Source organism: Argiope bruennichi, chromosome X1 (assembly GCF_947563725.1).
Source record: "Argiope bruennichi chromosome X1, qqArgBrue1.1, whole genome shotgun sequence".
In the NCBI taxonomy this organism is placed as follows: domain Eukaryota; kingdom Metazoa; phylum Arthropoda; class Arachnida; order Araneae; family Araneidae; genus Argiope; species Argiope bruennichi.
In genome coordinates, this window is record NC_079162.1 from 49,864,001 (window position 1) to 49,936,089 (window position 72,089).

The window sequence follows — 72,089 nt, forward strand, 5'->3', positions numbered from 1 at the left end:
TGATGCACTATTCCATACAGATCATTTTTAATTGCTCGTGACATGATTGACTTTGATTACATGTATTCTGTTTACTGCTGGCGCCATCTATTGGTAGAATATAGGACTAAAGTAAACATTTTAAAGAAATGACATATATTTTTAACTCACCTTTTCCAGAAAATGGTTCACTCTAATAAATAAATAGTTTTGAGAAAAAAAAATTTAAGAAGTAAGCTGAAACAGATAAATTAATTCAATCACATGTTACTTAAATTAGTAAATTAAATATTAATTACAATTAATAAATTTTATATTTAATGTTAAGTAATAATTTTTAATTAATAATATGATTGAAATAACAGATATTTGGAACGCATATTTAAAAATAACAATAGCAATACTATTTGTTATTCAAAAAATCGTGGATTATGCATCTATAGCGTTAATTCCCCAAGCTGACGCTAACTGACAAGCAATCTTCCATCTTGGAAGGCTATAAGTAAGGAGCCATATTTACCGAGAAATCGCCAGAAAAAAAAAAAATTATCTAATGCTTTCGAAATTAATAATTATCCAGAAAGTTTTACTGTTTAATAAAACATTATAATTTATTGGCTACTTTTGCATACAAAAGAATAAACACTATTATTCAGCTTACCAATAGCTACATTTGTATACATCAAAAACAAAACATGCATACGGTTCATCGAGCGGAACTTACCACTCATAATACTATTAAAAGTTTCGGCGATTGGAAACATTGTAGAATTAGAATATTATGCGATCTAGATAGAAAACCCTTCCATAACTTGCGAAATATAAAGAATGCATTAAAATGTAAATAATATGTCAGTTGATTATTCAAAATATTTATTGATTATTAAAATAATATTTTGTTATTGCACGAAAAATTTCTCTTTAGTTCTCTAGTAATCATTTCGTGTAAGAAATGAAGAAAGAAGCGAATGATGATGTTAAAAAATGACGCATCTGTTCCTTCGTTATTTTCTCGCCATTGCTTTTGAGCGTTATCAGCAGAGAATGCAATCGAATCCGCTTTTAGAAGACTGGGGGAAATTTTCTGGTTTAAAGTGAGATAACATTCGCAGAGTTTAAACTAGACTTTTTTCAATTCATTTGTGAGTCTTACAATGACAGCTTTTATAGTTTAGAATCCCAAAAGCTCAGTCAATCAATTAATTTCGTCCATCTTAACTAGAAATAAGTACTTTATTAAGATTGCCAAGATCGTGTCAACCAATCAGCGCAAGGGTGACATAGACCTACTGAGTCTTGTATCTTAAATCAATAGCTCGTAAAGTTTTCTGTGGAGAACGACACCCGGTTTGTTTGACAATTCTCTTAGCAACCGTCATTCGTAAATTCTGTTAGCCTTTTGTAAACAATTGTATTAAATTTTAGCTTATTTAAATTAAATTAAATTATTTATTGTTTGTTTTCATGTTTTTCGCATCAAACTAATTGATATTTTCAGGTAAGTTAATTTGGACGGCTTATTTAAATTCTGTAAGAATTTTTCCATTATCGTTCAAATATCCAAACAAGTGTTAAGGAGGAATTGTGCGGTTTTTAATAACATAAACATTTCATTTATGTTTCTGAGTAAATCAAAGACATATTTTAAAGTAAGGATTGATTATGAATGTATTTTTTTTACTTTTAATCACATAAGAAAGGGATTAATGGGTACAATGGTTGTATATAATAAAAACGATAGTTCTATAAATGTGATAGGTCTTTTTTTCACATTTATATAGCATATTCTCATTATAATGATTGTAGATCTATAAATGTGGTTTTTAACTTAATTAAATTATTTTTTGTTTCTCCATATGTCTGACTCTTTTTTAAAATCTCTTCTATTGACATTCAATCCAGGAACGTTATTGTGGAAAATTTTAATTCTTAGAATGTCTTCAATAGCTGGGTATATGGTCCAGATTTTATTTAGGAGAAATTCTGTGAATTAAATCAACATCTTTTCTCTGTTTTTAAACTGCTATAAATGAATTTTAAGCAAGTAATTGTCAATTGCTTTATTTTTTCTTTTCTTTTTAAGTAATTGTATAAAAAGAGCATGCTGGATGTTGCTGTTTTATTCAGTGAAGATGATAGATCTGTAAATGTGAAATTTCTGTATAAGAATTCATTTGTCCTAACAGTTCACTTTGTAAACTTATTATTTTTTAAAGAATTAGTGTGGGATTAAAAAAACATAACAGGAATTGTGTGAAAATAGCTTTTCAAAGGGAGTAAAAAAAATTCTTTTTCCTTTAAGCAAATACCCTAAATCTGGAAGGTCACTATGGATATAATGTACATAAATTCATTTAAAAGTTGTCTTTTCAATGCATTTCTTTGAATATTTTTTTGTTTTATTAATTATTAATGGACATTATATTTTACCTGTTAACTGGGTATGAGGAAATATTTCAATGCAAAACGAATTGAATATAAGTTTATAACCTGGTTAACATGTTAAAAGAGAATTATAATAATGAACATGATTATTAATGTAAATTACAAAGTAATTTGAAGACAGTAAGCTGAATTCAATCATTGAGTGTTTTTTCTTAAACTTTTCTTTTTTCAATATTTAGATTGTTTTTGAGGATTTCAAGAGTTATCCATTTCTCTGTGAGAAATAAACTATGCACTAACATATTTTTGTTGCATCTGGATTTTTATTTTATAATTCATTATTTTTTGTTATTATATGTATTTGTGCAAAAGTAAGCCCTCAGCTGTTAAACAAAATTTTGGAAACAATCAATACTGAATTCCCAGTTTTATAGATTTTTGAAAATTCAGGCTCTGTATAATGTTCAGCATTTTCCTAAATTTCCTTCTTATGTAAATAATAAAGCCTTTTAATTACATGAATTCCGGAGGTATATTTTTTTTATAACCTTTAAAAAAAACTAACTGATAATTGGGTATTGATTTTTTTCACTTACCCATGCATATATTTACCTTCCCTTTCACTTTAAAAAAGTTTTCTTCTAAAGTTTTACAAGTATATGTACAATATAAGTATTGATTTATTAAAAAGTTTATAAAATGAAGTAGTCTTCTTGTATCATTTGGCAGTTGGCTTTATTTTGATTTAGAATCTTAATTGAAACTGCATTGGACCAGTTTTGCAATTTTGAAATGTTATCAGATTATTATAATTACATCTGAACTGATATCTTACTTTGTAAACTTCTTGCCATGTTAACTTCATCATCATATCATCTGCATTTACAAGTTTACATTTATTATAAGAATTAAATGAACACTTTTAAATTTTAAAGACTTTTTGAATCTGTTATCCTCTAATCTCTGTACGAAAAATTGGTCACTTGCCATTTAAAGAATATGAATTCTTTGATTATCTTTCATGAATATATAATTTTATTATATATATTAGGTGTTATTAAACATACTGGGATGAAACTGCAATCCTCTACCAGAAAGTTGAGTGAAAGAAGTGAAACTGTGCTAGCATATTTTGTTATTTACAATAAAATTCTAACTGCTATTGTTACAAGATATAATGCCATTCCACATCCCTGCAACCATATTGAATTCCTAAAAGTTTGACAGTGTAGGATATTGTGTTTTAAAATTTTCAGTACTTTTCTCTCAGTTGACCCTCATCCGACAGATAATATCCAAGACAAAAATGATTAATATGTTATTGCTAGTAAGAGATTCTGGACATATAATTTTTTTAAATGTTATTAGAAAGTTGATCTTGCATTGTTTCAGAAATACAGAAATGTGTTTCATATTAGATGTCTGGAAAATTACTTGGAAGTATTTAAACATCTGATCATCACAGTGAACAATATTACATGAATACATGTGTGTAATCTAATTTAAAAACAGTCATTTTATGTACCTAAAAAATAAATAGGAAATCCTGCAACCAGAAAATCTTAAGTTGTGCTTGGTTATCTTTTCTGTTAAGCATTGTTAGCTGTAAAAGCAATATTCATGGTATATTCTTGAATACCTTTTCAAACAATTATAATTCTCATTGCATTTGTAATTAATATGTCCTTTGGTAACAAAGAAAAATCAATCTCTTATTAATTAAAATAAAATATTATTAAGAGTCATTGTATATGTAGTATTTTTGAAATAAGTGCACTTTAACATATGCTCAATTTGAAAAATCTCTGACTTTAAATAGAAGTAAGAACAGTAGCATTTTCTTCATTGCTTTCACTGTTTTGTAGTGACTCATTTTGAAATTGATGGGTTAAATTAATGGATAATTTTTTTTTTATTTAGGTACCATAATATTTACCACTGCAAATTTTTAATATAGAATTGCATTCTTAGAATATAATATAAAGTTATACTATGAAAAGTAATTTTTGGAAACTTGCTGAGTCTCTTTCATTTGTCTTTTATGCAAAAATTCTTATAAGGTTCCCCCTTCCCCCCTAAATATGTGATTACTATCTAAAATGCCTGTGGAATAACATATTTTGAATTATTTTATTATTTATAATCTTTTTTAACTAAAACAAAACATATACATATATTACTTTATATTTAATAACTAACAAAATATTTCTGACCATGTTTTGAAAATGAAAAGTGGTGGTTGATAGTAAGTTTGTGCTGTTCATTTAAATCATTTCTGAAGAATTTAAGCAATAGATATATTTCTGTCTTTTTTTCAGTAGAAAAGAATTGTGCGATGTTAATCATTTAACTAACTTGGTTTCTGACATATTTCAAACAAATTCTTGAATTAATTACAACTTGGTTATGCACAATCCTATTGTTTATAAAAAGATTTAATATTCTTATTGTATATTGTTCAAAATTGCAAATCTGATTAACATGATGATGCCAACATGCACTGTTATGTTTTATCCTCTCTTTTCAGGTTTTATGTGTCATTATTAATTATTCCTAAAAAGTGCTGTTCCATTCACTATTTGTTTTTGAATTTGTTATTTAAAGTGGTTATTTTACTATATTTTATACTACTGCTAGATAAGGTACTAGGAAAACTCAATTTTGAGCAAAAAAATTTGCAATTAACATAATAATGCTTTAAAACAAACCTATTGATATTTTTCAAAATCTTTTTTTTTTTTTTTTTTTAACTATACATGTAAATTTAAACTAAAAGCTAACATAATCTATTTGACAAAATTTCTTTAGGTTGATAAATATGTTTATCTGTATTAACTGTTTTTTCAGATTTTATAGACATGTACATATGAGTTTTTAAAAAAAATGCTAAATAAATTTTTAAATTTTTACCTGCGGGATGAAAAATTATAATGCGAGAAGGGGATGGAAATTGTTGAGATATGGTCTAAATTCTTTATTTTCAAAGGAAGGAATTTAAATTGTAACTAAATTTTCTTTTTCAAATCTAATTTGACTTTTCCTTTTTTTACTTTTCAAATTTGATGTGATGATAATGGAAACATGTTATCTTTTGAAAATTTTATTTTAAAACAAATATATCATTCAGATACTGGTGATACTATGGTAGATTGATGAAGGGTAATGATTTATATGCTGAAGAAACTATGAAATTTGGTTATTCTTATCTATGAAAATGCCTGATATTTACATTTAAAAAAATTAAAAGCCTGGATTGTTCACAAAAATTCATTGTTTCATGAAGTATTCTCTTCTTAAAAGAAGAATTTCAAATCCTAATCTAATTGTTGTAAGGTTAAATGAATTATCATTTGTTGTATAATAATATAACGACTATTTTGTGTTGATTATTAATTTGTTATTAGAGAAAAATTGTAGTATCCTCTAAATTATTTAAACCATCCAAACATTTATAATTTCATATATTTTTTTCCATTGGTGTTCTAGTTGTCTTCTTTACTGTATATTTTGTATTTATGAAGTATTCATGTATACTGTTATTTACATACATTTAAAATATTTTATTTTTGTTATATTTTGCTATATCAACATGTCAGGTGATAACAATAGGTAAGTTTTAAAGCATCTTAAAATATTAGAATAGCATTCATTTCTCTCATAATGATATAAATTGCAGTTTATTATTATAAATAAAAGCAAATTCATTATGTTGTATTATTTGTTAAAAATTATCTAATATCTGAAGTATTTTAACTTTCTGTTTAAAAATAACATTAATGCTATAAAGACATCTAATAGTTTCTATATTATTATTTCAAATTATTTGTGGTCAGAGTGGCCAAAATTAAGAAATTGTGGTGTAAAATATAACTGAGATTTCCAGCGAAATTTCCTGCATATTTTTGTATGAAATTGAATTACAAAACTGCTTTTAGTTTTCTCTGTAAATATTATTTGTTCTTAAGAGAACACTTGTCATTTATAGGTTAGTTCCTTTTCTATCTGTTATAGTCTGTTTATTTGTTGTATAAAGAAAAATCAGATTACTATAATGTATCACTCAGTTATTCTTTATGACTAAAAATATTGGGTTACAGCTTATCATTACTTTTTATTATTGGTTTTTATTTTTTATTTTAACTTCACATCCTTAGGTCCCATAAAAAAGATAACTTGCCATTAGGTAGGATTGTCTATATCTATAAAGGTATGCAAATGCAAATGCAAAAAAAAAAAAAAAAAAAAAAAATGGGAGTGGCTAAATTATTATTATTATTTTTTAAGACAAAAGTAAAAAGGTTCAAAATAATCATTAAACTGTTTGATGAAAATTAGATTCATTAAAAAAATCATTTTTGATTGTACTTGTTGGATATGACATATACAGTTTTAAAATAACTTCTGTACATAGCATAATAATCAAAAATTTAAATTACCATTTATTGTTTTTATATTTGTGAAGTATACTAGGAAAGTGTCTACATTCAAATATGCCTCCATTTTTTTTCTTCAACTGCATGACTTTAAAAAATTCTTCTTGAATACACAACAAGGTAAGAATTCAATATAGTCATTGCCAAATGTATGAAGAAATTGCCATAGAATGTTGTTATTTGTTACCAGAATGAACCAATAAGGTCAAAAGGACTGACCATCTGTTATGGTAGTAAGCTGTTTTATGACTAAGTTTTCATAGTATTCCCAAGCAATAACGTTGCCTTATGGTCTTTCATCCCATTTACAGAATTTGTGTTCTATGCTCATCAGATTTCACGTTTGTTAGCGGAAAATTCAGCATTAAGATTTTAATGGTCGCAAGAATAATCTCAAACTTTAGGGCCCAAATGCACTGCAAATTCTGCATTGTCTAGACGTCAAGTCCTACCTGTATGTATTTGCATAATAAAGGAAGTGGTTTTGTAATACACTCCTGCTTGATGATAATTTAGCTATTTTTTGTTTTAGTGAATTTCTGTGCTCATTGTACATATATTTGTGTTATTTTTAAGCTATAGTTTTAAGTAGTTTTTATTATATTTTATTTTTAGCATTCTAAAAATATTTTTTAGTAAGTAGCAATTTTTAAGCATTTTATAGGTTCAATTTGTGATTGAAAAGTAAGTGTGCTTTTTATGTGCCGTTATGTAAAATAACTATTTGACAGATTCAAAAAATTAAGAAATGATTTTAAAATTTTTTAACATCATTTCGGTTCTGATATGAATTCTTTGTTTTGTTATAGTCTCATATTTCTTTTTTAGTATGTTATATATATTTTCATTTAACTGATAATGTGAATATTATAGTACTTAGAGCCTATACAAATTCTTATATTGCACTGTTTTATCATAATGCTACTACATCTAATATATAGTTAATTTTAGTTACATAAGATTTCCTATCTTACTTATTAGAAGTTAGTTTCTTCTTTATTATCTTAGTCTTCCTTTCGTGCTATTTTTTTATCACTTTTGTTTGTTTAATTGATTGATTTCTGTGTGTTTGCAAACATCGTGTTAATATATAAGAAAATAAATAAACGAATTGAGATAGTTTTTCTTTCCCTCTAACAATAATTTATTTCACAGTATGGAAAAATTTTGTGCAACCAACAGTTCTCCCATTATTTCATCATGTTAATTTTTTTTTTTTTTTTTTTTTCCTTAAAATTGTATGTTAGAGTTCAGAAGTAATTTTATTGGTAGTAACTTGCTGATTGCAGTAGATATGTTCATTTCAATTTGTTTTATATAAAGACTATATTTTTAGACAATACATGTTAGTATGTTCATCTCTTTCCCAAATAGTATCTTTAAATGACTTGCATGCTGCATTGTAGCTTGGCAATTTTTAATGCTGGGCAATTCTAGATTTATGGAGATTGTATTCAATGAAACAGGTGGTCCTTTCATACACTTAGTTGCCCAATACTAAATATGGCAAAGTTTTTGTGAACTAAGCAATGTTGTCATTTTATAAAAGCTAAAAACTAATTTTTGTATTTGTCAATTATTTAAGTATATTTTCAGAATATAAAGAAAGTTGGGACAGTTGGACCTACTTGAATGAATATCAGCTGTTATAGTAGATAATATTCTATTAAACTGTATATTTAATATACAAGAGACATTTTTGGCATGCATATTCCAAATTAACAGGATTATTGATAAGAAATAATGAAGTTGATAAGAATAATAATTGGTAAGAATAATAAGTTTCAATAGCATAATATGCTATATTTTATGATAATTATTTTTTAAATTAGTTTTTAATAAATAAATAATAAAATTTAAGCTATAGATATAGATGAATTAATGTTTTAATTTAAGTAGTTTAAATATATTATCATGCTGCAATTTTTTAAACTTTTTATAGGACTACATGGAAACAGATTGTTTTTAATTATTTCATTACCTGCTTTTCTTTTTTCTTTAAATTATAAAGTGGGTTGTCATTTCTTTAAATCTCATATATTGTTTTGTTGACAATTTTGATGGATCACCTTTCTTTGTTTGTGTAAATTCTACAGATAATATTCTTTTCTTGCAGTATCTTTTAATTCCAAATCATTGAACAATATTTAAGTATGTTGTTATTTACAATAATTTGTTTTTGTTGAAACAAAAGCATTATTTTCTATATTAAGAATATAATTGGACATTATAATATTATCTTTGGGGCTCTTTTAAAAATTGCTTTTTTTATGTAGAAAAATTTAATATAAAATCTTATGTCATTTATTTTCATTTCAAAACATTTCATTCTTTTAAGTGAACTATTAGTTTATTCTTTAACCAAATAAGTCAGACTTATCATATTTCAATTAGTAATAGTAATTTTCCTTTTTAAATTATTTTGTTAGCAACTTTTTCTTATATTTTTAGAACAAATGCACTAAAACTATTGTGATTGGAAGAAGCTGGAAAGTAATATTATATCCAGTATTTTATTTTTATACCTGAATGTTTTTCTTTCCAACAATTACTATTATTTATTATAAGTAGTTTTACAGTTATTTATTGCAAATATAAAAAAGTAATTATTTTGTGTTAATAATTAGTGTTTTTTTTAAACTTTTAATAAATTTACTCATTTTATTTTTCAATTAATTCTTTATTTTGCTTCTCAATGTTTTTTGGCACAATTCATCATTTTATGAAGTACATCTTTGTTCTAAGACAGTGCCATGTCTGAATATTTGAACTTGGCAAAGGTAATTTGAGGTATCTAGTTATGTTGAGAATGAATTGTAACTATAAATCTCTGCCTATAAATCTTGCCGAATTTAGATTCACTGAAAATACCACTAAACCACAATAATACAAGTACTGTGATGTAAGCAACATAGCCACTAGTACAAGCATTCCATATACAAAACCTTCTTTAAGGAGGCACAACCCACCATTGGTGGTTGTCTCTTTAATCGGGTACTGTATCCTCAGGAGAAACGAGAATCGGCTTACTATTTTGAGCAATTTCTGATCCACAAAATTGTGGTACCTCTCCCCCCTTTGAGGGTTACTTTTAAATTTTAAGGAAAATTTCGATTTTTGATATTTTTATTTTATTAGTATTTAAATAATTTTTGCTTCAAAAATTACTTTGTTTATTTTTAAAATAATCAAAAGGAGCGGAATATGTTTTTATACATGAAAATGCATTACATATAAATTAAGCATTACTGACTATCATAAAGAACTTGCAATCAATGACTACTGTATTTTGTTGCAGTTAAAATTGTTTTTTTTGACATATAATGGGCAGTATACAGGGTGGTCCAAAAAAAACTTCCCCTATATATGAAGCCCTAGCGGCCTATCCGCTCAACCAATCGAACCAAAATTTCAGACATGGTTGTTTGAAGGTATGCGCTGGAGATTGTGATGATTCTAAACAACGCAGAGCTCACGGTTACGGTTACAGTGAGAGAATTTTGAAATTTACGAATGGCAACACCCACTTTTTCCTTGCACAAATTGATCAGCGTATTGAAAAACCACAAATGGCGTTGGAACGATTAGCGTGTGACAAAAATTGCCGCCGTAAAGCATTTGCAAAGAAGAGCATTATAAAGGACTAATGACAACACAGAGAGGAAAGATAAAAAAAGCTTTTATTGAAATGGAAAGTTATAATTACAGGTTTTCAACGTGTTCACCTTCGCAGGCGAAAACGCATTGCATTCGGGAGATTGTGGACAACAATATCTAACGTAGCATGAAAGGAGGAATCTGCATAACTTCACGTGTTATGACATCTTGCAATTCTGACACATCTCGTGGACTAGGCGTGTACACCTTAGATTTCAGATAACCCCAGAACCAGAAATCCATAGGAGTGAGTCGGGGGATCGCGGTGGCCACGAAACTGCAAAGTTACTAGAGATGACTCTATCACCAAAGTGTTAGTGCAGCACTGGTCGAACACATTGGGCGACGTGTGGAGGAGCCCCATCTTGCATCCATACAATGTCCCTAATGACATTTCGTTGCTGCAATTCAGGAATAACGGAATTCTGCAACTTTGTCAGAATTGCAAGATGCCATAACACGTGAAGTTATGCAGATTCCTCCTTTCATGCTACGTTCGGCATTGCTGTCCACAATCTCCCGAATGCAATGCGTTGTCGCCTGCGAAGGTGAACACGTTGAAAACCTGTAATTATAACTTTCCATTTCAATAAAAGCTTTTTTTATCTTTCCTCTCTGTGTTGTCATTAGTCCTTTATAATGCTCTTCTTTGCAAATGCTTTACGGCGGCAATTTTTGTCACACGCTAATCGATCCAACGCCATTTGTGGTTTTTCAATACGCTGATCAATTTGCGCAAGGAAAAAGTGGGTGTTGCCATTCGAAAATTTCAAAATTCTCTCACTGTAACCGTAACCGTGAGTTCTGCGTTGTTTAGAATCATCACAATCTCCAGCGCATACCTTCAAACAACCATGTCTGAAATTTTGGTTCAATTGGTTGAGCGGATAGGCCGCTAGGGCTTCATATATAGGGGAAGTTTTTTTTTGGACCACCCTGTATAAATTTCCATCTTCTTGTAGAACAAGCTTCATGCCCATGTAGATTGGCATTTGTGTAAAGTTCTGCACTTTTTTCCTTCTTTGGAGAAGCTTAAACTTGCTTCATTGAAAATAAGTCTAAGTTTTCGGAATTTTCTCTCATTTGTTAGCCAAAAACGTAATTTTCATTTCTCGTCAAGTCACCCAAAGGTTTAGCTATCTTGAAATAACTTGGAACGCTCTTCCGAAATTAGACTGTTAATTCCGAAAATGCTTGAACTTGCTTCACAGTTGTTATTCAGGAAATATTCTGATAGCAAGTGTTTTTGTAAGCGATGGACACACATTTATTTATTACAGTAATAGCGCAATTTTAACAATACAGCACTGCTGTATTGTAACACTGTACTGTAACCTCGTACAGCACTGTACGAGGGGGGCATTTGCTCACAGATATATATATATATATATATATATAATATTTGTTGTTGTCGTTGTTCAAATGCGTACGACTGTACTTCAATTGCAATTTCTTCTTCCTTCCTTTATCCATTTCCTACATTACCATGCATCTGGAATATCCTATTTCTGTTGTCCACAAAAGGAACAGATTAAATTATACTATCATTCCTAAGCTCTTGCAAGTGGCCCTTGTCTTGAAGGGTACATTAAAAAAAATGGAAGTGGTTATTTGTTGGTATACTACCTGTGCCTGAAATAATATTTGGTGGTACTGTACCCACGTATAAAATATAAAGTGAATCTACTTAAAAAATGTTTCGTTTGATTTCGCAATATTTTTCCAAATTGAAGGTCTTCAAAGCGAATATTTTTTCGCTTACTTGCGTTTATTTAGTAGTTATTTTATAGGACAAGTAAGTCGATGCATTGGGTGTGAATTCTAATAGTGGCTCAATGACTAATTTACTAACTCATTAGATCTAGGTATATATGCCCAATTGGAGCAATATTTTAAATGACGTAAATAATTATATTTTATGTTTCGTTAATAAATGTACTTATAAAGATATTACAAAGCCCAAATTTTAATTCATCCCTGGGCCCTTTTCATCATATTTAGTTGCAGATTCTTGTCGCACTAACGTTTTGAAGTAAGTAAGCATTGCTAAGTAAACATAATTTTTAAATTTATAATCCCAGTAATGATAATTGGCTTATTACATAAATACCACAATTGACTGAATTGTGAAATAAGACTGCTTGTATATCTACATCCTGTTTGCATCTCCCGCAAACAAACTTCCGCCCATATTATCATTATGTGAATAATTATGTAAAAAAATTATTCACATTCCATTTTCATTCATGCATGGCCTTTATTCTTTTTTAATGTTTTTATTGCATATTCTTAAAAATTGATATTTTTTAGTTTACAAATGAACTTATCCTTTTGTTATGCTCATTTGTTCAAAACTCTCAAGAGTAAAAAAAGTTCTATTTAAAATATAAATTTAGTAATTTTTTTATGCTTTATACTTTATTATTATTATTATTACTAACTTGAGTTTCTTTCTCTGTTTTAGATCTCCAAAAATCTTGGTCCTTCTGGTAAGTTCTTTCTTGGTCCATCACTTTCTTGGCATCACTTTCGTAATGCTCATTTGTTCAAAACTCTCAAGAGTAAAAAAAGTTCTGTTTAAAATATAAATTTAGTAATTTTTTTTATGCTTTATACTTTATTATTATTATTATTACTAACTTGAGTTTCTTTCTCTGTTTTAGATCTCCAAAAATCTTTGTCCTTCTGGTAAGTTCTTTCTTGGTCCATCACTTTCTTGGCATCACTTTCGTAATGCTCATTTGTTCAAAACTCTCAAGAGTAAAAAAAGTTCTATTTAAAATATAAATTTAGTAATTTTTTTATGCTTTATACTTTATTATTATTATTATTACTAACTTGAGTTTCTTTCTCTGTTTTAGATCTCCAAAAATCTTGGTCCTTCTGGTAAGTTCTTTCTTGGTCCATCACTTTTACTTAAAATTAAACATTTATTTTAAAATTCAAGACCATGTTCAAAGATTTGATTTTTAAATTTGTTAAAGTTTATTTTTTAAGTTAATTAGCTTTATATTAATTAAGCTTTGTAAAGTTAATTTGTGAATTAATTTTTTTGTTTCATATTCAATTCAATGAACTCTAGGGGAGAAATAATACTTATTTTATGTGATATTAGTTCATGGAAACTGATAATTTATTTTGATTCGCTGACTATTCATTTTTTTTATATTTGTTATAAAATATGAAATGTTTTTAATCTAATATCAGGTCAACAAATTCTTTTATTTCTTATTATGAAATAAGTTTTTATTGCTGAACATTTTCTTAGTATGTTTTGATCTGTAACATTTTTCAGTTATCTTGTATATGTAAATGCAAATTTAAAATTTATTTAATTTTTTGATTTATTTAATACATTCATTCTTTTGAAGTATATTTGGTATAAGTGTAAGTAATTTTAAATGTAATTATGTTCAATACATTTCCGAATTTCTGAAATTGGAATTATTTAAAAATAAAATGTGTGCACAAAATTCTAGGATTCACACTGAAATTCGAATGGTTTAGTGTAGAATTTAACATTTTTCTAGTTTCAAATTCAATTCAAGGTGCTGACGCCGTGAATTTCAAATACCTTTCATATGTAATCAAAAGTTGAAATATTCCTAAAATAAATTTAAAAAAATGGGCACCTTGTAATAGTATTAATACTTTCCCATTCTATTATTTGTAACATTAATAATGTCTGAAGTTGTAATTGTTTAAGTATAGAATACATGAATAGCATCTCATGATTCACTTTTTCAAATTCCAAGATTTAATAGTTAAGCCGTGCATTAAACTTTTCTTAATTGATTTGATTGATTTAGTGTTGAAAACCCATTCCTGATTATGCTGCACCAAACATATGGTATGAATTAAAATTTATAAACTCTTAGATAAAATCTTATCATTTGTGATGACTTGTCAATGTGTATGGTTTACGGCAAAAAGCAGTAAGGAAGCTTTAAATTTGAACTGTTTTTAATTAGATCAAATGGTACAAACCAATCATTTTTAAGAAAGTAAAAAGATTTGGGTGATTAATTTTGTGAAGAATGTCTTTTAATTTTGTCTTTTTTGTGAAGAATGTCTTTTTGTCCGGATGGGTTGTAAAATAAATTGTGAACAATCAATTAGAATGCATTGAACTGACAATTGGTGTTGGCATTCTGTACATTGAGGGGTGGGTTCTCCTAACAACAAATGCCTGTGCATGAGTCGAATGTGACTTATTCTGAATCATGTAAGAGTTGTATCATGCTTTCTATTAGATAAGCTGGGCTAATGATCAATAATGTGTTTAATTGAATGAAGCTTATTTGTATTGTGGAGATTGATTTTAACATATTTTTTTATATCATTGACATGACTTGGAGATGTTTTATTCATTTGGGAAAGACAATGTTTTATTTCAAATAATGTGAAGTCTATATTATATGGGGCATATGGAGAAGCATTAAAGTTAAGTTTTTGTTTTTCTGTTGTTTTTTTGGGGTGGGAAAAAGGAATAGAATAATTATTGCTGTTTGAAGTATGAGCTAATTCAGATGCAATATAGTTAGCGATATCTTGTAGAGATGTAACTGGTAGTCCATTATTATATTTGAAGATTTAAATATGCCACAAGTTTTTTTCATTCTTTCCCATAATTTTTTACTAGATATAATGTTCCAATGATTCTCGTTTACGGCGCCGTTGTGTTCTTCTTGAGTTAGCTTTAGCTTGCTTCAGATTTGAAGTAGTAGGGCTGCGACGAAATCGGTCCCAAGCTTTCCTTTGTCGCTTGTACGGTTTTCGACAATCATTATTTCACCAAACTTTTCTGCAATGCTTACTGCAATTATTTCAGATTTTAGGTATTGAATAATCAGCCGAGGCAATTAAGATATCAGTGATATTTTTAACTGCAATATCTATACTATTGTGAATTACCATTTTTTTTTATTTATGTTTGCCATAGATTGAAATTTAAACTAATATGCTGCTTTAAAATTATATTTTGAAGTGTGATAGACAGATGAGTTTTGTCGTCTATTATCAGATGTAATCAAAGAAAAATTATCGCTATTGTGTACGTAAATGTCAGCTTGTAAGGAAAAATGAGTCATAAGGCATGAACTGCATATTGCAAGATCAACAGAGTGAAACTGTCGTTTGTGAAAATAAGTGTTAAATAATTAGTAAACTTAAATAATAAGTGAAATAATTCGTTCTGTCGGTTCGTGAAAATAAGTGCATTCATCATTATTTAATAAACAGAGACTGAAATCATTAAAAAAATTTTTTTTCAATTTATAAGTCTCGGGTATTAATGCCGTTTTTACCTCAGAGTGGACTACTGTGACCTTTCATGTCACTTAGGGCGATGAAAGATTCTGGAAGTTGAGATATGAGGTTATTAATACTTGTCTGATCGACGGGTGTGTTCGGTGAAAGATATAGGCTGCAAACTGTAAATAAATAGTGAGTGTGAATTTGAACGACTATTGCTTGCAATGGAGTGTTTAACGTTAACGGAGATGAAGGGAATGAGTTCCGAACGAACGAATTGCGTGAAAGAAAATTCTATCTGTTAATCCATCTGTGTGCATCTTTGTTTGATTTGGTGGTCATAAGAACATTACAAAAGGTCAGAAGAAAGGATTTCATTTTAAATGTTGTTTTTAATACCATAAAGTATTTTCTTACATGTTTATTTTCTACTGCTTACAAATTTCTATGGTGTTTTTTTTTTAATATTCAGTAACAATTGTTTAAATCCTTATAAATGAGAACAAGGGATGTGGTAAAAATAATTGTGATAATTCATTAAATATTTTTAATAAAATTAGTAATTTCTTATTTAATATTTCGTTATTCTTCAAGTCAAAAATTCTGTAATGAATATTTAATACATAAGGATTAAACTATGTAAAATGAATGAAAAAGTGCTTACTTTTAAGTTATGCAGATATCTTCACTACAATGTAGAACATTTAAAATTTCAGCTTCTGGAATGGTGAAAGAGATGATTTGATTTGATAATGAACTTTTGACTTTTGGCAAAGTATACGATGCTTTGCTATTTATCTATGTATGTCAGGATGGGATTGATTATGTATTAGAGAATGCAATATAATGGCTTTATTTCGGAATAAAAGCCCATACTATTTTTATTGAAAGATCTCACGTGATTTCATTTGTGGAGTTAGGAACTATTACTTTCTTGTGTGTTATGTATTTCAGTAATAGCAGTATAAATTTTATTTCTATTTATAAGGAAATACTTCTTTTGCGCTGGAGAAATTCAGTGGGAATTCATTCCACGTTACTGATATTTAAAATTCCTATGGTTAAAAAGTAATACACATAATTTTGCCATTATTATTCATATTTGTAGCAGTTTTTCTCTTGAAAACTCAGCCTTTTGTGATCCAGTATGTGTTCGTTTAAGGCGTGTGCAATTAAATGATTCTTGTATATTTCACTTCTAATGATATGTCATCTACAAAAATGCTGAATGTAGTATCTGATATTTGTAGTATATCATTTTTGAATACCAAATACAGACTTGGGGACCATTTTGACCCCTAAGGCTCAAAGCCCTTTGTCTACCTGTATGGAGCAGGTTTGGAGACTGTGATGGTGGCGATAAATTTTCTGTCGAATAGGAATAATGCAATTAATTTGATAAGAGGAGTGGGAAATTATACTGAATTAACTTGAAAATAGTCCTTTAATCCCCAATCTGTCAAATTGGTATCCAGTGTATTGTATTGGTATTTCCTGCATGCCCACAAAAACCATATCTGTAAGTTCCCTTTTCTCAAATCCTGAGGAGATAAGCTCTACTTCTCTTAGTAAATGATAGTGGTTGAAAGTTTTTGTTTGAAACCAAACTGGAAGGAGGATAAAATTGGGCGTTATTTTGTTATTTTCTCTGGGTCTTATGTTAGCCTCTGATTAAGAGTATAAGGTTTTCGTTATTAGTATTAACAGTACTTAGTAGTACTAATTATTTAATTAGTTCTAATTTTTCAGCATTATTATTACTTATACTTGAATGCATTGCTTATAGAAATTGGCTTTACATGACATATTTTTTCCGTTTTTGTTTTTATTTATTATGAGAAAAATATCCATCAAAGAAAAAAAAATGGAATATTATACAAAAAGAATTGCTTTGCAGTGTAAATATAAACAAACGTTTCAAAAAATTTCATCTGAAATGGAAATAAAGATAAATTTTTACCGTCGATTAAAAATGGATGTATTAGAAGAAAATACGGATGACGTTATGTAGTTATTCAGGCTTTATTTTGTGCAACCGCTTTCAACGGGTTAGAGCATTCGAATGTACAAGATCACATTTGTTGTAGGTGGCGCTCTTGCATGCCATGACGTAACATTCCGCCCGGCGTTGAAATATGCAAGATTTCAAAACACTTTTAATAATACAATTAGCTTACATTTTCTTAAATTAAATAACTAAACTATTCAGATGAAATATTTACAAGTGAACAACAAAATTGCAAAATAAATACAAATTGAATATTAAACATGATATAAATACAATTATTATGTACATACAATATATACAACTATTTTAATTTTCAAAGTTATTCTTTATTGGTAAGAGACAAATTTTTGAAATAGGGCGTGTGAAAATACCTGTGTTAGTTTTTAATTTAACAACTCTTACTCTGCCTTCATTTCCATAAATTATCTCTAAAATTCTAGCCATTGCCCATTTGCAAGGAGGCAAATCATTTTCCTTTAACAATACTAGACATCCGACCGTAACATTATTTTTTTAAAATTGCCACTTATTTCTTTGCTGTAAATGGTTCAAATAGTCTATTTTCCAGCGTTTCCAAATTGTTTGAACACATTTGGTAGTATATTGCCAGCGTGGCAACCTATTGTCAGAAATGTCTACAATTTCCGGTTCAGGTATTGAAGTTATTGGGCGTCCAATGATAAAGTGTCCAGGAGTTAAAACTTCATATTCATTAATATTATCTGATAGTGGAATTAAGGGACGTGAATTAAGTATACCTTCAATCTGAATTACTATTGTTTCAAATTCTTCAATAGTTATTTTGCTGTTAGCTAAAGTTCTATAAAGACGGTGTTTAAATGATTTTACTCCTGCCTCCCATAAACCTCCGAAATTGGGAGAACAAGGGGGAATAAATTTCCATTGGATCGATTCTGCGGATAGGTAATTGGCTAAAGTCTCATTAGTCTGACAAACTAGTTTTTTTAAGCGATTTAATCCTGAAGCTGCACCCTTGAAATTAGGTGCATTATCCGACATCAATGTTGCAATGCGGCCTCTACGGGCGCAGAGTCTCTTTAAAGATGCAATGAAAGCTTCAGTCGTCAAATCTGTTACCGTTTCTAGGTGAATAGCTTTAGTTGAAAAACATACAAAAATCGCTACATAAACCTTTGAATATATTCCCTTTCTTTGGTTTTTAAACTTTATTTGAAAAGGGCCACAAAAATCTACCCCAGAATTTAAAAATGGAGAATTAGGAGTTACTCTTTCTGAAGGTAAATTTCCCATTAACTGGTCTAACACCCTAGGCCTTTGCCTAAAACATCTAATACAATCATGGACAATTTACCTTGCAATACCTTTACCATTTAAGGGCCAGTACTGTAATCTAATTTGATGTAACAAACCTTGTGCACCAATATGTAGACATTTTTTATGTACATGCTCAAAAAGTAACTTAGTGAATGTATGCTTACTGGATAAAATTATTTGATGTTTAGATTCAAATGGCAAGTCAGAATTTTTAAGTCTACCACCAACTCTAAGTAATCCTTTTTCATCTAGTAATGGATCTAAAGATCTTAACTTACTTGTTTTTGAAATATTTTTACCTTTATTTAGTGCATCTATTTCTGATTTAAATTCACTCAACTGTGCTAAACTAGATAAATATTCAGTACTTCTTTGCAGCTCCTCAGTAGTTAAATATTTACTTATCTTATTACGAGACTCCTTAGCTTTAGTGTTGTTAATAAACCTGAAAATAAAACTAACTATTCTAATTAATTGTATGAAATTATTTGTAAGATTAAAGAGTTTATCATAAAAATTTGAATTAAAGTCATTAATGTTCATAGTCACAATACATTTTAGTTCATCAGCAAAAGCAAAATCCTGCATAGATTGATTATCCACTGGTTCATCAGTAAGTTCATCTGGACCAGAAAACCACATTTTATTCCTTATGAGTTCATCTGCACTGCATCCTTTAGAAATAATGTCAGCAGGATTGTTTTTGCTACTTACATGTTTCCAATGGCAATCTGATGTAAGTGTTTGGATCTCCGCAACCCTATTGCTGACGAATGTTTTTAGCTTATAGGGCTCGGTCTTGATCCATGCCAAAACAATAGTTGAGTCTGTCCATAATGAGATCACATCAATGGGTAATTGCAGAATTGGAACTATCTTTTTCACTAATCTGGATAACAGCAACGCAGCACATAGTTCAAGTCTGGGAATGGTAAGCGACTTTAATGGAGCCACTCTGGATTTGCTACACACTAGACTAGTTTTAAACTGTCCAGATTGGGTTAAGCACTTTAAATAAACAACAGCAGCATAGGCACGTTCTGATGCATCAGAAAATCCATGAATCTCAATGCGAACTGCATCGGGAAGTAGAATAAACCTTTGAATTCTGAAGTTGTTTACTTCCGAGAGTTTTATGTAGAACCTTTTCCATTCTGCCATTGCATCAGGTGATAATTTTTCATTCCAGTCCAGTTTTATCTTCCAAAGTCCTTGGATAAATATTTTTGCCTTGGTAATGAGAGGGCCTAAAAGTCCAAGTGGATCATAAAGACTCGCTATTTCTGACAGCACTTCCCTTTTTGTAAAAGAGTCCTTAGGCTTGATTTTTACCTTATATGTAAAGCAATCTTCTTTTGGATCCCAAAACATACCTAATGTTTTTACAGAACTAACACCTTGTTCTTTCGAAAATGAATAGGATGTGGTAGACAGGTTTTGTAGTAAATTAGAGTTATTAGCGACCCATTTGTAAAGCTCAAATCCAGCTCTTCTGAGGAGTTCAGAAATCTGGGTTTGAAGATTTTTAGTATCTTCTAGCGTAGCATCACCTGAAAGAATGTCATCCATGTAGAAATCAGAACAAATCACATCTGCAGCCTTAGGAAAGTCCTTTTTTTCCTCATCTGCTAAAGCTCTTAAGGTCCTGGTAGCCAAAAATGGTGCAGAAACTGTTCCATAGGTTACTGTAGACAGTTTGTAAATCTTCACTGGAGCATCAGCACTTGATTTCCAGACAATACGCTGCAAGTCTCTTTGAGTGGGATTGATCAGTATTTGTCTGTACATTTTTTTAATATCTGCACTAAATGCATATCTGTGCTTTCTGAATCTACTTACTATGGAAAAAAGATCTTGCTGAATAATACCTCCATTTAGTAAAATGGAATTCAGAGAATATCCACTTGTTGTTTTTGCACTTGCATCAAAAACCACTCTTAAGGGAGTTGACGTTTTCTCAGGTTTATATATCGCATGGTGGGAAATGTAATAGTTCACATTGCTATCATCTTCAATTTTAATCTCCTCCATGTGTTCTAAACTCTCATATTCTCGCATAAATTCCTTATATAAGGTTTCCATAGGATTATTTTTGTTTAATTTATTCCAGATACCATTTAGGCGCTTGATTGCATTTTCTTTGGAATTTCCTAGTAATGATTCGGCATTTTCTTTTATGGGTAACTGAACTATAAATCTTCCCGATTTATCTCTTTTATAGGTTTTAACAAAATGCTCCTCACAATAAATTTCTTCTTCACTCTTTGTTATTTCTTTAGCATTATCCGGCAATGATTCCAATTCAAAAAATTTTTTAACTGCTTCATCTAAATTTGGTTCACTTACGAGATAACAATTGGCTTTTTGAGGTAACCTGTAACCTTTTTGAGGGAAGAATACCTGTAACTAAATAACCGAACTTTGTATTTTGTAATATTGCATCTCCATTTTGCAGACAAAGTTGTTTAGGTTTTAAAATCTCAAAAAATTGATTACTTCCTAATAGTATATCAATTTGACCTGGTGTGTGGAAATTAAAATCAGCTAGTTCAATTGAAGAGGGGATATTTAATGCAGATATATTTAATTTCGATACAGGAATCTCATCGGTTATTTTAGGAAGAATAGAACATTTCACCATGTGTGAAAATGAATAATCTCGATTTGATACTTCAATGTTAGCAGCGTGTTTAATAAACTGCATAATTCCATTTATATCAGTTACACCTTGTTTTATAGATTTTAATTTGATTCCCAATTTTCTAGCTACATCTTCTCGAAGAATACATAAAGTCGAAGCATTGTCTAAGAGCCCTCTTAATTGAACTCTGCGACCATCTGCAGTTTTCACATAAATAAGAAGAGTGTTTAATATAACTGATTTATTCCCTTCTATCGTCTGTTTAGTCTCTCTCGGATTCAACGTCAAAGCAGATACTTCTGTTAGTACGTTTAGTTTCGGTTTCGTTTCTGCATCTGTTTGGCTTTCGTTCGCCCGTGTCCTTGAATCTGAAGTGGTAGCGCGATTTTCAGCTGACTCATCATGTATGAGCGAGTTATGTCTTTTACCACAACTTGGAATGTTGCAAGAATATTTTGATTTGCAGATCCCCGGACGAGGTTTAAGACAGTTAATGCATAATTTGTTATTCCTAACAAAGTTCTTTCTGTCATCGATAGACATATTTTGAAAAGTAACGCATCTAAATAGTGCGTGATAGTTTTTGCATAAAATACAAGCTTTAGCATTGGAATTTTTATTATTAACTATAAGTGTTTTCGCTCTTTTAATTATGCTCGTATTTTGTGGACGTTCGTATTTACTCGGAATACGGTTAATACTTTCTAACAAAGAACTTCGTTTTTCTAGAAATTTCATCAAATTTTCAAATGTAGGAATTTTTGCCGTATTTAGAGAAAGCTCGAATTGTTTCCTTGACTCTTTGTCTACTTTCTGTAGAATGATGTTTACTAGCATTAAATCAGATAGCTTATTTTGTTCGAATTTAAGAACGTTTAACGCTCTGATGTTTTTATTAACGCAGTCCATTAAAGCGCACAGTTCTTTAGCAGATTCGCTACGAATTTTCTCAAAATTTATTATTTCTAGTATATGAGTGTCTATCAATTAACGTTGATTTTCATAACGATCTGATAATGCTTTAAAGAGTGAGTGAAAGTTATCACTAGATGATTCTAATAATTTAGCTTCTCCTCTTAAGCATGCACGGAGATAATACAGCTTTTGAGAATCATTTAATTGCTCATTGTTGCTAATTAAATTAACAAATAAATTTTTAAAATTTGCAAAATCAGCTATTTTTCCAGAAAATTCTGGTAATGGAATTTCCGGAAGTCGGATTTTAGTTACTGCATTATCCTTTGAAACAGGGTTAATTTTAAATTCATCTTTAATTGAATTTAATAACAATTTCAGACCTACCTCTGTTTCTTCAATCCGTATATTTATTTGATCAATATCTTCTAGGATGGTTTCTATATCTTCCGACGTTTCAATACCGCAATATTGTTCGGATATCTTGTCCTACTGTGCTTGCAATTGTCCAAGTTTCCTTAATTTCACTTCTAATTCCATTGCGTTAATGTCCTTCGAAGCTGACTTTTCGGCACTAAAACTTTCGATTCTTTTCAGAGTAGTTTTTATCGGGCCTTTCAGTTTTAGTTTCTTTTCTGAAACCGCTTCTTGGTCATCGCTTTTTTCAACTTTTTTATCCATGGTATTTGTTCCGGCTCGCTTTTGACCAATGTTATCGTCGATTAAAAATGGATGTATTAGAAGAAAATACGGATGACGTTATGTAGTTATTCAGGCTTTATTTTGTGCAACCGCTTTCAACGGGTTACAGCATTCGAATGTACAAGATCACATTTGTTGTAGGTGGCGCTCTTGCATGCCATGACTTAACACTAGTTATGATCAAACATTAAAGCGAAAGATGAAGAAAAGCAAGAAACCACCTGCAGTGGTCTTCTCTAAACTTTCTTCCATGCTCTAATAAAGATGTTATTCCCTCCTTCCCCTCTCCGCATTAAACAGAAGGGATTCAGAGGGTAATAATTATAAAATAATGACATTTGATGTGAATCTAGTATTTTTGCTGGATCTCTCCTGTGATCATTAGCGGCGAATTCTTGCAAAAACACATGCACCTGAAAATCGAATTTGTCTTCTGGGCACCTTTTTTCCAACCGATTGAAACTAACCGATTCCATTGTAATTATAAGATAACATGCCAAATTTCTTTTATTTTAGTCATTGCATTTACTTAAATGCAAAAGTACTAACCGCCAGGCAGCAAACTCTTTGTTAGATCTTGTTCAAAATTTGATATATATTCAATTGCATACAGGATAATAAAGACAGTAGATAAGGAAAATGCAAAGCACAGAGAACAGAGATTGTAAATCTTCTAATATATTAGGAATTTACGTCTGCCAAAATGTGAAGTAAAATACTTAACCGAGAAAGTCATTAAAAGCAAGTTACACAAAATTTTTAATTGAAATTTTTAGCAAGCATTAATCCCAGCGTGAACCAACTGGTCACCAAAGGCGACTAGTATTCAAATAAAATAATTACTTTGAATCGAGTTCGCAGGATTGACTTCATTTATTTTACTGATAATGGCTAGAAATTATTTTTATTTCAATAAAATTATATTAGGCATTGATTTTTTTTCTTTGTTATACAATGATTTCTAATAAGCACTGATACTCATTTGGTTGCACTGTTAGAAGTGCCCTCTAATTCCATTTCAGTCAATTCAAATGTCTTATTCAATAAGTTAATTTTGTTAATTATATTAACACTGTACACGCTTTTATTCTATGATACATCTTTAAATTCTTTTTCTCAAATTCTAAATTTTGATAAAATCATCTAATGAAAATCTTCATAATTAAAATCTAATGCATGTTTTTTTGTTAAAATTCAATATAATAATTTTCCAGTATGATCAACTTTTCCTTAATCAAGGAATAAAAAATCAGCTTATTTGGAATGGTTTAACTATTATTTTAATACTCAACAATACGAAAGAAAATTGGAATTTTTTAGTTATTAATTTTTTAAACCCTAATGTTTGAAGATTCCAATTGAAATACAACTTATATTTTTAGTTCAGAAGGGGGGGGGGTTGCAATTTTTAAATTGCCGAATTTGTTAAAATGATTTGATACATTTCTAAACTGGAAAGGTTTTTGCTCAAAATACCTCCATATTTCTTCGAAATTACAATAGACTTTTATCTTTTAACTGATATATTTAATCCTTATATGTGTTTTATGCAAAAATTCAAAATTATAAGTATTTTATAGCATTTTTAAAAAACTTCATCCTAAAAGTACTTAAATACCTTAAGAATTGAAACAATCATATGAGATAAAATATTAACTGTAAAGTCGTATAGTATAATAAAATATTGCAATAGATAACTCAATGAATTTAGTCTGATTTGGCATGAAATATTTCATAACAGTTCTGTTTCGTTTAACAAATATTGGTAGAAAACTGAATATTTTTTTCTATTACTGAATCCAATATAACTTAATTTTTTCGGTTTATCTTTACTTACTTCACTGGATTTCTGTTCAATCTTATGCAACTGCTTTAGCATTTCACTTATCTGTTCCTTTACATATTAATTATAAAAGACAACTAATATTTTATTTGTGAAATAAGTGTAAATATGTTTTACTTATTTATTTATTTATTTATTGCAGTTTCCAAAAATAAGGAATATGTCAGCTGACGGATCTCAGAAGAAATTTTCAAGGAAAGTCTCAGCACTAAGAAAAAAGTCATTTGTTTCTTTGGCAGTTTTAATTGCAGACTTTGATCAAATGAAGCACCTCTGTGAAGACCTACGATCAAGACGTTACTTTTCGCCAACGGAAATTGATAACAATGTTCTAAACCGTCTTCAGTTGGAGGCTATGAACAAAATCAAGAATGGCAGCATCCCGAACAAACTCGGAAAAGAACTTGCCGACTACCTATGCAAAATTTATTTAGAACTGTACAAATTTCTGAACAAAAAAACTGCGCTTTTAAGAGAAAAAAGTAACTTGAAACAGTGCATTGTCTTTAATGCCGACGGATCCATAAATCATTGGAGAACTCATAAAAAAATAATAAATAATCCTAATCTGAGTTTCAAAACAAGATCTGAGTGTCAAAACAAGTTCTGCCAGTGCTTGTAAATTGCAACCCATTATCCAGAGACATGGTATAAAAGATGTAAAAGCATATGAGGTTTTTCATAAAATTTAATTTCTGTTATGGCAGTTAGAAATCTCATTTTGTAATGATAATGGGAAGAAAAAAAAAAACCCTCTTAATAGCTGAAGACAACAACAGATGATGAAGGTGAGCACACTCTTGCTGTTTAAAGCAATCCTGTAATAGAATTGAATCTCATTTTTGATTCTTCACAGCAGCGAAACAATTTTAAAAAGAACATTCAGTGAGAATTAATAATATTTTTATAATGGAACAGCGATGCCATAGAATCTTAATTAATCTATTGAAATTATCGATAAATTTGAGTAGATACTATGGATTATTTCCATAATTAATCGAGAAATTATAGGAAGTGTCAAAATAGTGTCGAAGTGTGTATTTAAATTCTGTGGACAAAGTTTATTGCATGTTTGCGATTTAAAAATCTGCTTCCATATCTTCTAAGTTATTTCTTTCAGCTTGGAAAAATGGGATTTACTTTTTTCAGTATTTTCATCGATGATTTTAAGTGTTTCATATATTAATTGGTGTTATATTTTTTATTTACTACCTTATATATACATTTGAGAATAATGTATTTGTTGATTTGTTTGCTATTCACTTGTACATGTCACAGCTTATGTGAATGCATAGTTCTCATGTTATGAAAGTTCTTTAATTCATTGTAAATATCATCATTCTGTAATTTTTAATAACGGTTTAAAATTTTAATAATGTTTTCCTCTATTTTTCTCCTTTATGAATTTTGGTTCTATTCTATAATATAAGGAAATTCAGAGTAAATTCTTGTTAGATTAATGTATTTGTTTGAAGTATTTAATATTTTAATATTATTCAGGCTTTTTAATTTATCAAATTTTATAAAGCTATCCCAATCAAAATGTACATTTTTGTGCAAATTTCACTACTTATTATTTGTTTATATTTTAAAGACTTTAATATATTTCAAGTATTCAGTAATACTTTCAGAATACTTCCAGTATTTTCTTCGATGCTTTTAATTGTTTTATATATTTGTTGGTGTTATATTTTTTATTTACTGTTATATATATATGGGTTGTTGACTTGTGTTCGATTCACTTATACATGTCACAGCTAATGTACATACATAATTCTCATGTTATGAGATCTCTTAAAATCTTTGTAAATATTCATTCTATTATTTTTAATAACACTTGGAGCTTTCGTTCCACTATTTTTTTTCCCTTCATTAACACAATTCATTTCTACAATCTAAAGAAATTCAGAGTAAATCTTGTTAAACGAATGTAATTATTACAAATATTTAACATTCAAATTATTTTAATAATTAAATTTAATATTAATTCATCGAATTTTATAGAACTATCCCAATGAAAATGTACATTTTTATGCAAATTTCAATATTATTATTTATTTATATTTTAAAAACTTAATATATTTCACATAATTTTTTTGAATTCAACATAATTTTATGATACCATGAAAAGTGAGATAAAACTTTTTCTTGGGATCGAATAATTTTAATTTTACTATCATTTAATATTTTTTAAAATAGCTTGATTTTAATAGCTCCTATTGCATTGATTCGACAGTGTCTTGTTCTATTTTCAAAGTAAATTATTAGATAAAAGTAACCACTTTGAATATATGTATCTTAACATACAGAACTTTTTGAATGTTTATTCAGTAATGCATATGTACTTTCATGCATTAAAAAAATTGTTTATCTTCACTTTCATTGCTCTCTTTCTGTGATGTTTCCCTTTATCTCCAGAATAACACAATTATCTTAAAAATATAAAGCCAAATGTAAAATTTAATTTTCTTGCGAGTTATCAGGATAAAAAAAATAAATCATTTATGTGAGGTAGTAATTAAATTACATGAATCCAAATTGTAATTTGAGGAATCATATCTTTTTAAGCGGTGGGACCTTTATTTAATCTAGATACTTATTTCAATGGTGTGCTATTAAATATATTGCTTTAAAATTTAACTGGGCCATGATAGCCTGATGGCAATTTTTCTTTGAGATCGGGGAGGGAGAATATGACCCGATTCTGCAAAAAATGTGACTTATAGACGCAGATTTGATAATATTAATCCGGATTGCCAGATTGGATGAAAATTTCTTCTTGCTATTATGATGTAGAGGTTTTGAGCGGGAGTGGTGACTGACTCATAGTCATTTGATCATAGAAAAATTTAATTTATCTGTTCTGTCGAAAATCCACCTTAATATTGCATCGTCATATTAATTCACAAATCTAAATTCGACGCAAACCTAATCCCTCTTGTTTTGTTTGGAAGATGTGAAAGGGAGTGGCGATTTAGGTGATGTCATAAGTCATTTGATAAAGGAATTACAAGGATCTTGCCCAAAGAATCCTATAATAGCCTTAATTTCTGATACATATGAAATCTATCAATCCTTATAATTTATTCGTCTTCCTCCGATTTCGGCAACATAAGTATTATCATCGTGTCTATTATAGTCACATCTTGCGAAATTGCAAAATAGAAGTTTTAAGTGATGAGAATTGTAACAGCTCATATTTTATCCAATTTTTAAACGAAAATACTTTGGAAAATAATTTCATTTCCGTTCTCATTTAAGAATTCAATACTTTAGCTGAAATAAGTTAAATTTCGCTCAATATTACATTAACTAATTGTTTACCGGACATTTTTTTTATTCCTTAGTATAGTTTAGTTTAGTTTAGTTGTATTAACATTCCCTTTTGAAATAACACAAGAGATATTTTGAAAGGAACTTTGTAATTTCAACCGGAGCGGATGAAAAGAACGAAAAAATTAATGACGGAAGAAAAGAGATATCACAAAGGTAAACATTAATGCAGTTAACGATTGCATTGATTGAAAAAAGCAGAAAAACAGCATTTCCAGTTGCGAATGTAATTGGCAATTGTGTTTAGATACAAAATTGTGGAAATATGTCATCGTCATTGTTAACACAATTCACCTGAATTTTCCATTTTAAAAAGTAAGCAATACAGAAAACTGTACGTTATTTTATTTTACAAATAAACAGATCTCAGAATTTGTTGCTTTTTTTAAAAAAAAGGTCTCAAATTATACACAAGAAAAAACTGCTGAATTTATTGGAATATTAATTTTAAATAATATTTGATATATCGCCATTTTTTTAATGCAATGGTTTACCCAGAATATTACTTTTCCTGAGAATTAATAATGGTTTTAAGTTTCCTGGATGTAATTATAATCGTGTTCACAGACAGTCTGGCATTGCTCGCAAAATGGTTGTTTTGAGTTTCCGTGGAGTGCTTAAAATATGGAGTTATATTAAAATACTAGCTGATATACCCGACGTTGCTCGCAATTAAAGCCTTTTATGTATAATATTTTTAATATAAAAACTACTTTTCAATAAATTTTCAAATTACTTTTATCATCATCTAAAACGATTTTATTTTAAAAACTGATATCAATTAAACCAGATGGTTTTTAAATAGCTGTAGCTAGTTTCTCTCTATTTTTTTTTTTTATATTCGTGTTAAAAATTTTATTACAAATCAAAATTAATTCATAACTTCTGAAATAAAAACTTCATGAAATTATTCCAATGCAAAATTTTTCGTCCCTAATCATCACCTTGGCATTCAAGCTAATATAGATAATACATTGCAACAGTTCGAAATATATGCATAGGAAAAATTTGCTTGTGTCTAAAAAAAAATATGATCTTTCTGTTTATTCATGGTAATTTATTGTAAAACTAAACAACAAATCTAAAATATCAATTGTTGTCAAAGAACGAATGTTAACCATACGGAAAGTTAAAACATTTAAAGACCTTTAAGAATACGTTTCAGCTATTAAAAAAACTATCATGTATTTTTAATTTCTTTCATTTCACTAGATGACACAAACTTGGTCATACACTGTATGGCCAAATTATTATGATCACTTGACAGCTTTATGCAAAATGAACTATCGCGTCACAGTGTTGCCGTTAGAGGGCGAGATAGCTACAAAAATGGAATGCAAGGTGAGTGAACCATCAATTGCACTGTGTTACACGCAGAGATATGGGCAAAAAACGTGACTTTACTGAGTTTTGAACTCGGGGTGTTTGTAGGCGCTCGAAGCGTCGAAACCAGTATCAGCAAAACGGCTGCTCTTGTGAAATGTTCGAGAGCAGCAGTTGTTAATGCGTACAGAGAGTGGACTACCAAGTAGAAAACCGGGTATCAACGTCAGGCTTGTGGTCGTCAAAGGCTACTGAATGCTCGAGTTGAAAGGAGACGTGCCAGAGTTGTCCACTCCAACAGAAGTGCAACAGTACGTCAAATAGCAGGGAATCTTAATGAAGAAACAACTGGGAACGTCTTTGAAGGAACTATGCGACACAAATTATACAGTATAGACTATGGGAGCTGACGATAATGGTCTGATAAATCGCGTTTTCAACTAGACCATGCAGACGGCAGGGCTCGGATATGGCAAAAACATGGACCCACTTGCACTGCCACAACACTTCAAGCTGGTGGAGGCAATATTATGGTTTGGGGAATGTTTTCTTGGCATTGCACGGGTCCTTTGATTACTGTGGAACAACGTCTGAATGTCCAAAGGTATTTAAGTATTCTCGCAGATCAAGTACATCCTGTTATGTTAATAGTTTACCCTACCGGGGATGAATACCTTCAGCAAGACAACGCTCCATGTCATACAGCTGGTATTGTCGTCAGATCGTTCGAAGAGCATGACGCTGACTTTACCTGTCTTCGTTGACCAGCACAATCACCAGATCTTAATCCAATTGAGAATTTGTGGGATGAGATCGAGCGGGGCATCAGATAGCTGGATCCAGTGCCATCGAATCTGAAGAGAGGAAAGTGCAGTTCATCGGATATGGGGTCAATTTCCTCCTACTACCTATCAACATCTCATAGAATCTATGCCAAGAAGAATGCAAGCAGTATTACGGGCTAAAGGTGGTCATAATAATTTGGCCATTCAGTGTAAAGAGCAACAGTGCTGTTTATGGACTTAGTTCCACAAGCTGTTCATTATGCAATTGATAAATGATTTATTTTGGTTTTGAGTAGAAATATGTAATGGTCATCCCCATTCTAAATGAGATTTTTGTATTGTTTAGAAGGCGTGTCTTCTCATTGAAGAACAAATACCGAGATATCAATGCACTGTTCGTTTCGGGATCTCGAGACTAGATTTTAGTTTGAAAGGGGTGATGTGCAGTAAGATGAGCTCTTTTCCGTAATTCCATTTTATTTGAATCTCATTTCCGTACCTTTGGATGCATTTTCTTTCAGGTTTCCCCCATGCTTGCTGTTCTGGATCCTACAATTTTAAATTTAATTCGAAACTTCTATATTGCGAATAATCTGAGTATACCTTGTTGCTACTTGTTTATATCCTCTGCTTCATCTTTCATTTCACCCACCCACTTTCCGCCACTCATTTTACAACTCTGCATTTTCATTTCGTATTTTGCGAAATCAAAAGCAATGCATGACAGTTTTTCGTCTCGGTTTCATTACTTCTAACTGTCAAAAAAAAAAAAAAAAAAGTCCAAGGTTTTGACGTTTCAAACCTTATTAAAATCAATTTTTAGTGAGGTTCCTTTCAGATGATCTCTGCTTGTCTGAGAAAAAATGAATACGATTCTTACAAAATATTTAAAAAAGCTCATTATTGTCAACAAGAAGACATAAATGGGAAAATTTTCAAATATCTATCAACTCAGAACATGAATGAAAATGCTATTTGTAAATTCCGTCTTTACAAACATGAAACAATACGAATTACATCAAAATGTTTAAAAATATAATCTTATGAAGAAAAACATAAAAGTTTTTGTCAAATTGATTCTAACAACAATATGTCACCAGAATTTTTTAAAGATAGCTCAGTTCAAATCAGGGAAACAGAAAGCATTAAAAAAGGCAATTAAAGAAAGTTTCATTGAATTTTTTTTGAGATCAAGAAGGTTTCCTTGTCAGTGTTTGCTTTTAAATATTAAAGAATAATAATAAAAAAAAAATTAACTATAGATAATTATAAATAGTAAAGGATTTTAAATAAGGAAAGTTGTAATAATCCAAATTCAGAAAAGCTTAGCATATTCGGATGTTTTTATTTTGAATTTTCTCAATGGCGTAATGAATTTCAGAATAAATAATGTAACAAAACTATGTAATTCGAATTTATTATGGTTAATTAGATATAAAGTCAAAAAATTATCATTTTTTTTTATTTCCGAATTGTTCTAGTTAATTTCGTGCCATTATATGTCTATGTTTCAGTTTAATTTTACGAGACAATGCATTCAGTACAATGCAAATTAGATTTACATGCTTGAACATGAAAATTTATATTGCATTTTTAATGAATTATACATTAAAAATTCGTTTCACGTAAAAAATTCGTAAAAAAACGTTTCACGTTCGCTAACGTTTGAGAAGCTGTAAACTAGAATAGTCTTATGAATTTCGACCCTTTTAGCATTTATTCTGCGAGGGGGAATGTAAACATTGCTTTCTATCATTACAGACCCAAGTTCATTTATATTTTTGAATTGTTTAATGCGTAATTATCGTTACCTTAAAAATTTTCCTGCAACGTACAATAAAATTAATTTATGTAAACATAATTTGCTTTATGTCTGAATATTGAAAATTCCATCTTTTTAAGTATTTCTCAGTAATTTCCTCGTTTGTTTTCGTCTCAGATATAAATATCAGCAAGATGAAACTAATTATGAAACTTCATTATAAATTTATATTGATAGACGGACTTTGCTGTTTGATTTCAATCACGTATATATTTTAATATTAGGATATTAAAATCATTTCTGAATCGTTCGATAGAATTTCCTGAGGTTTGTATAATATTTTTTTAATGATCGAAAATATTTTCTTTTTATGTCCTGGAAAGCCTGTCACCTCAGATCTTTTCATTTCTGTTTTTTTACAATCATTGCATTGTTCAGTGAATTTTTTGATGTCATTATAGATTTAGAAGCCCACTAATGGAAAGTAAACAGGGATCCTGAATTATTTTTTATTGGACATGTGATTTGTTGATTTCCGCGTTAAATTTTCTGTAAATTTAGTTGCAAGTTCCATTCTCCAGCTGTGGGGAATTCCTTCCGCACCATAATGTTCCAGAGTTTGATTCTGCAAGTAAGTTTGCTCAATTTATGATATTTATAATATCGAGTTTTTAATTTAGCAGTTATTCGAATCCTTAATGTTTACTTAGTAATAAATTATAAATCCTTAAGGGATTTATTTTTACTGTTGTCATTAATTTAGCTCTAGCTGTTATTCTAAATTTGAAACTTCTTTCCCATATGTTTTATGACAGAACTTCTGAATTATTTATTATCAGTTGAAATAGACATTTACCGCAACAGTCCCTTAATTACTTTTCGACTTTTGTGGATAGCAAATGAAGCAAGAAGATTAAAAATGAGCGATTTTTTTTTATCGAAAAAGAAATGTAATTCTTCAAAAAATGACTGTTTTCAATGATATTGCTAAATAAACTGCGCCTTACATCATTGCATCAATTAAGTAATCTAGAAATAAAATCCCAATGTGAGATAGATTTTAAAGATAGATTTAGATTTTATTGGTAGGTTCATTTATCAGTTGAAATAGACATTTATATATTGAGATTTATCATATATTATATTCACATATACAGAATCTAAGCCTTTCATATATGTATGTCTTAAGATATATTTTACATACCTGCAGAAGTTATGAATATTTATACAATTCTTTCCTATGTCATTTTTGTCAGCGAAACTCAGGTTGTGGAGAAATTTACCCAATGCATCCATGTGCCAACTTAATACATACATATATGTAATCCTAATTCGAAACAGAATTTAAAGAAAGGTTAGGAATTAAAAAAAAGATATTTATTATTTTATATTAACATTTACATATTTGTAGATGTATATGATAATTATGCCTAAGAATATATTTTATATACTTAATACAATTTCTATTCAGTTCAATGAATCTGCATGTATAGATATAAAACTCATAACTGTCTCAGCCTACCACAAGATTGTATATTATTGTTTGAAAAAAAAAAGAAAATAAAATTTTTTACTGAAAACGTCCTTTCGATTGCAGGCAGATAAAAGCTAAAGTATATCCAATGGCGTATTAAAATAAAATGAGCTTAGTTTCACAATTTGTAACCATAAAAAAAAGAAAATAGAAGGAGTTGATATTTATTTAGATCTTAATTTATTAATTATTATTTAATTCATCGATAATAATTTAATTCTTCGAATAAATAAAATTCGTGTATTTTGTGCTTACATGAAAAGAATGTGTAATCTGAAGTTGCAGCCAAATTTTTATTAAAAAAAGTTATTAATCTTAAGAAGCTTAAGCTAAATAGGCATATTTTTTTTAATTTCAAATATTTATGAAGAACAGTAGATTTTTGTCACTTCTTTACTCTTAACCCCCACGCAAGAGCGGAGAATATTGATCAATATTATTTTTTTTATTTGGTATCGTTCACAAAAATTTGCAGATTTTCTGTCATATAAAATTATGAAAAAAATTGCGTCCATCCCATTATTCAATCCTTGTGTCACCTCAAAAAAAGATTTAAAAATTAAGTTAAACAGAAATTAATTAAAAATATTCCCTCTTTAAAATGGAAATGTAGCACGCATACATTTAATAGATTCAATTTATGCACGTTTAAAATTATTTAATTGTCACCTCAAAAAAAGATTTAAAAATTAAGTTAAACAGAAATTAATTAAAAATATTCCCTCTTTAAAATGGAAATGTAGCACGCATACATTTAATAGATTCAATTTATGCACGTTTAAAATTATTTAATTTCTAATTACTTTTTACCCAGCTTAACTTTAATTTCTGAGTTACAAGGGCTTTGACTTATCGATGCTTCTATCTGTTTAATTTTCATAACTTTAACTCATGACATTAAAATGCATTATCATGAGAAATCCCGTGACTAAAATAAATCAGGAATATTTCCTTTTCAAGCTGTATAAGTTTTGGATTCGTTCACATTCAGTTTTGTCCTGTTTTCCTTTTTGTGGTGCTGAGTATGTTGCTCACTCGTCGTGCATTTAACAAACAACTATTAATAGCTGCTTAAAATTGAACCTTTTGTTTGAATATGAAACAGAAGAATAAAGCTATCATTTCAAATTAATTTCTCTTTTCTCATTTACCAAAAAGATATGTGACATGCACAGGATGTCGCAAAAAAAGAAATAAGAGTTTATTTCCTTAAATACTACATCTAGCATATACTTCCAGTTACATCGTTATATTAAATAAAATACACAACTGAATAAAAACGCTTTTACTTCTGAGGAGATTCATAGTAAAATTTTAAAAATTCAGATTTTTATCAGGCTCCCAAACCGTAAAAATGTCAGACTAGTAAAATTTTCCTCTTACATTCATCTAAGTACTCCAGGTTTCTCGCTTTAGAGAGGCAAACCACAAATATGAACGGAAAAGTTTATATTAAATATTTATTTAATAAAGAAAAACTATCATATATTATCAATTAAAATACCAATCATTCATCAAGAATTGCAATAAATATGCAAATCACATAATCTAGAGTTCACTTTGATTGGCCGATAACTGCAACTTCGATTTCATTTTTTCCTTTATTAATTTTGACAAAACTGTCTTGGTAACTGTAAAGCTTTTGATGACATTGTAGTTTTGGAAATCCTATTGTTAGTTGGTATGTATTCTCTCTTACTGTTTTTAAATACTTCTTCTTCCATGTGCCTTCTTCCATGTTTTTTCTTCCATGTGCATCAAGACAGAATTTTATAATCAATTGCTCATTCATTTATTGATGTGCTTGTGCTCTGAATTTTAGCACAGTTTTGTTTTCTCGGTAACAATATACATTTTATTTTTATTTTTAAATTAATTATCGAACAATCGATATATATAATAAAATTCTAATTCCATACTAGTTGCGGTCCTTTCTAGTGAGAAAAATTGATTTCAAGGTCCCATAATATTCGTAGCAATGAATTATAAACTAAACACTACAAAGCGAAAAATAATTAAAATAAAATTCTAATTTTGAATGTGGTAATAAAACAATCAATTTTAAAAATTATTTTTATTAAATTTGCTTATACTTTGATTATCTTCTATGCTATTTTCTCCTAATCCGAATAAAAAGTTTTAGTATATGTGTGATATTAGAATTTTATATTGAACAGGAATTCTTATCACTGACTCTCCGACAGCCCGAAGGCACACGGATAATAAATACTGAATGACCGGACCGCCGCAACAGCAACACTGGCGGGAACTGTGGTTGAGTCCTAAGGGCCATCACCGGCCACGGTACAACCCTTCCCTAAGGAAGTACGTCTATTCATCGATGGGAGGATTCAGACCTCCACCTTTTCGTGTACCCTCCAGGGTGGCGAGATCCAACCACCATGTCGGAAGCATCTCATCCTCATTTCGAGGTGCCCCCCCCGGGGGGAATATTAAAAAGGAAGAAAAAATTTGAAAAACGTTCGTAACAAATATACCATATTTGTCTTTCTTTATTTAAGTTCTTTAAAAAAGAAAGAAAAAAAAAAGAAACTTATTCAATGTCACAAGAGATAGTAGTCTTCCCTTTCTAATATACTCTCTAATGAAAATGTTTTTTCCCTTCTTGATATTAAATCTTGGACTTTAGCAAGGTTGTCAACGACACAGGTGCTCAGATTTTTATTTTCAGAAACCCGCCCATGAAAGTTTCGTACTTGGTAATATAGATTACCAAGTACGGTAATGCTTGGTACTTTGGTAATATAGAATACCAAACATGTACAATGCCTTTTTTCAACAGACTGAAATCATAAGTTCGTACAAAATTAGATTTTTAATATGAAGATTACATAGCAAATTTCATTTATCTAATCCATTTTTGGTACAAATCTACAATTCTGATAAGAAAATCGAGGTCCAGACTTAGAAGGAGAGACGCATTATTAGAAAAATTTCTTATGCATTATTTTTTATGTATATTTTAAGACTCACGGACCTAGAATTAAAAGGGAGAAAGAAACTAGCAGCAATGATTTGCCTTTGACTTTGAGGTATTTTTTTATGAATATAGTTTGTTACATATTATTTTGCATAGAGAAAACAACTTTCTAAGCAGCTCTTATCTCACATTGAGAAACGAACTTTATGTAAAACTAAAATTTTGGTGAAAGGAACGCATAGCAAATTTCATTTATCTAAGGTTTTGCATTTTTCAGTTATAATTTCAAAATATGATACAGATCAACAACTGTGGTAATAAACACATATGAAAAATTTAATAAATCTAGCTCTTTTTGTTTTTCAGTTATCATGTCTTACGCAAACGGTTTTAAATGACATACAGGTATCCTATAAAAGGATATCATTTAAAATGCTATATATTTTCTACATTTTCATGCTATGGCAATAAACCAAATTTTATCGATTCATTTTGAGTTACCGTATTAGACTAATTAATTCCAAAGAAAAAAAAATAAAAAGATTTTTTTCCTGTCGAGAAATATATATATGTATATATATATATAAAATGGGAAGAAAAAAAAAAAAAAAAAAAAAAAAAAAAAACGGGAATTTTGTTGAATTCTCTAATTTAAATTTAGTGAGAATTGCAAAATTGGTTTTTTTTTTTTTTTTTTTTTTTTTGTATATTTTATAGGTTACAAAGTAAAGACAAAAACATCTATTCTTTGAATAAGTTTCCCAACGTCTCATAATGAATACTTACTGAATCTAACTATAATAATAACACTGATCTGAACTGAAAGTCAATAGTACTCTAGTACGAGGCCTCTAAATCGTGAGGTCCAATTAGAAACTGTTTCAATCAGAGTAACGTCGACTATTAGAAAATCATATGCTAAATTGAAGTCTTCCGAGTTATCGTTTCCATATGTATATATACCGAAAAACAGACATTCTTCCCGCAATTGCATTTCGTCAAATGTTTTATTATCTATAACGCTAGTGTTAAAACAATACTAAATTTCTTCCGTCAAGTTAGTAGCGATATATAATTATCGAATTAAAAGGATTACATTCTCATGCGGAATTCTATTAGCAATAATTGGTCCAATTGCTTAAATACAGGAACCATATCGTGTTTCATTTCTATAAATTCAATTTTTTACAATTTCAAATTAATTGAAAAAGACCGATGCTATAAATTCAATTTTTTTCTTTCTATTTTCATTTCTCTATTTCTATTCATACTTCTATCTCATTTTTATAAATTCAATTTTTTACATTTGCAAATTAATTGAAATATTTTTTCTTAATATTTCTTTTCTCAAATTTCTGCTTTTACACAAACTAAAATAACGTCAATGTACATTTATAAGTGACCAAGTCAAAAGAAAAGCAAATCAACATTTTCTTTGTTCTTTTAAAATGTTATATTTGCACTGTAACAGAAAAATCGCGTATATCATTTTCTGTGTCATATATATCGCATAGTAATGATATCATAATATGCGCGGTTTTTTATTTATGCGTCCGAGAATATGTTATAAAGCAACAAGTATGCATTAACTCATATTTCTTTTGATTGGAAAATTTTTTGCTGACAGCCGACAATCACAATTTTCATTAAGATTGAATGTCTCTATTTTTTCTGATCCTTTTTTGTTTTTCCAAACATATTTAACATAGTTTTTAATACCCAAGAAAAATGTCGAAAAATTCCTACCATTTAAAAATTTAATTTCTTTATGAATATGTCGTGCTCTACTTTCTTGGAATTTATCTCTTTTCTACAGTAATAGGTTAATGATAAATCATTCTATTCAACTTCATCATATTTTTTCCTAAAAAGATCCTTTTATTGACCGAAAATAATAATTCAACTATTCTTGCAAGCTCTTCCTTTTATTGATCGATAGCATTGCAAAATCACTTCTATTCACAATCATGACGTCTTTTAAGCTATTTTTCTTAGAGAGTAAGTAACCCATGGCAACGAAGGGACCAGAACTGCTCAGTGCCTTTCAAAGTTATCTCAATCTGCGCATCGAGTTGCAAAGCTGCGAGATCTAGGGAGCACCAACTGTCCGTGCCATTTACCAATCTTCAATCCACAGGTGAGTACGTTCTGTTCCTATACTTGCAATTATTGCCTTATAAACTTTATATTTATTCGGAACTTCAGTTACTTAATATAATTTTTTTTAAATCCTAAGCATTTCTTAGTGACATTTTCCCCTCTTCCCGATTTCATTTATTTGGGCGAAAACGGTACATCTAGAGTTACAGCTTCTCTCTTGTGCTTTTGTATGAGTAAATTTGACAGTGCAACAGATGGTTAGAATATCTGTCGAAAAGCCTTATTATTATTTATTTATTTTTGTGCGTATGTGTGCTTTACTGAATTGGAAAGATAGTACAAAATAGTTTCCGTTTTTTTATAAAATTTATTATTTTATTAACGACCAAAGAATTGTTATATGTTCAAAGAACGACTGGCTTTGATAAATAGCATTATTATATTTTAAGCAAAAATAATAATATGTATTACTTGAAAAAGAGACATATATTTTTTATGATATATATTATTACGATACATATACAATTTAAGATAAATATATTTTTATAATCATAAGGTAAAAATTCGTAATTAAAAAATATAAATACATCTCTAAGATGAGTTAGCATTTTTTTTTTCCCTCAAAGAGAGTTCTGACTCTTTTTATTCGAAACACTGATATTAGAAATAAATTATCTCACTTTAAGGAAAGTTAAGCAATGTAACCTAGTGCCATGTTAAATAATCTAAAAATATGACCCTATTTCGAAGAGGAATTAATAGATGGATTTATAGTTTATAGATAAACATCAGTAAATTAAGAATTTTAGATATATTTAATATATTTATGAATGTAAATATTTTTATAGTTTACATAAAAAAAATTTTGGAGTTTGTATATTTATGTATATTTAAACTTTATATCTTTAGAGCCAAAAAGTATTTATATTGTTTGTAGTTAGATTCTGCTGAAATTACAAATAAATATTTATAAATGGGTATAGAATTTGTATGTGAATATATATATATATATATATATATATATATATATATATATATATATATATATATAGATAGATAGATAGATAGATAGAAAGAAGATTAAAACAGAATTAAATTTTAAAAATTAATAAGCGATGCCTTGAGGAATAAGAATATATATTTAAATTGTATGAATGTGAGAATGTATATTAAATTTTTTTTTCACTTCTTTCTTCCTTCAGGATTAAAATGCGTGGGAATATGCACTAAACACAAAACTGTGGTGGGCTCGCAAATAACTTCCTATTTGCTCTCAGTTTTATCTGCTACAAAATTTAAGGCGAAATTTTCAGGATTTATAACTTTTAATAAAATTCTAACATAAGTGAAATGCCGACATAAGCTTGTCCTCATTTTCAGTTTCATGGAAATAAAATTTTGATCATATTTTAAACTTCGGTAAATCAATTAAATGCTGTGAAAGAAAATATTCATTTACGTTAGGAATTAAAATTCAGACTTTCTACAAAATGGCAAAGGAAAAATATTTCGATGTCTTTGTTATTCTTTAAAGTAAGGCCTTTTCAGCTGCTTTCACTCTAGCTGAAGCTTTAGCTGAAAATTTCATTTTAAATCTCTAAAGATTTAGGGGGAGGAATGTACGCATTTGACTTTCTCATATAATAAAGCAATACTGAGCATTTTGTACTTCATAGTAGAGACAAGAATACCGATTATGCTAAATTAAATTTGCCTATCTTTCTGTCACTTGCAATTATAGAGCTCATAAAATCACAAATAGACAAAATAATAGACGTCTAACTTTTTGATAAGTTTGATCCAAAATTTGGTATAAATCTACAATTCTGATAAGAAAATCTAGGTTCAGGCTTCGAAGGACAGGATCACGATTAGAAAAAAAAAAAAAAAAAAAAATTACATAATTTTTGTATGTATATTTTAAGACTCACGGACCTAGAATTAAAAGGGAGAAAGAAACTAGCAGCAATGATTTGCCTTTGACTTTGAGGTATTTTTTTATGAATATAGTTTGTTACATATTATTTTGCATAGAGAAAACAACTTTCTAAGCAGCTCTTATCTCACATTGAGAAACGAACTTTATGTAAAACTAAAATTTTGGTGAAAGGAACGCATAGCAAATTTCATTTATCTAAGGTTTTGTATTTTTCAGTTATAATTTCAAAATATGATTCAGATCAACAACTGTTATAACAAACCCATATGAATAATTTAATAAATCTAGCTCTTTTCGTTTTCCTGTTATCCCTGTTATCATGCCTTAAGCAAACGGTTTTTAATGACAAACAGGTTTCCTATAACTGACAGGATGTCCTTTAAAATTTTGTCGATTGCTTTTGAGTATCATTCTGACTCTTTTCAAAAAAGAAGAAAGAAAGAAAAAAGAAAAAATAAAAATTCTGCCAGAATTCTTCTAACGTCTATATACATTTAAGTGACCAAGTCAAAATTAAAATGAATCAATATTTTCTTTGTTTTTTAAAATGCTATCACTGTAACAGAAAAAGCGTGTATCTCAGTTTATGCGCCATATATCGTTTATGTGCCATATATATAGCATATTAATGATATAATATGCACTGTTTTTTTATTTATTTGACCGAGAAGATGTTATAAAGTAACAAGAATTCATTAACTCATATTTCACTTTCTTTTGATTGGACAATTTTTTGTTGTCTGCCGACGATATATATATATATATATATATATATATATATATACAATCATTATTTTCATTAAGACTGAATGTCGACATTTTTTTCTGTTCATTTTTATTTTTCCCAACAGATTTAACAAAATTTTTAATACCCAAGAAAAATGTCGAAAAATTCCTACCATTTATGAATTTTTTTTTTTTTTGTGAATATATCGTGCCCTACTTTCGTGGATTTAATCTCTTTTTTCTACTGTAATATGTTAATGATAAATCCTTCTATTCAATTTCATCAGATTTTCTCTAAAAAAATCTTTTTATTAACCGAAAATAATAATTCATCTATTCTTGCGATCTTTTCATTTTACATGATCGCACTGATATTTATTGATCGATAGAATTGCAAAACCGCTTTTGTTCACCATCATGACGTCTTTAAAAATATTTTTTTCTGATTGAGTAACCCATGGCAACGAAAAGACTGGAATTGCTCAAATCATTTCAATGCTTTCTCAATCTGCGCATCAATTTATAAATAGATTCTGCGGAGTCTAAATTTTCTAGGGACCGGCTGTCCGTTCCATTTACCAATCTTCATTCCACAGGTGAGTTCTGTACTTGCAATTATGGCCTTATAAACTGTATGTTTATTCGAAACTTCAGTTTTTACGTAATATAATTTGTTTTAATCCTACACTTTTCTTAGAGACATTTTTCGTTCTTCCCGATTTCATTTATTTGGCGGAAACAGTTCATTTAGAGTTACAGGCTTCTCTCCTGTGCTTTCGTGTGAGTAAATAAGGCAGCTGAACAGATAATTGGAGGATCAGTAGAAAAGCTTAAATTTTTTTTTTGTCCTTTTCTGAATTGAAAGGATCGTACGAAAGAGTTTCCGTTCTTTATCAAATTTGTTATTTTATTAGTGATCAAGGCATTGTTATAGATTCAAAGAATAAATGGTTTTGATGAATGATGTTATGATATTTTAAGCAAAAATTATAATGTGTATTATTTGAAAAAGATAGATATATTTTTTATGAAATCATAAGGTAAAAATTCGGAACAAAAAAAAAACATGTTTAAGATGAATTTGCATTTTTTTCTCTCAAAGAGAGTTCTGACTTTTTTCATTTCGAAACACTAATTTTAGAAATAAATTATTGGGATTTTTTTTAACAGGTAGAGAGAGTCCTAGAAATAATTTCCTTCCGAAAAAAGATTGCGAAAAAGTTAAGGAAATCTTAGACTAACGAACTCTCCGCAGTGCTGAATGCTACAATGTTTTTTTGAAAATATGGTAAGTTCTCTTTAATATTTTGTTAATTGTAGTTAAGTCACTTTCTGTGAATAAATTTGATTATACACAGTCACTATTCCTTAGATAAATCAAGACCATTTTTAGATTATTTTTTTTTTCAGTTAGGTAAAACTATTCACCATTTACATATTTAAATTGAACAAAGAAAACTGTTTAGGAAGTAAATTTCAAGTACACAAAATGATTCCTTTTAGCTCAAATAAATAAATATATTCAATATTTTTTACAAAGTAAAAAGTCGTTCAGTATAGGACTTATTAAAATATTCAGATATATTTTTACAGAATTTATTTTCTTGCACAGTAAAATAGGCCGATATGCTTTGATTTATTTATTTATTTATTTTTGTAGGTACCAGTGCTGTTCTAAAAAATAATACTATTAGACTTGCCAGCATATTCTGTCTTTTCACCAGTGAATCAAGTGGTAAGAAATGATTTAAACTATGATTTGGATATTTTTATTATATATTGTTGAACTACATAATATTGATTTTTGAATTTCAGCAATCGGAAAAAACGCACTTTGTTAATGTCATATATACTTATGTTGTGCCAAAGCTGTTCTAAAAAATATACAGTACTATTAAAGTTGACAGCATATTCTGTCCATTCAACTGTGATTCAAGCGGTAAGAAAATTTTTATTCTTGGTTTGTATACCAAGATGAAACATTGATATACTACTCAACATTAATCTACGAAATTCAAAAGCTTCAAATAACTCGAACACTTACTTTGTTATAGAAGTTACAAAATATTTCATTAACTAAAACAAGAAATATTCTGCTTCAGTCATCAAACTGTTTTCAAGTCCTTTGAAGACCTTGAAGGAATATTTTGCTCTCGACTTTCTTATGCACTTTCGTAATATGACACATTTCAGTGTATAAATGTATAGTATAGCAAAAGGAAAAAATTATAAAATGAACTAACAGACTAAATGAGTACCGATTTTACAGCATCATAAATTTATATGGAATGAAGACGTGTATGCTGGCTACAATTTGCAATATACCAAAGTATTGAGTAGATAATAAGTTTTGCACAACCATATAGATTTTCATAAACGCAATTTATTCGTCTACTAGCCGCCTTTGGCGACCAGCCGGTTCGCCAATCTTAATGCTCGTTAAAATTTTAATAATTAAATATTTTATGTAATTCCTACTTTAATAGCTTCTTCATCAAATATTTTAAAGCTTCAAATTTTGATAGTCATGTAATTCACTCATAATAATATAAAGTCCTAACATAATATGTATCTCTCTAATTTTCTGTTCTCTGTTCTGTGTTTCCGGTAGAATTTATGCTTAAAATTAAAATGGAAATGACTAAACTGCAATTAATATAATAATATTTTTTACTGAAACAAAGCATTTTTTTTAATAATATGATTACTGATAATAGAGTCACTGAGCGTTTAAACTTTATGGGCACTAAAGAATATCTTTCTTAAGTTATGTAATATCTCAAGAATTTGTCAACAAAATTTTCTCAGATTCATCATGAACAGATCGATTAATTAACAATGTTTAATTTTAAATGCATCAAACACTAAGAAAATAAAATGAATCGTTTAAAATAATCGGTCGAAAACAGGTTTAAAAAAACTACTTAAAAAACGATGTACTTAAAACTATAAGCATATACAAAAAATATATAACTAACATAAATTTACTTACAAAAGCATGCAACTAACCTAAAAATAATTTAAATCATCCGTTGATAACGGTTGTCATGGCAACAGTCAGAACACAATGCGCATGCGTGAATTTTCTTCGCCAGTTACGGTACGCAAATGCGTGAATTTTTCTACGCCAGTTGGGGTAACGCTATGCAGATTATACATTTTTAATTTCCTTTATTCTGTGTTATTTTAATTCAAAAGTACTTCAGAATGAATCTGAAACATGGATTAATTAACAATGCTTAGTTTTAAATGCATAAAACATTAAGAAAATAAACAGAATCGTTTGAAATAATCCGCCGAAAAATGTTAACCCTAGCCTCATTACTGTTGGGAGAAAAAAAAACTGAAGCCTTACTCATTTGACGGTGGGGAAAATGGAAGATTTTTTTGGCGGGAAAGTTAGTTTTTTATTGATAATTAAAATTTCAAAAAAAGGGACCCCAGATGCACATTTCCGACCTCTAAGGTATACATGTACCAAATTTGATAGCTGTATGTCAAATGACCTGACCTGTAGAGCCCAACACACACACACACATTGAGCTTTATTATAAGTATATAGATAAGTAACCAATTAATTATGAATGGATAGTCGCAGGGATCCAATTCCTCATCTCGTCTTGAAGTGTAATTGGGCATAACCCCTTCTTAAAATTTCAAACCAGAAGAGTGATTTTTTTTTTTTTTTTTTTTTTTAGTATCCTCTGACTTATTCTCTACAGGATAGACTATTTGACGTACAGATACAAAATTTTGAAAGTTGAAATTTAGGATCTGGGAGATTTTTTTTGTGTGGAAATTTTAGTTAATTAAAATATTAAAACAAAATTTTCCATTTTACCACAGTGAAGTCCGAAGATATTACTGCACAAAAATAATTTTTTTGTAAAATCTTAAAACTATAAAATAAATTTTAAAAAAAAATTATCTTTCCTCTAACACCAAATTCACGCCGTATAATAACTTTTCCGCTTTTAATTAATTTGTAAGAATACTTTAAACACATTTGACAAGAATATATTTCATCTTTGAAATGGAAAAACAAATCGTCTTCATTGTTGCTGTTATCATTTCATCCTGGCTTTAAACAGTCCAGGCCCTGGCCCCTTTACACAGAACTTTTAATTAAAATTAGAAGCAACCATTAATAGTATTCAAATAAAATACTTACTTTAAAGGGAATTCGCAGGATCGACTTCATTTATTTTACTTATAATGGGTAGAAATTATTTTTATTTATTTCAATAAAATTATATTAGGCATTGATTTTTTTTTTCCTTTGTCATACAATGATTTCTAATAAGCACTGATCTCTTTTCATTGCACAGATAGAAGAGCCTTCTAATTCCATTGCAGTCATTTTAACATCCGTGCTTTCTTTAAATTAAATTGTGACTACGTAAAAGGAAAAAAACAAAACAAAAAAAACCCCTTTAAATGTCTTTTTATTTAATATTCTTCATATTCTTAATTTTTGGACAGTTTCTTTTTAAAAATCCTACTGAGATATGTATGAAAGTTAATTTTGTTAATTATATTAACACTGTTCACGCTTTTATTCTATGATATATCTTTAAATGCTATTTCTCAAATTCTAAATTTTGGTAAAATCATCTAATGGAAAACCTCATAAATAAAATCCAATGCATAGTTTTTTTTTAAAATTCAATATAATAATTTTACAATATGATCTACTTTTCCTTAATAAAAAAAATAAGCAATCAGATTATTTGGAAAGATTTCACAATTGTTTTAATACTCAACAATACGAAAGAAAAGAGGAATTTTTAAATTATTAATCTTTTAAACCCTAATGTTTGAAGATTACAAAGAATTATAGTTTATTTCTTAGTATAGGAACTAACAACTATATTTCTTACTTGCAAGAATTTGTAGAAATAATTTGATAAATTTCTAAACTAGAAGTGTCTTTGTTCAAAATTGCCCCATATTTCTTCCTATTTCAAAAGACTATTATCTTTTAAGTGATATATTTAATCCTTATATGTGTTTTACGCAAAAATTCAAAATTATAAGTATTTTATAGCATTTTTCAATAACTTCATCCTAAAAGTAGTTAAATAGCTTAAGAATTGAAACAACCATATGAGATTAAATATTAACCGTAAAGTCGTATAGTATAATAAGATATTGCAATGGATAACTCAATGAAGTCTAATTTGGCATGAAATATTTCATAAAAGTTCTGTTTCGTTTAGCAAATATTGGTAGAAAACTGAATATTTTTTTTCTATTACTGAATCCAATATAACTTACTTTTTTCTGTTTATCTCTACTTCCTTCACTAGATTTCTGTTCAAGCTTATGCGGCAGTTTTATCATTTCACTTATCTGCTCCTTTACATATTAATTATAAAAGACAACTAATATGCCTAATATTTGTGGAATAAGTTAAAAATATGTCTTATTTATTTATTTACTTATTTTTTTATTTCAGATTCCAAAAAAGAAAAAAAGAATGAGTTTCCCTATCCCTCGAGTCAGGAATCAACCAATCAGAAATCCCGCAACACTAAAAGAAATGGCACTTGGTGCTAGTGCAATTTTAATATCAGACTTTGATAAAATTAGGCACATAGTTGAAGAGCTACACAGTCAGATTCAATACGAATTTATGACTGCTGAAGCGGCTATGATAGTGAAAAATTATCCCGATTATACAGAAACATATAAATTGGAAGCTGAAGATAAAATTAAAGATCTCTGCATGCCTGAAACACTTAAAAAGGAACTTGTCGACTACAGTGTCAAACTTTGTTTAGAAACCTTCAAATTTCTTAACATAAACCGTGCAATTATGCATGAAACGGTGGAGCTAAAGGATTACGTTGTCCTTAACGCCGACGGTTCGATAAATCATCGTAAAACTCACGAAAAAATAGTATTGGACAACGATCTGAGATTCAAATTAAGATTTGCAAGCGCGTGTCACTTATATTGCGTACAGGACATTCTTACGATATGGCATGAAGTGTCAACATATCAGGCTTATCCGAGATTTTAGTTTCTTTTAGTTTATTTAGTTTCTTTTAGTTTTCCGAGATTTTAGTTTCTTTTAGTTTTGCCGAGATTTTAGTTTCCTTTAGTTTCTTTTAGTTTTACCGAGATTTTAGCTTCCTTTAGTTTCTTTTAGTTTTACCGAGATTTTAGTTTCCTTTAGTTTCTTTTAGTTTTACCGAGATTTTAGTTTCTTTTAGTTTTACCGAGATTTTAGTTTCCTTTAGTTTATTCAGGTTTCTCCAAGATTTTAGTTTCTTTTTTTTTTCACTTAGAAGTCTCTACCTGTAACGAGTTAAAGAAAAAAAAAATTCTCTTAAAAGCAGAAGACAACAATGAGGTAAAGATGGACATACTCTTGTGAGTTTCGTTTTTTACTGCTAGTTAAAGCAGTTCAGTAATAAAATTGAGTTTCATTTTTGATTCCAAAGAGCAACTAAAAAACTATATTCACTGAAAGACTTAATAACATATTTATAATGGAATAATGTTGCCATGCCACCAACACATAGACTCTTGACGAAACTATCGAAATTTTAGGGACATTTGAGTAGATGCTGTGGATATTTAAGCAAGAAATTATATGATAGCACAAACATAATGGGGTTTCGTTTTTTACTGCTAGTTAAAGCAGTTCAGTAATAAAATTTAGTTTCATTTTTGATTCCAAAGAGCAACTAAAAAACTATATTCACTGAAAGACTTAATAACATATTTATAATGGAATAATGTTGCCATGCCACCATCACATAGACTCTTGACGAAACTATCGAAATTTTAGGGACATTTGAGTAGATGCTGTGGATATTTAAGCAAGAAATTATATGATAGCACAAACATAATGGGGTTTCGTTTTTTACTGCTAGTTAAAGCAGTTCAGTAATAAAATTGAGTTTCATTTTTGATTCCAAAGAGCAACTAAAAAACTATATTCACTGAAAGACTTAATAACATATTTATAATGGAATAATGTTGCCATGCCACCAACACATAGACTCTTGACGAAACTATCGAAATTTTAGGGACATTTGAGTAGATGCTGTGGATATTTAAGCAAGAAATTATATGATAGCACAAACATTATGGGGCTGAAAACTTTCTTGCTTGTCTCACTACTCATCGAATGTGAAACACGAATAAAAGATCATCTCAAAGTAGCGGACTGCTACTTAACAGGACGTGTGGTTAATGACTTGATTACATTTTTAAAACAGCATGCATGCCCGGATACTGGAATAGATTATTCCAATGTATATCAAAATCACAGAGAAATGACTGTAAATACTGTGCATCATTTTTTAGATCCTGATCAAACGATAAAAAGTCGAAAAGGATGAAACTGGAAATTTTCTAGTTTTGATGGAAATTATTTGAGTATTTCAACTACTACTCTTGCACTGTATTTGCGTCGAAGTGTGTATTTAAATTCTGTTGACAAAGTTTATTGCATGTTTGAGATTTAAAAATTCTGCTTCCATATCTTCTAAGTTATTTCTTTCAGCTTGGAAAAATGGGATTTACTGTTATCAGTATTTTCATCGATGATTTTAAGTGTTTTATATATTTGTTGGTGTTATATTTTTTATTTACTGTTTTATAGGTGTTTATTTACTGTTGGTGTTATAGTTATTATTTACTGTTAGTGTTATAGTTATTATTTACTGTTGGTGTTATAGTTAATATTTACTGTTATACATTTGTGAAGAATGCATTTATTGATTTGTTTGCTATTCACTTTACATGTCACAGCTAATGTGCATGCATAGTTCTCATGTTATGAGAACTGTTTAATTCATTGTAAATATCATCATTCTGTAATTTTTAATAACGGTTTGAATTTTTTAATAATGTTTTCCTCTGTTTTTCTTCTTCATTAATTTTGATTCTATTCTACAATATAAAGAAATTCAAACTAAATTATTGTTAGATGAATGTAATTATTTAAAATATTTAACATTTAAATATTATTCAGACTTTTTAATTTATCAAATTTTATAAATCTATCCCAATCAAAATGTACATTTTTGTGCAAATTTCACAATTTTTATTTGTTTATATTTTAAAAACTTTAATAAATTTCAAGTATTCAGTAATACTTTCAAAATACTTTCAGTATTTTCATCAATGATTTTAAGCGTTTTATATATTTGTTGGTGTTATATTTTTTATTTACTGTTTTATATACACATTTGAAAGGAATGTATTTGTTGATTTGTTTGCTAGTCATTTGTACATGTCACAGCTAATGTGCATGCATAGTTCTCATGTTATGAGAGTTCTTTAATTCATTGTAAATATCATCATTCTGTAATTTTTAATAACGATTTGAACTTTTTTTTTGAGTTTTTTAATAACGTTTTCACCTATTTTTCTTCTTTGTTAATTTTGATTCTTTTCTACAAAGGACTGTTATTTACTGTTTTATATATATATTTAAGGAAAATGTATATGTTGACTTGTGTTCTGTTCACTTGTACATGTCACAGCTAATGTACATACATAATTCTAATGTTATGAGAACTCTGTAAATCTTTTTAAATATTCATTCTATTATTTTTAATAACATTTTGGGCTTTCGTTCCTCTATTTTTTTCCCCCTTCATTAACGCAATTCATTTCTGCAATCTAAAGAAATTTACAGTAAATCTTGTTAGACGAATGTAATTAGTTGAGATATTTAACTTTTAAATATTTTTAAGACTTTATAATTCATCAAATTTTATAAAATTTTAATAATGAAAATGTGCAAATTTGACTATTTATATTTTAAGGATCATAATATATTTCAAATAATATTATTGCTTTTATTATTATTATTATTATTCAACGTTATTTTACGATACCATGAAAACTGAGACAAAACTTTTTCCTCGAATCTAGTAATTTTAATTTTATTATCATTTGATTATTTTTAAAATAGCTTGATTTTTTTTAGTTCCTATTGCTCTGATTCATTGTTTCGTGTCTTGTTTTATTTTCAAAGAAAATGTGTAGAAATAAGTAACCATTATGAATAGATGAATAGATTATGAATAGATGTATCTGTAATGTCTAGAATAATTATAGAACTTTTTGAATGTTTATTCAATATACGCATATGTGTTTTTCTGCTTTAAATAAATTATTTATCTTCACTGTCAAAAAGCGTCAACTTTATTATTCTCTCAGTCTGATATTTTCTTTTATCTTCCCAATTACCTTAAAAACATAAAGAAAATTGCAAATTTTAATTTACTTGCGTGTTATCAGGATAAAAAACATTATGTGTAGTAGTAATTAAATTTACATGAATGTAAACTATAATATGGCGAGATGAGACCATTTTAAGCGGCGGAATTACTAAACTAAATATTTTTTTTTTTTCAATGGCGTTCTATGAAATATATTACTTTAAAATTTAATTGAGCTATGATAACCTGATGGCAATATTTGCTTCGAGATCGGGGAAGGGGAGGTGGGATATGAACCGATTCTGCAGAAAATTCGACTTATAGACGCAGATCTTGCTATATTAATCCAGATTGCCAAATTGCATGGAAATTTCTTCTTGCTATTTTGGTGTGGAGGTTTTGAGAGGAAGTGCTGACTCAGGTGATGTCATAGTCACTTGATCATAGAAAAATTTAATTTATCTGTTTTGTCGAAAATTCACCTTCACATTGCATCGTCACATTAATTCGCAAATCTAAATTCGACGCAAACCTAATCCCTCTTGTTTTGTTTGAAAGGGAGTAGCGATTTAAAGGATGCCAAAATCCTTTGATACAGGAGTTGCAAGGACCGTTCTCAAAAAATCCTATAATAGCTGTAATTTCTTATACATATGAAATCTATCAATCCTTATAATTTATTCGTCTCTCTCCGATTGGGACAAGATAGATATAATCATTGTTCCTATATATAGTGGCATCTTGCGAAATTAAAAAAATGGAAGTTTTTAGTGATGTGAACTCTAACAGCTCATATTTTATACAATTTTACTTGAAAAATACTGTGGGAAAACAATTTTCTTTCCGCTTTCATGTAAGAATTTTATTCCTTAGCTGAAATAAGTTAAATTTCCTTCAATACTACATTAATTAATTGCTTACTTGATATTTTTTTTTCTTAGCATAGTTTATTTTAGTTGTGTTAACATTCCTTTTTGAAATATCATAAGAGGTATTTTGAGACGAACTTTATAATTTGAATCGAATCAAATGACAAGAACAAATGTAAGAAGAAAGGAAATATTACAAAAGTAAAAGTTAGTGCAATTAAAGATTTCAGTGATTCAAAGAGCAGAAAAACAGCATTTCCAATTGCGAATGCTGTTCGGATATAAAATTATGCAAACGTGTCATCTTCAGTATTTTTCATGTTTCTCAACTTTAATATATAATGAATGTCACATTTAAAAAGTAAACAATATGGTAAATTATACGATAATTTATTTTACAAACAAGCAGACTCCAGAATCTGTTTCATTTTTTTTAAAAAAAGTTTCAAATTATACATAAGAAAAACAACTTAATTCGTTGGAATATAAATTTTAAACAATATTTGATGTATCGTCATTATTTAAATTTTTTTAATGCAATGGTGCGTATTTATCTTTAATGACTGAGAAGTTTACCTAGAAAAACATTTGTCCTGAGAATTAATAATAGTTTTTAGGTTTCCTGCATATAATTATAATCGTGTTCACAGAGAGTCTGGCATAGTTCCAAAAATGGATGTTTTTGGGATTCAATGGATATTTAAAATAAAGAAATATCCGACGTTGCTCGGGATTAAAATACTTTCATTTACAATATTTTCAATGTAAAAACTACTTTTCTATAAAATATTATAATATACAAAATACTTTTATCATTTGAAACATTTTAAACTAAAATAAGGATATCGATTGAACCAGGTGATTCTTAAATAGCCGATAGCCAGTTTTCTCTATATTTATTATATTAGTATTGAAAATTTTATTACAACTCAAAATCAATTCATAGCTTCCTATCTTATATTCCTCAATAAAAATTTTGTGAAATTATTCCAATGCAAAAATTTTCATCCCTAATCATCACCTTGGCATTCAGGCTAATATAGATGATACATTACAACAGTTCGAAGTATATGATAGAAAAAATTTGCTTGTGTCTAAAAAAATATGTTTCTTTTTACTCATTTTAATTTATTATAAAACTAAGCAACAAATCTACAATATCAATTGTTGTCAAAGAACGAATGTTAACCATACGGAAAGTTAAAACATTTAAAAACCTTTAAGAATACGTTTCAGTTATTAAAAAAGCCATCATGTATTTTTAATTTATTTCATTTCACCAGATGACACAAACTTGGACATACAGAGCAACAGTGCTGTTTATGGACTTAGTTCCACAAGCTGTTCATTATGCTATTGATAGATGATTTATTTTGGTTTTGAGTATAAATATGTAATGGTCATCTCCATTCTAAATGAGATTTTTGTATTGTTTGGAAGGCGTGTCTTCTCATTGAAGAACAAATACCGATATATCAATGCACCGTTTCGAGATCTGAAAGGGCTGATGTGCAGTAAGATGAGCTCTTTTCCGTAATTCCTTTTTATGTCTCCCTTTATGTTTATTCTTCCGTTAACCTGCTGCTGTCTATTGCATCTCTTCCTTCCCTCGACAGGAAACGAGGGAACTCTCCATGAGAAGCTGTTGCCGCTCTGTTTGCTTCTTGCTTCTCATGGACAGCCAAAATCCCCCCGTGTTGGCCGTGCGTGGCGACCCTTTAAACGGGTGGCGCACTGTTGGTCCTCTGTGTATCAATCGGCTGGTAACTAGCCACCTGAGTGGTTGGTCTGCTAGGGATCAAACGAGGGGGGGGGAGTTAAGGGTGATAGACGTTTCCTGAAGTGGCCTGTGCGTATAGGTTCCGGCTAGCGCCAGGGTGGATACTGAGGCTGGGAATTCCCAGAGCCAGCAATTGCCTTCCCTTGTTGGGCTCCGTGGTGGCCGGTGCCGTCGAGGCCCGAATTTGAATTCCTCCTTGTATAGGTTTTTTTCTCTAACGTCACTGAAGCAACATCAAACTCCCGTTATTTTATCATGCATACAGATGAAACTTTTCACACACTTTCTCCGCTCCTTGTTCATAAATTAATGCTGTCTACTATTGGTGAAGTATCGGTTATTAAAAAAATGCGTTCAGACGATTTACTTATTCAAACGAAATCCAAAAAAACAGGCAGATACTCTTAGTAAGCTAACTACTTTAAGCTCATGGCCAGTAAAAATATCTCTTAATAAGACATTAAATTTCTCATAATCTAATAATCTCTTGTTTCTAATAATCTCTTGTACAACACTCTGATGCAGAGATTTCGATCCCAGGGGGTCTGTGCCGCTCGTCGCATTCACGTTCGACGGGATGGACGATTAATTCTCACAAAGCATGTTGTTGTCATTTTTGAGACGCCTGTTCACCCAAAATTTATATGTGCTGGATATTTACGCTGTAACATTCGTCCATACATATCTAATCCTCTGAGATGTTATCAGTGTCAGAGGTATGGACACTCCCGACAAACATGTCATGGTAAAGTGGTATGTGGTAAATGTTTCTCATTGAATCATGATACTAATGCATGCGATTCGGAAACATTGAAATACCCTAACTGCGCATGTGCTCATCAGCATCTTCTAAATTTTGCAGTAAATGGCAAATGGAGAAAGAAATCCTGGCCATTAAAATTAAAAATAACATATCCTTTAGAGAAGCACGCCAAATAGTTAATGATAGAACGCCCAAGTCCGGTGTATCGTATTCCTCTCTTTTAAAATCGAAACCGGAAAACACAAATGCCAGTTCAACTCAAACTGAAGAATTAGTAGCGAAGGTCGTTTGCCCTCCCCTCAAAAAACTACAACCTTTAAAAACCAATACAATACCGACGAAAAAAATTTCAACTAAATCTGCCTATTTTGTGTCTAAACTTGCAACGCCTCAAGATGCTACTTCCAGTCTTACTTCGTCTGTTGCAGTTACTGCCTCACATACAGACTTTGAGGTTTTTAATAATAACAAACCGACAAAAGAACTTCGAAAAAATTAAAATCTGCTGATATTAGCAATTCATCTACTTCCGTAGAACTTTTATCTATTAATCCATCCTCGTCAGACCTGTCTGAAATGGATATGGAGCCTACTACGCAGCTCGGCGATGTTACTGCAGGCAAAGTTAAGAAAAAATCCCTACGTAAACGTTAACTTTTACGGCCACACTTATTTCATGGAACTGTCATCGAACTGCTTTCGCAATAAAATGCACCAAATTAGGGACTTTATTAACAGTTATCACCCTGTCTGCATGGCATTTCAAGATACTTACTTGAAATCAAACGATCCAACAAAAATTAAACGTTATAGTTTGATTCGAAGAGACGGTAACTCTGATAGAGCCTCAGGTGGTGTTGCTCTTCTTGTCTCTCATAACTATCTCTCATCTTTAGTTACACTTCACACACAACTGCAAGCTGTCGCGGTCCGTATTGCGATTCCGCGTTTAATTACAGCTTGTTCTCTTTACTTACCTCCTAATTCCGCCATTAATAAACATGAACTTGAGTTGCTGAATTGCCAGCACCATTCATAATAATAAGTGATTTTAACGGTCATAGTCCTGTTTGGTGTAGTAATAGCACGAATCCTCGAGGAAGACAAATTGAGGAATTTATTTCTGATCACTCTCTTTGTCTTTTGAATAATGGTGACCAAACCCATTTTCATTTGGGTAGCAAAATTTTCCATTGTTTAGATCTTTCTCTCTGCTCAGCGCCTATTGCTCCCTTTTTCACTTTTCGAGTGGGGAATGACTTGTGTGAAAGTGATTATTTCCCGATTTTCCTCGCTCAAGTTAATATACCTGTTACAGTTCCACAACGACCTCAGCGTTATATTTTTGATAAAGCTGATTGGACGAGTTTTGCTAGCAGAGCCAAAATATCAAAGGATATGGTGGAACACCCGGACCTCGATATTGTTGTTGCTAACGTGACTTCTTCAATACTCTAAGCGGCAGATGAATCTGTTCCGAAATCTAGCACTGCTTTCTCTAAATTTCGGAAACCTTGGTGGAATAGTGAGTGCACAGAAACGCGCAGGAATCAACAAATTGCTTGGAATAAGTTCCGAAGACGGCCCTCTACAACAAATTTTATTTTATTTCAAAGAGCTAAAGCTATAACTAGACGTACTCGGCATCAAGCTGGATTAAACTTACATACAATATTAATTCTTCTGTGTCAGTGACAGATATGTAGAATCTAGTAAAAAAGGCGTGTAGAATTTATTCTGAATATCCTGTAACATATTTAAAAGTAAATGGTCAGGAAATTTGCCACTTACAGGAAATGACTAATATTTTAACAGAAACATTTTCATTTGTATGCACAGCACATTATACAGAACTATTTCTGTCATATAAGAGCAAAACAGAAAAAATTTCTCTTCAATTCCGCACAAAAAAGATTCTTGCATATAATGTCGATCTAACTGTAGAAGAATTACGTAAATAATTGTCTACAACTAAGTAAACTTCACCAGGTCCTGATGGCATCACTTATTGCATGATCTCACATTTGTCAGATGACTGTCTTGGCAATATTCTATATATATTTAATAGAATATGGAAAGAGCATTATTTTCCATCGAAATGGAAATATGCCACCGTCATTCCAATATTGAAGCCTAATAAAGATCCTTTAAATCCTCTCAATTACCGTCTAATTGCATTGACAAGCTGCATGTGCAAACTCCTTGGAAAGATTGTAAATGCACGTTTAACCTAGATCTCGGGAAGAAAAAAAAAAAAAAAAAAAAAAAAAAACCGGATGCATTTCACATTTCAGAGTGGTTTCCTCAAAGGTCGCTGTACAACAGATAATTTGATTTTATTAGAAAGTGCCACTCGTACAGCCTTTCTCAGGCGCCACCATCTGGTCTCAATTTTTTTCTATATAGTGAAGGCTAATGATAGCGCATGGCGTTATGGGATTTTCAAAGACTTCTTGAGCTTGATTTTCGTGGACATTTGCCTATTTTTATGCAAAAGTTTTTAGAACATCGTTATTTTAGAGTTAGAATGGGAAATACTTATTCTGATGTTTATTACCAAGAAAAGGGTGTTCCTCAGGGTTCAGTTTTAAGTGTAACCCTATTTATTTTTAAAATTAATAATATATTATCAGTTTTACCTTCCTGCATACAAAGATCACTTTATGTGTACGATCTTCAGATCCCTTGTTCAGGTAGAGATATGAGATTTATTGAAAGACAGCTGCAAATCATATGATAGCTTGGACAAACAAAAATGGTTTTACTTTTTCTGCTCAAAAAACTTTTGGTGTTCATTTCTGTAGAAGATAGTTACACCCAGATCCGGAATTATTTATTCAAGACACATCTTTAATCATGCAGAATGAATGCAAATTCCTTGGTGTGATTTTTGACAAAAAATTGACTTTCCTTCCCCATATTACATATTTGAGGAAAACTTGTCTCAAGTCTCTAAATATTTTAAGACTTCTCTCAAACACTGCTTGGGATGCTGATCGCACTTGCTTACTACGCGCATATAGAAGCGTCATATATTCAAAACTTGATTATGGGTGCATTGTTTACGGATCCACGCGACTTTCATACCTTTCACGGCTTAATTATATCCACCACCAGGCTTTAAGACTATGCTCAGGTTCTTTCCGCACCTCTCCAGTAATGAGTTTGTATGTGGAAAATTTTGAGCCATCTTTGACTCGCAGAATTCATATGTAGGGATGACGAATATTTTAAGAGCGGTTATTACGTAACCAATATCATAAAGTCACAAATACCAGTGATCAATACTTTTCAAAGAGGGGTGTGATTCAAATCCTTGATACGATCTTACTGGTGATATTTCGATTACAGGTTTTGAATCACGATAGAAAGTAACAATCGATACGATCTGTCCGATGGAAGATCTCGAACAGAACAGAACAGAAAAGGAGAAATCTGTGAATGGGTTGAAAAGTGAACGGACTGGTTATTCTTGAAATTATCGTATTATTGAATTGCATATCACTGAAATTTATCGGAGCGGTGACTTCACTGGAAAGTGTGAAGTCGCCGCTCCACTTCATGAGAGTGACTTTGATTTTCCGATATTCGCACTTGATGATGCACTATTCCATACAAATCATTTTTAATTGCTTGTGACATGACTTTGCATATATTCTATTTGCTGCTGGCGCCATCTATTGGTAGAATATACAACTAAAGTAAACATTTTAAAGAAATCACATATATATTTAATTCAAATTTTTCAGAAAATTGTTTACTCAATAAAGAAATTAAATAAATAGTTTTGAAAAAAAAATCAAATGTAAGAAGTAAGCTAAAATAGATAAATTAATTTAATCACACGTCACTTAAATTAGTAAATTAAATATTAATTACAATTAATAAATTTTATATTTAATACTAAGTAATAATTTTTAATTAATAATATGATTGAAATAACAGATATTTGGAACAAATATTTAAAAATAACAATAGCAAAATTATTTGTTATTCAAAAAATCGTGGATTATGCATCTCTATTCATATGCTATCCTTTTATTTTTATTTTAGAGTTTTATCGACCGAAAATAACCCTTTGAGGAAAATATTTTTGGATTACAGTATGGACAGGCTATTCAACAACCGGTCTTCATGTATTTCTCCTTTGAGGCTAAGAATTCGCCAATTACTTCCAGATGAATTTCAGACTCTCGATGTCAGCAGTAGTAATTCCTTTGTAACTCCCCCTTGGATCTGCAATAACATCACCTACATGAATCCTTTTAAGAATCTATATAAAGCAGAGATTTGTAGCTCTATTTTCAAATCTATTTTCTTTTCTCATAGACAATTATTTCATGATTATCTACCCATTTATACAGATGGCTCTAAATCTGATACAAATACTGGTTGCGCTTTTGTTTGTGAGAATAACATTATAAATTATAGATTTCATGATTTTACCTCTGAATTGACATCTTTGTATATAACATTAAAATATCTTTCAGAAAAACAATCAGTAAAAACTATTATTTACTCTGATTCTTTGAGTGCTTTGGAATTGTGGTATAAATTCCCATGATCTCATACAGGAAATTAAGCTTTTGCAATCCCACCTGCATAGGAGGGGTTTTAAAATTTTGTTCTCATGGATACCAGCTCATGTCGGCATAACAGGTAATGAACAGGCGATCACTGCAGCTAAATTTGCTACTACGTATCGTCCTCAGCCTCTTCATTATACTGATATCAAGAGAGCACTACTAAAGTGGATGCTGAAGACTTGGCAAAATGACTGGAATCAAGAAGAAAATAATAAACTCCACTAAGTAAAACCCTATATTACTACATGGACTTCATCCTTCAACTGGAAATTTGATGTGATTTTAATTCGACTGCGTATCGGTCATTCACATATCACACACAGACACTTACTATTTGAAGAATCTCCACCTGTTTGCAGTTCATGCAATGTTCCAGTGAATTTTAATTCCATATTTTAATTGAGTGTTCTGATTTTTACAGAAACCGTGTCAACTTTTTTAGCTCCTCTGATTTTAATTTGTCTTTTCGTCTAGGAGACCTCACCTAAATTTATTCCCGTTCGTGAAGAAAATCGGAATTTTTAGTAAAATTTAAATTTACTCTTATAGTTTTACTTACTGTGTTACTGGTTTTTAGATGAATTTTATGGAACTAAATATGAAATCTCAATAAGTGAACTGTGTTTTCGGTGCAGCATATCCTAGAAAAGGACCTTGCGCCAGAAAATTACCACATCCAACCAACCAATCATTTCACCAGATCAGACAAACTCGGACATAAAAAGCAACAGTGCCGTTTATGAACTTAGTCCCACAAGCTGTTTATTATGCTATTGATAAATGATTTATTTTGGTTTTGAGTAGAAATATGTAATGGTCATCTCCATTCTAAACGAGATTTTTTTTTATTGTTTAGAAGGCGTAACTTCTCACTGAAGAATAAATACAAAGATATTAATGCACTGTTCACTTCAAGATTTCAAATTTTACTTTGAAACGAGACCAGATTTTACTTTGAAAGGGGTGATGTGCAGTAATGTGAGCACTTTTCCGTAAATCTTTTTTAAGTCTTGAACTTCACTTCCGTCCCGTTGGATGCATTGTCTTTCATGTTTTTTTTCTCTGCTTGCCGTTTTGGATCTTATAATTTTATATTAGTTCGAAACTTCTATATTGCAAATAATCTGAATACACGTTGTTACTAAATGTATGTATCTTCTCCTTCATCTTTCATCTCAACCTCCCCCTTTAGGAAACAAGAAACCCTTGAAGCATGCGCAAAAGTCATAAGGATTGACAGCAGCAGTGTTTCTGTAAATTGACAATATGAATCCAGCTTCTAATTTGATATCTGTTTAAAGAAAATGCTAACACTTTGTTTCAGTATTGCTTAGGTGAAAATAAAAATGTTCAAATTTTGCGAAATGAAAAATAAATTTTTAATTAAAAGCCAATGATTTATAAAATTAAAATGTTGTATATGAGTATATTTTGCTGATGACTCAAAACAAAAATTTGTTTACCATGAGTGAAATTTTGAGTGCAAAATACGAGAAGGTGATAAAGTATATCTTTTATCAATTCCTTAGAAATTTTATAAAATGGCTCCAAAATTTTAACCTTTTCCTTATGGGCTATGCATTTTTTAAATGAGTAAATTAACTACTAATGAAGAAAAATGAAAATAATAAACTCTTGGCCATGGAAGTATAAAAAAAATCTTGAAATTATTTGAGAAGGCGGGAAAATATTTTTCTGTTGCTTCGTCGGAATTTCTATTCTGAAACAAAATTTTAATTATATTAATTTTAGGATTATTTAAACAAATTGTTTTGCTGCTGTTGTTAGTAATAAATCGATACACCAGTGATAATTCTAATTCTATAATATTAAAAGAAGACATAAAAGATTAATTACATGTTATTTCATGGCCTGTAAAGGCAATTAATTTCAACTAAGAAAGTAACCAATATGTTTCGAAATTATCATTTCAAGAAATATTTAAATTAGTAGCATTAATTAGAAATAATCAAGTAGAATTAATTATAAATGATCTAATTTATTAAAATATTTATGAGTTAATTTAATCATGCTTATGTTATTAAATATTTTTTATTATGTTACTGTCTATAAATTTAATCTTACTAAATGTTTTATTTATCTTAAAAATTTAAAATTTTGATTGTGAACATAATCTATATTTAATGCAATCAATTTTTAACTATGTTTCCCACTTACATGCAAGCCTGACTGACAAAAGTTTTCATAATATTTACTTTTAAAATAGAGAGAATTTTAGTCACTTTTGGATATAAACATAGTATTGGTGAACATCTAGTAATTAATTTTAGAAATATCTGCTTTGATATGGGAGAGTTTTAAAGTAAAGAGTGTTGGATAAATTCCTGCCGTTATTTTAAGTGTGAACAAAGCAAAATTAGTTAGGATGAAACATTTTTGACAATGCATACATTGTCTTTTTGTTAATAGTCTTAATGCATCTATTTAAAATTAAAAAGCTTTCTTATATATAAAATATATATCAAGAGCTAAAAATGTTGATATGCTTATATTAATTAGTCCCAACCATTTTAATTGATTTTAATTTTTAGTAATTAGGTCACAAAATTTTTTTAAGTAATTAGGTAATTAGTAATTTTATATATATTTCTTGCATGTCATTAATTTTCGGTGATCAAAAAACTAGTTAATAAATTCTTATTGAGAAATTTGTTTATTTAATACCAATGATATTGCAATTATTGAGCAAAAATAATGTATTATTTCGGTAATGTTCTTTCATTTTCCATTCTTTTTGAATCCTTTTGTCCTTGCAGAATATATTTTTTCTGCAAAACACTTGGAATTATTTTGTCTTGATGTAATTAGGTGAAATAATCAAACGTCTGCAAGAAGAGATAAAATAAGCAAAGCCCACTACTGCATTTCAGTTTAAAGAGATAGTTTTAGTTTTACTTCCTGTTTGATTTTGCATAGATATTTTTTTAATTAAATAATGCTTTATGCATTATTTAACTTAATTCATGTTCATAACATAAGAACTTTGTAGTCAAATTTCTACTCTCTTCCTCATGTGTTAGAATTTAAGAAATTTTTTACAGTTGTGTGTTTTTAATGATAGTTCAAAATTTCAATACTTTAAAAACTTAACTGCCGATTAGTGAAATAATTTTAGTAAAATTTTGATTCTGTAATAAGAACACTTTAGGAAACGAATTTGAGGGGGGGGGGAACCTCAAGAATTCATTATAATTATAATCGTGATTTTTGAAATCTTGTATAATAATAATAGTAATTTTTTATTTTTAAAAAATTATGTTTTTATCCGTGTCCTTAAAATTAAAAATGTATGAAACACTGAAAGTAATATAAATGAAGAATTAATTATTATAATTATCTTAAAATACAATTAAATGCATAAACTATATACAAATATTCTATATATAAATATAGTCTTTGACCACATAAAGCAGAATCCACTCAGCAAATATAATTAAAGAATGGAGAAAGTTAGCAATATCAGCTCATTCAAAATATCACTTACTTTTGGGGAAAAAATGGTGAAAGAAATACTTGTCAATGATATAAAGGAAGTTAGACTCTGATTTCTTGATCTCTTTATGGAAAAGAAATTTCTCTTAGAAAAGGAAATTGATGAAATTAAATATAAAGCTAATGCAATTATTTGTTGGATAAACCATAAATTTTTCATTATTAGCAAAATTAATTAGTTGGGAAAAGTTATTAAGGAAAAAATCTGAAACGAAATGAAACTGCTTGGACAAATCTATGAAGAGAAACTATCTTTTATTTTTATATTTAATAATAATAATAATTGATTTTTCGAGAAATTGGAATGTTAATGAAATAGCAGAACCACCCCCCCCCCTTCTTATATTACTAACTGCAGTGTATTCAAATAATTTAAGATATACGATTAAAGTATTTTAATAAGATGTTTCTAACGAAACTTGCATAAAAAACATTTTAAATACCATATTTTCAATGTTGTTGAGAAATAATCACCAATTCCTGGTAGTATTTTATGCATATATTTGTATAAAACAGGACACTTACTTAGTACCCAACTTTATTTCATCCGCATTGGAGTTCTACAATAATAATAAAAGATATTAGGTTACGGTTGATTCTTATTTTTTCTCAAAGATGCTCAAAAAGTACTTATAAAGTGCCTATTTTTTAAGATAAAATTAGTCTACGCATGAAGATATGTATCCTGTGGATAATCATTTAAAATTCTCTTGTCACTGCTACAATGAAAGAATTCAAAATGACTTATAATTTTTCTGTCCATATGCTTCACGCATTGTAACATTTGATTCATGTCTTCTCTTTTTTCACATTTTAGATGACAAAATAAATTTAATAAAAATGCCTGTATTAAGAAATTCGAAATAAATTCTCTAAAAAAAACATTTTTAAAAAAATAAGGGGGGAAAAAAGTTTGCAAAATAAAGTAATTTTTGAAGAAGTACGAAAGTCGTCTGCTGAATATTTAGTGGCTGTTAGAAGAAAATATTTTGTGCATGTGAATTTAAACATTTGATTTATATAATTAAAACTTTGTTATGAAAGAATATGAATTTTTTGTAAAAATATCTTTTCAAAATATTTTGTTAGATTTTGGTATTCTTATAAATTATGTCAAGTTTTTGAAAATTCTGCATTTTATATTCTCTTTGTTTACTATTTGAATGAAGTAGCTTGTAAATCCTCTTCCAAAATGACTATTTTTTGAATAAGTTGAAAAAAAAATTTTTTTTTTCATGTACTTTATTTAAAAGGGTTGATGGTGAATATCTACCATCTTTAAATTATACTACTGAAATGTTTGAATCTCAATTAATGAGTCCCAAAATAAAAATCCATGCCATGAAAATTCATAAAAACTGTGTTAAAAAATATATATATAAGCGAAGCGTTGAGTTTGACTAATTATCGCCCTTAAAATGACACCGCTGAAAAAATTCACATTAACTTTGAAACATAAAAATGCATTAATAAAAATTCTAAAAACTGTATTTTATGTTAAAAAAATATTTTATAAGCGAAACATTGAGGTTATTAAAAAATTCATCTGCAGCACATTTAGTTTAATTCTAACAAAAGAAAAGTTAAAATATTTGAGAAATCAATGCTTGACATATTCATTTTTATAGAAATCTTTTTTTTTTTTTTCCTTTACAAAATATGAAATCATGTTTCAGTATAATTAATTTTTTAAAAAATGAAATAAAATTATATCTGAGAATTTTTTAAAAATTATGTACTTGAAAGATGTGAATGATAATTTTTGTATTATTTACTGCAATTTTTGAATTTAAATTAAATTTTGAGGGGGGAAAAAAGACGATACCATAAATGATTTCATTAAAACATTTATTTACAAACTTATTTATTGAAATAAAAAAAATTCTGCAACAATCTAATATGATATTCATTACACTGTTAAATGATTTAACTTTTCTCTAGCCTTTTTTGAAATAATTATTCATTTTTACCATAAAAATTTCTTCTTCAAGTAGCACTGTGTTCAGTCAATCAACTAAAAAATTTATTATCAGCTTATTTCTATAGATATGTATATAAATTAACAAATCATTGATTAATAAATCTCCTCCTCTTTTAAATAAATCTTTTACTATTTTTTGTTTTTTTCAAGTCCTTGCAACTGAAAAGCAGGCTTCTGTCCAGCTTTTAATTAGGTGCAAAGCATTGCTTCCTAGATTAACTAGTTGAGAATATAAATAATTTATATTTGTTCAGAATGAACCCAATTTGCTTCTATTTTTTACTGAAATTGAAATTCTGTACAGTTGTATATTCTTGATCACTTAGGCCTCATTTTCAGACTCCTGTGCAGGTTTTATGCTTCTAGAGATACAGAGATAGAGGTTCCTAGAGAAAACGTACTTTTTCTCTTTTGCAATATAGCAGGTTTCTTAATCCTTTTTATCGAGTGAAGATTATTTTACTTCATAAGTCTGCCCCAAAATGAAGCAAAATAAAAGAGTTCATGTTTTTACCCCCCCCCCCTTTTTCATTCGACTGAAACCAAAATTTAAATATACCAAAAAAAAACCAAACCAATTACACCTTTAGTAGCAAAAAAAAAAAAAAAAAAAAAAAATCGAGCTTCATTCAATTAGTTGTTCCGTTTTTTATTTATCACGGTTACATTCATGCGTATGCACAGACGGTCAGCTCATTTACGGATCTTATACAAAATTTCCAACTACTATATCTATATCAAGTTTTGATTCAAAGCAACTTTTGATCTCTTTGCTTCTAGTTTAGGTTCTAAATCTGTGAAAATTTATCTATCGAGTTTTTTGTGTTTTGAAATTATTTTATTTCTCACATTCAGGTAGATAAGAATTCTAAAAATGCATTTTTTGATTGCTGATTTCAGGGATGGTGACTGACTTTCTTTTCCTTTTAATAAACGCAATTAAACTAATGATAAAAAAAAGAAAACTTTATAGTCTGAAAACAAATCTTTAATATAACAGACAAAGTATTTCACATCTCAATCGCCACATACAATTTTATTTTTATTTTCTATAAGATTAAAAAAAAAAAAAAAAAATTGCCCAAATAAAGTGATTGATACATTTTTTTCTTCTTTTGCTTACATTACACTAATAGTATTATATCCAATTTTTCAGTTTTCAATTGCACCATATTCCGCTAAAAGCTTAGGTAAAATTTTCAATGCAGCAAGGAACTTACTTTTAAATTATAATACATAAGAAATAGAATAAATAACAAATAAAAAAAAAAGGAGCAATTATTTTACTAAAAATTGCATCTCTTTAAACAAATGAAAATGATCAATTAGACAATGCATCTCTGCTTACAATGAGAAGTGTCTAAATTTTCTAAACAGTATATAATATTGCGATGTATATTTAAATTACTTACATTTTTTTAAAAAGTAATTTTAAATAATTTAATTTATTATTTAACAAATTTTTGCTCTGGAACAGAAAAGTTTTTAATAAAAGAAATTACAAGAAAGTTTTTAATATAAAAAAAATAAAAATAAAATCGGATTTTTTTTTTTATGTTCATAAGGGAGCATTTCATAAAGATCTAATTTCTAAGCAATACATGCTTAAAAAAAAAAAAAAAAAAAAAAAAACTACACCGGGCTTGTAATAAAACTTAATATAATTTCGGGTTGATTCTTCATATTTCATTAATGTAAGAAGTAACGCACACCTTCCTATTCAGTTCTTTGGAGGAACATTCTTTTCCTCATCAGTTGAGAGTTTTTTAACATCAGTAAGTGTCTCATCTTTCGAGCTTTCCTCACCATCAGCATTCGTACAGGGGTCATCGAAGAATTCACAGAACCTTTTCAGTTTATGAGTTCTCTCTTCGACTCCCAGTTCTCTGTGATTTTTTGTCATGTATTCTAAAACATCCGTCTTTAGTCTTTGCCCGTCTTCTTTGGATAGCATGGCTTCTCGAATACACACTTCAACGATAGGCCATTCGCCTTGGGAGATGGAATCGCACAAAAGACTAAAAACACGCTGACAAAAGACAAGTTTTACTCGGTCAGCAGCCTGTATATTTCTGAAAATTACTTTGATAGTTTCAGAATCTTGCATATGGAAAAATTCTGGCATGAAATAACCATAAAACGCACATTCTCTGTTTACAAATACTTCTCTGAAACTGCCAGGACTCTTCAGAAAAAATTCCTGAAACAATTTCGGATTATAGTAACCTGAAGTTCTAATGACCTGAAGCATACAACTTAGCAAATCTTCATACATAATTTTAGGAAGAAAGGTCCAGATAACATCAGCGACTTCCAAGAAAAGATTATTCAATGGCCAATCTAGACAGCTTGCTAAAATGGTGCAAGGACATTTTTTTAATGCCAGCATCTGCTGCTCGAGATTCATCAAGGACAACAAATAAAATAAGACATCAGAGAGATTCTGTTTCGGAAAGTCAAAAAGCTTTGTTTCAGATAAATATCTAAACCGTTTATTTAAAACAGAACAGATAGTAAAATATAAAGAAGACTCTCGTTCTCTGTTAGAAAGTTTTTGAAAAAAATATCTAGCCGCTGCTTTATTGCCTTGGACAGCCAGCTGCTTGAATGCATACTGATAAAAGGATAACTCTTCCGGTAATCGAGTCTTAAAGACTAAATACATAAGAAATAGAATAAATAACAAATAAAAAAAAGGGAGCAATTATTTTACTAAAAATTGCATCTCTTTAAACAAATGAAAATGATCAATTAGACAATGCATCTCTGCTTACAATGAGAAGTGTCTAAATTTTCTAAACAGTATATAATATTGCGATGTATATTTAAATTACTTACATTTTTTTAAAAAGTAATTTTAAATAATTTAATTTATTATTTAACAAATTTTTGCTCTGGAACAGAAAAGTTTTTAATAAAAGAAATTACAAGAAAGTTTTTAATATATATATATAAAAAAAAAAATCGGATTTTTTTTTTATTTTTTATGTTCATAAGGGAGCATTTCATAAAGATCTAATTTCTAAGCAATACATGCTTAAAAAAAAAAAAAAACTACACTGGGCTTGTAATAAAACTTAATATAATTTCGGGTTGATTCTTTATATTTCATTTAATGTAAGAAGTAACGCACACCTTCCTATTCAGTTCTTTGGAGGAACATTCTTTTCCTCATCAGTTGAGAGTTTTTTAACATCAGTAAGTGTCTCATCTTTCGAGCTTTCCTCACCATCAGCATTCGTACAGGGGTCATCGAAGAATTCACAGAACCTTTTCCGTTTATGAGTTCTCTCTTCGACTCCCAGTTCTCTGTGATTTTTTGTCATGTATTCTAAAACATCCGTCTTTAGTCTTTGCCCGTCTTCTTTGGATAGCATGGCTTCTCGAATACACACTTCAACGATATGCCATTCGCCTTGGGAGATGGAATCGCACAAAAGACTAAAAACACGTTGACAAAAGACAAGTTTTACTCGGTCAGCAGCCTGTATATTTCTGAAAATTACTTTGATAGTTTCAGAATCTTGCATATGGAAAAATTCTGGCATGAAATAACCATAAAACGCACATTCTCTGTTTACAAATACTTCTCTGAAACTGCCAGGACTCTTCAGAAAAAATTCCTGAAACAATTTCGGATTATAGTAACCTGAAGTTCTAATGACCTGAAGCATACAACTTAGCAAATCTTCATACATAATTTTAGGAAGAAAGGTCCAGATAACATTAGCGACTTCCAAGAAAAGATCATTCAATGGCCAATCTAGACAGCTTGCTAAAATGGTGCAAGGACATTTTTTTAATGCCAGCATCTGCTGCTCGAGATTCATCAAGGACAACAAATAAAATAAGACATCAGAGAGACTCTGTTTCGGAAAGTCAAAAGGCTTTGTTTCAGATAAATATCTAAACCGTTTATTTAAAACAGAACAGATAGTAAAATATAAAGAAGACTCTCGTTCTCTGTTAGAAAGTTTTTGAAAAAAATATCTAGCCGCTGCTTTATTGCCTTGGACAGCCAGCTGCTTGAATGCAAACTGATAAAAGGATAACTCTTCCGGTAATCGAGTCTTAAAGATACAACTGAATTTATATTCTTCTCCTTTCAGAAGGTAAGCCCAATAATATCTCAACTGCAACTCTACAGAAAAATAAAATTGTTCTTTCAAATGCTTTTTATACTCTTCAGAGACTTCTTCCCAGAGAAGTGGAATATAATCTTCAAGGCAATATAAACATGCTAATTCGTAGCGTTTTGTGACATCAAACATTTTAAGAACAATCAGTTTTTCTGCTGTTTTCCGATAATCTATAGTGCCCATACAGGTCCAGTGTAAGTGTTTTAAAGAATGGAAACTGAAATCATCATGTTTATCAGGTAAAATATTTTCATGGTATGTTTGCCAATGTAATATTTCGGAGCCAATGACCCTGACAAAAGGAATCATTCGCTCCTTTAGTGACGCCGGCAAAATTTTTGAAACTTTGTCGCTAATCTCATCTGCAACAAGGTCAAAATTGTCTAGAAGACTCCAATTTGAATTTAATGTATCGATGCACAGACTGACAACCACTCTCTTAAGAGCAATTTCTTCCAGTGGCAACAAGATATCTCGAAATAGTCGTTTCTCCATCGTAGTAATAAAAAGGAATAATAATAGTAAATGCAGTTAAGAATAATTGCATTGACAAATATATGACAACTTTTGTGTGCTATCCTAAATTAAAACTCCTGATTTGACATATTATTAATCTGAACTGATTTGCAAAAAATCTGATGAACAAGTTTTTGACATTCAATATCCTTATTCTTTTTGATTCTTAAAAAAATATTAACATATAATACAGTTTGAATTGCATGCCAGCCAATTCATTATGGAACGTTTGCTCAGATTTTATCTTCTATGCAGAACAGCATCCGACACTTTACCTGCAAGGGAACACAAATGCTTTTAAAGATCTTTTTGAGATAAATATCAGATTACATTTAAAATGTCGTAGAATCATATTATAAGAGCAAGTGTATCAAATTCAAATAGTAAACACTTTCTCCCTACGAATTAAGTGAATGTTCACATAACCATTTTCAAAAGAAAGAAACAGTTATAATTTCATTTTGCAGATAAATACTTCTAAACTTTATTGTTGTTTTACATTTAATATTTTATCAGCAATTTTATTAGATAACATACAGAGCCTTTAAAAGATGTTAAGAAATTGATTCAAATCAGAATATGCAGAATACTACAGATATTTATGGATTCTTATAGAAACCAAATATTTTGAACTCCAAAACCAAATATTTAGCATTGATTTTCATTTCATACCTATATAAGCAGTTTTTAAATAGTAAATGTATTAAGTGGAAATACCAAATCATTTAATTGTGGGTCATCTTCAAAAACTGGTTTCAATACTTCTTATAAAAAAGGAAAAAAATTAAAAAAATTTTTAACAAAATGATCAAAAACTCTACAGTTTTTTTTAAACACAATCTAAGCATTCTAATACAAAGTTTGCTTTGGATACCGAGCCATTCATATTCAAAAAATTAAACAGACAATAATTCGTCCTAGGACATGGATTCAACAATTCGCTATTAAGAAACATGGTGAAATAATTATAAGAATATTCAAAATTTAAATGATATTTAGAAATGAGTTAGAGTAAATACAGTAAATCAAATAAAAATACAAAATCAAATTACTTTGCAAATAATGGGGAAAAAATCTTGACCCCTTCCCTGTAAGTTGCCCATCTAATAGTTCAAGCTTGATTCCATACAGCATAACTTTTGCAATGAATGGCAATATAAAACAAATTGGCATAACAGATAACAGGTAAAAATGAATGATTTCATTTACAAACAATGATTATTTACGTGGCTGTGTAGTGGATGCAATCACATCCATATTGTAGTACTTCAGTATTCATATAGCAATTCTGTTAGACATATTCTTAATTTCTCATATTTTAAATATAAATTATTATGACTGTTAAGGGGAAAAAAAAAAAAAGAAAGAAACAGTCAGCCCTGACAGGGTGGCCAGCATTTCTGCTAATTGAATTTCCTTGACTTTTTCAGATTTTTTTTCAAAAATTTCCCTGACATTTTCCAGATGTTTTTAATATCTTCAGAACGTTGTCGCTTTATTCAATTCTTTTTAACTATTGCACAATATGTTCTTAACCATATTTGAAAAATTGTTTCACTCTTTTAACTAAAATCAATGTAAAATAAAATTTAATTCTCAGAAGAAAAAAAAAAACTATCATTTTCACTTATTGAAATTTCAGATAAGTTTCAATTATGTAAAACCCTTCCCTTTTTTTGCATATTAACCACCACTAGAGGGTACATGCCCGTCTAGACCATCTTTCAACTGACCAGTCGTATTCTAGAACTGTTTGTCAAATTTATTCCTGAAAAATATAGTACAAAAATATATACACATTGGTGGTGTGAATACGCACAATATGAATACACATAGAATGAAACTGTTTCCTTCCAGTGGCGTCTCCTCTATCCATACTGTTAACCAACACATCAATCAGAACTGAACAAAAATTTTACTGACAGAAAAAAAATTCATTTACAAATAAAAGAAAATCTCTGCATCAAAATAAGAAAAATTCTTCAATGATATCAAAATTGCATTGACTTGTAGTTCATCAACTATTATTTAAAAAAAAAAAAAAATGCCTGCATGCTAGCTAAATCTTAACCCATCAAAAGAGAAAAAAGTGGAAAATTGGTCAATATCAATTTATTTCTCTATTGTATAAAAAGAAAAATGTTTTAGAGATATACATGAAAAAAAAAAGATAGTATAAATGACTTGTAAATTTTGGGGGCTAATAGTTTCATATACATCAAAACATATATATATATATATAAATAAAAATTTTTTAAAAAAATCGCTGCCCTTCCTTAAAAGAAATTTTTTTTGAAAAAATTACAAGAGAAATGTGTACCTACTATAAACAAATTAATCTCTCATGTTTAATAATATTTTTAAATAAAAACAAAATAAAAATTTTTTTATAGAAAATATTAGCAATAATGTCGATTTAATGCCATATCCATAGCATTCATTCATATGAAAAAATTAGTTATCTGTTTTCATAATGTTTAAAGATAAGTAAAAAAGACTTTTAACGGAAATAATAGCAATAATGTCCTATACTTCATAATTCAACAAAAAGATCTCCGAGAAAAAAGACCAAAATAATAATAATAAATAAATATATTGTAAAATACTTATTTAATTAACATAAATTATTCTGGAATTATAATATTGAATCAAAATTTTAGAACAAATTTTGAATATCAATATCAAAAATTCATACTGCTGCTCTCATAACACACGGTATGATCCATCTGACATTCGAGGGAAGAATAGCTCCATATATATATATATATATCTTTCTAAATAAAAGAGATCCATTAAAACTTAAATTCATAACAGTAACAGGAGTTGAGCTTTAATTAGGCTGCCTTTTCCCACAGTATGCAAAATCATTTTCACTAATTATGTTGATAACTTGTTGCTCCGAAAAAAAAGCAAACAAAAAACTTTCATCAAAAATATAATATATTTATACATATATGCAATAAATTAGTAGATATGGTGGTTAATCTTTCTTTCATAGTCTGTTTTAGATTATCAGTAAGTTTAATTTTCATTAGTTACCAATGATGTTTCATTCTACTTATGATAAAATACCAGCGCATTATCATGTTTTATAAATATTACCAATTTATATTTAAATAATAAACTAGTTTTATAATAAATTTTCCTGACTTTTTCTGACATCCCGAATATCCATGACCACTCTGTATAAGTTAAATTT

At 29.2% G+C, this 72,089-nt stretch overlaps 1 protein-coding gene and 2 long non-coding RNA genes across 3 annotated transcripts in view; 2 read left to right on the top strand and 1 right to left on the bottom strand.

The window, feature by feature from the left end:
• The first annotated feature begins 1,329 nt into the window (after positions 1-1,329).
• On the top strand, positions 1,330-26,460 carry LOC129958818 (uncharacterized). Its single transcript, XR_008783320.1, has 5 exons — positions 1,330-1,477; positions 12,919-12,943; positions 13,118-13,142; positions 13,316-13,340; positions 25,255-26,460. It is a non-coding gene; the product is annotated as an uncharacterized LOC129958818 (long non-coding RNA).
• A 12,403-nt stretch (positions 26,461-38,863) lies between these two features.
• LOC129958051 (uncharacterized) lies at positions 38,864-50,335 on the top strand. The gene is made up of 4 exons (XR_008783118.1): positions 38,864-38,927; positions 42,726-42,843; positions 43,216-43,290; positions 47,014-50,335. It is a non-coding gene; the product is annotated as an uncharacterized LOC129958051 (long non-coding RNA).
• Positions 50,336-64,196: 13,861 nt separating this feature from the next.
• The window catches only part of LOC129958659 (uncharacterized), a 17,951-nt gene continuing 10,058 nt past the window's right edge, over positions 64,197-72,089 (bottom strand). The window contains exon 3 of the mRNA XM_056071279.1: positions 64,197-69,165. Coding sequence (XP_055927254.1) covers positions 67,379-68,869 — 1,491 coding nt within the window. The 5' untranslated portion in view covers positions 68,870-69,165 and the 3' untranslated portion in view covers positions 64,197-67,378. The remainder of the gene's footprint in view (positions 69,166-72,089) is intronic.